The following is a 71,624-nucleotide window of genomic DNA, read 5'->3' as shown; positions in this document are numbered from 1 at the left end:
GGTTGCTGAGGAAAAAAAAGAGAAAAGTTAAAACAGCTGCGGGAAAAACAATTCCCTTCAAAACGAAGAAAAAAGAAGAGAGAAAGTTGCAAAAGTAAACTTACGTGAAAAATTCTACTTTTCAGGAAATGGTGCATTCTCTTCACCAACTAATCCTACAGTAGGAGCAGCAACAAATCTGGTATACCAGCCACGGTCCTTATCATCCTTGGGGATGACTAAAACTCTCTTACTTCTCGCCACCAAAGTAAAGATCCTATGTCGGAATAGCTTAGGGGAGTAGAGGTGGATCAAATAGAAAAAAGTAAAAGGCAAATTAGCCAAACTAGCTAAATGCCTTAGACAAGCAACAACCCTCCACACAATGGGGCCAATTTGTCCTAGACAAACATTGAAAAAACAACAGAATTCAATGATAACAGGATCAATGAGAGGTCTAAAATTTAGTGTAAAAGGATATGTATACACAAAAGAAAATCCAGTCATGTAGGATGTGATTCTTTGATTTGCATTAAGAATTATGATGGGGAAATCAGATTTCCAACGACAATCCCTACGGACAACAGAAATTAAACATTTGGTAATTTGAGAAGGGTAAACATCAGCACGATCAAGAGAATACATAGAAGAAACCTGGTTCCTAATTGATTCCCTATCAGTGTAAAAAGAAAGTTCATAAGGGACAACTTCGTTTACTACAGGTTCACGAACTGGTTCATTAGAATCTCTTCTTCTAGAAGAAGATCTATGTGAAAGGGAACCCTTAGTTCTATAAGGAGGGGTAGAACCCAGTGGGGGTAAAGGAGCACTTCGTATAGATGAAGATCCCAACTGCGTAATCTTCCCCTTCTTCTGCTTCTAATAGGAGCAAGGGGAAGTTCATCGACAATAGGTACTCTTCGGGGATTAGGGTTCAAAGAAGACATAGCTGTATGAGGAAGAAGACAAGAATAAATATTTAAAGATGGAAAACTTTTGTGAAAAAGTAAATACAAAGGTTATATTTATACCCAAAGGCAACTGTCAAAAAAGGTAATGATGGGAACGTCATAATGAGAACTGTCACTACGTGATTGATGCAAGTCGGAAAAAGCCTCAAAAGGCACTGAAGGGTTGCAGAACCAATTGAAAGCCACCACGTGTCATGAGCATTAAATGGAAGTGACATGCGAAGCATCAATTTTGGAGAAGTTATAATGATACGAAGCATGGCGGAAAAAATACCCGCTTTTATAAGGTCCACTTCCCAAATATTCAATTGATGAATAAATGGAAAGTGTGGGGACTATGTGTATTGGGAAAAATCAAGTTAACATTTGGAATTAAATAAGTGCTGACATGTCAAAGCACATGGATTAATAACAGAAAGGCAGCTGGCAAAAGAATAGTCGAAGAGGCACGAACCTTAACAGGCAGGGGCAAAGATTCAAGAAAATAGGAAGAAACGGTTACTCGGGCCTTTCGGTGATTTGAAGAGACATTGAAAGAATAAACCTAGATAGCAAAAAGTATAGATACTTATTATCCATAGTTAATGAGCATCAATGATGGAAACCGTTATAGAATCTTCACGAAACAATTACGATTGCCAAATTATAATGTTACATTAAATGTCATTAATTGCTCATGATGGCTCTGTTATGAGAGGAAAGAAACGTATTACTTATAAATAGCTATAAAAGGAGAGAAGTAACATTTGTAAGGATATCGAATATTATTGGAATACAACGATTTACTCTGCTTTCTTTTACTTATTCTACTATTGTTAAAGTCAATTTCTCTTATTTATTTTATATTTCGATTATCAGTAACCCGAGTTCTTCTACAAATAAGCTTTGACCAAAATTCCTATTTTTTGGTTAAACAATATTGTTGGTAGGAATGACACACCACATAATAGCAAGGAACTAGTAGTAGGAAAATACAAGACTAGTACTAATACTACTGGTAAAACTATGAGAAACTCTCGACTACCTGTCAACCCACAACCCTAATTCTCAACCTCTACACCTTCCTATCGAGGGTCATGTCCTCGGTAAGCTGAAGTTGTGTCATGTCCTACCTAATCACCTCTCCTTATGGCTTCTTAGGCCTCCCTCTATCCATCTTCTAACCTGCTATGGTCACCCTTTCACACCTCCTAACCGGGATATTGGTGTCTCTCCTATTCACATGCCCGAACCATCTCAGCCTCAATTCCTGCAACTTGTCTTCCGCATGAGCCACGCCCACCTTGTCTCTAATAACTGTATTCCTAGTATTATCTTTCCTGGTATGCTTACACATTCATCTCAACATCCTCATTTCTACTACTTTCTTCATTTGGACACGGGATTTATTGGTCGGACAACACACAACGCCATACAATATAGTCGGTCTAACTATCACTCTGTAGAAGTAGCCCTTAAGTCTTGGTGGCACATTCCTATCACATAAAATACCATATGCGAGCCTTCACTTCATCTACCCCGGTCTAATATGATGCATAACATCCTCGTCAATCTCCTTGTTATCTTGTATTACAGACCCACGATATTTGAAACTATCTCTCTTGAGGATGACTTGTGCATCAAACTTCATGTACACTTCTATTTCCTGCGTCCCAACACTGATGTAACCCCACCGCCATAGGAAAATAATTTGAGTATCCTATCACAATTCTCACCCTGAGTCTTAGCTCCATGTATATGTCCTTAATCACCCTAATATATGCTACCGCAATACTGCTAACCTCCAAACATTTCCATAGAACCTCCCTAGGGACTTTGTTGTCGTAGGATTTTTGCAGGTCAATGAACACCATATGCAGATCCTTCTTCCTCTACCTATACTGCTCCATCAACCTCCTCACAATACGAATGACTTATGTAGTCGACCGGCCTGACAGGAATCCGAACTGATTCGACGAAATAGACACACTTGAACAATAAAATACAATTTGGAATGCACAAAAAATTTCATTAAAGAACATTTTTGAAAACTTTGAATAATTATCCAAGCCACCACTGAAAAATGCTATAAAATTCATGTACCAAAATGGAAAGGTGAAATGTCTAACAAATATGGTGAATATTGCACATTATGTTGTTAAGTGTTTACCCTAAAAACTGGATAACAATTAAACTTATAATATAGTTTTAAGGATACGCGATTTCGCCTAATACCAATTGATAAACATAAAGATAAGTGATGGAAATTGACAAGAATGTAAGGCAAACCAATGTTTGGACAAATCCCTCGAGCTAGTACACCCTCGAGCTAGTTGTGCAATGAGAGTTAAAACGCAACAAGCTGATGAACAAGAGAATGTTAATTAAAGAGTGAATATTATATTGCTTTGATCTATGTGAATGTCCGGTCCTTACAAATGATGGGGACTCCTCTTTATATAGTAGAGGAATCCTAATTATAGTATAACTTTAATTACATAAGTAAATCCCATGATTAGCCTAAACAACCACCCTTGATTTGATCTATTTCGGGATTTTCACCGTGATCTTCGGCCGGTTACAGATATCTTACCTTCCGTTATTGCGCTTTGTACGAAATTTGTCATATATGGTTTCGATAGCCATTGGCCTCGATCTCGACGAGCATCTCGATTCTCGAGCTCGACACCTTATCTTCGTGCTCTGACCTAATCCATTACGAGATTGACCATCGACGTAATTTCCTGGTCTCGATTAAATGGCATAATCGGGAAATCCATATTTAACCGTATACAAATAGTCCCCTTGCTTCATGGAATGTAACGAGAAGAAACGAACTGAGCCTTCAATTTTATACCTCGACCAGTTATGACGTCACCCTAGTGACATATGCGACGGAAGCGTCGCGTCGGTACAGTTCCCAAAATTATTAATGAGCATCAGTTGATGGTCGGCCACTAGCATTTTTGAATCGTTATAGCAAACATTATAAATAGGTCTTCATCATAATTTTCTCAAACTTTACTTTTAAAACTTCCCTTAATCTTCAAAGCACTCTACTTCCTTCAAGTTTTTCCAATGATGCAAGTTCTTCAAATCCCGTTGTCAATTTTTTCTCAAAACAACAAATCCCATCTTCTTCTTTCTCTGAATCCATATGAAAATGGCAAAAATATCTAAAACCGTTCCCTAAAAGGAAAAAGTTTCTTCATCGCGGTCGGCCGACGATAAAACGTCGATGGAGCCATGCCTCGAGGAGTGTGTTCCTAGGGGGTGTATCTTACTTCCGACTTCAAAGTCGAAACCTTCATTGGTCCCTGGCTAATGTGAGCCAATGCCGAGATATATATGCTCGATAACTGAGGACGACCTCGAGCAAGTGAAGAAGGATTGCAAGTGGGGAGACAAATAAGTGGTGATTCTGACCCCTGAAGAGGACATCACCACTTATGCAAAAGGGTTTCTAAGTGTTTACACTTACCTTTTCACGTTGGGCCCCGTTGATCCCGTCATCATTGACTTTTGCCGCCAATACTGAGTAACCCTAGGTCAAACCCTCCTTTTGGCGAGTTGTTATTCTGCTCTGATTCTTCGTGAGCAAATTCGAAGGGATGCCTTTCACCCTCGGCCATCTCATCAGAATGTATAGCCCACATCTCTATCGAGTCGGGTTAATAAGGCTTCAACATCAGGCTACCAAGGTGTTGTTCTCGAGGATTGATGAGGACAAGGATAGAGGATGGATGGGCTGGTTTGTCCGAGTGAGGAGTGCCGACATAATACCGGCCAATAAAATGACATTCCCCGAGGAATAGAACATGAAGCGTAGGTACAAACTCCACCTATGGCCTCCATTTACTGTCTTGTTTTCTTTTCTTTTTCTCATCGATATTCCTTCCTATGATGCAACGGTTTCTTAGATGGCTACTGAAATTTTGGACCTTGAGGGCTGGGTTCGAAAACTAATATCGACCTCTTCATATACCAAGTGCTCGTGGCGCGATTTGGCAAGGGGCCGATGGGAGGCCAAAAATCATGGTAAGCTTCTTTTCATGTATTTGATGGTCTTTTTCTGAAATATTTCCTTTCTAATTCATTTAATTTCTTTTTATTCACATAGGCCTTGGAGACAATGCCGCTATGAGGCCTCTGTCTGGGGAAAATGAGATTCCGCCCCCGGTCCCGAATCCGTCGAAGAAGAAGAAAAGAAAAAAGGGTCTTACCCTCCGATACTCCAAAGCCTAAAAAGAGCAAGTCTCGTAAGTTGATAAATGACACCACCGCCCTACCTGCCGATATAGCTTAGCGACTACAAGATGAAGAAGAGGAAAAAGAAGATGCTGACTACAAGCTGGTGGCTCGAAATAAGGGCACCGAGGTCCCAAAGGTCGTTGAGCCGGTGATGATTGAAAAGGTTCAGCCTTGTACAGAAGAGATCTCAGAGGGTGGCCCAAGCAAAGTCCTCGAGTCCTTAGAGGTTGAAGATGCCTCCCGCCATGGTGAGCAATCGATGGATTTACCTGACGAGCCGATTCCGAGGCCCTTCGAAATGAAAAAAATGCCCCAAGTGACTTGCTTGGGGCAATAGATATTGATGATTCGTCGCCCCTCCCCACATTTTTCGAAGGGCAAATTCAGGAGGCCCAGGTCATGGAGACCCCCGATGTAGGAATGGCCCATGAAGGGGAGGACATTTTCACGGTTGCTTCACGGGAGTCGAAGATGCTTCCGATCTGGGTGATGCATCGAGTTCTTCGATGAGCCTCATTGACTCCTGAGTCAGGTAAACCTTAACTCCCTTTATCAATACTACTTTTGCCTTTGTTTCCTCTTGCATGATTTTCTTTCTTTCTTCATAGGCTTTGACACTTCATCGGGAAGCATTTTCTAAATCCCGGAGAGAGCTGAACTAGTGTGAGGCCGATCTGGAGAGGCTCGTGGAGGTGAGGGATTCCCTAAAAATCCTCTGTGGGTAAAAAGAAAAGGAGATCAAGGTCTTTTGAGCCGGGTTAGCCATATCCCACAAAGAGCAAACCGACCTAATTAAGCAGGTAGCGAAAAATTTCTTTCAGTAGCTCGATATATCAATTCGAGAACAACGACTAATGTTGAAATCCTGCAGGTTTAGCAAAAGGCCGAAAATATCGAGCAACTCCTTGAGGAGGCCATCACGAAGGAGGCAGAGACCTTGGGGTGGAGGCAAAACATGGAACGCCTTGCCTCGGAGAAAGAAACTGCTCGGGACCAACTGTCACCAGCTGAACGTCGCTCCAAAGCATGAAGGAAGAAAGCTTAGCTCAGGCCAAGAAAATGGAGGAGCTCGAGGCTTGGTTGGCCATCGAACTGGCAAAAGCCAAATCCGAGGTTGAGAAGGCTAAAGCCAATGCTGAGGTGATCGCTGCTGTCTACCGATCCGATGCAGAGGCCGCTCAAGCTTGAGCAAAAGATATTTCTGATGCTGCTTAGGCTCGAGCATTCTGTGTTGCTAAGCATGCTAAATGCCAATCTCAAAGAGAGACTCTCGAGAAGATCCATGCTTGTGGCTTCGACCTTGCTGTTGATATCGAGAATGCGAAAGTGCTCGAGGTCGAAGCTAAAGCACTACTTTCTTCTTCTTCTGATAACTCTGGTACCACGAGTGGATCCGAGAGTGGAGATGATGAAGATGAGGCTCTTGGGAAAGATTAGGCAATTAGAATTTTTTTCTTTTTCGGATTTTTTGTGCAATACCCTGAGTGGTCTTTTTAAATATTTTTGAATATATGAAAGATCTCTTTTCTTTTCGATTTGTCTCCAATTTTTGTTTTGTGAAAATTCTGTTTTGCTTTTCGCCTTATGATAATTTTGATGCACTTGATACCTTGTGAGAATTTTGAATCACTTTGCTGCTTTGCGAAAATTTTGTTTGTGAATCCGAAACTTAGGCGACTTGGTCGAAGTTAGACTAGTATAGTCTCTATAATCGAGTGAGTACTTGCTCAAACTCGAAGTAGAAAAAACCCTTAGGTTTTAGTTGAGTGTGGATTCTCGAACTCAACAAATATAGTGTCCCTTAGGCTCTTGAATTGGGTCGATATGGCCTCAAAAGAGTGGTTTCTTCCCTTTTTGGCTTAAAAAGTTTAATCAAATAAAATTTATTATGCCTTAGCACAAGATAAATCTGTACCCATCAGGATTTTCGAGGGTTAGTGTTATCGAAACCCTTTACTTTGTTATGCCTTAGCATAAGATTGTTAGAGAGTTCGAACAATTTGGTACCTCTTAAGGTTTTTGAGGGTTGATGTTATCGAAACCCTTTGTAATTTTGTCGAGGGTAGCCTTTTCTAACCGGTTTTATGAAAATATTTAAAGGCCTGTTTTATCACGGAATTCGGACGTCTCCAAACCGTGTTAGTTTGGTCGTAGCCTTTAACTTGAGATTTGCCTTTTGGTCTTGTTTCTCAATAATACTTCGAACTTGTTCGGAGTACCAGTCCCCGAGTGGGCTGGCCATGGCCTATAAAATTGAGGATTGCCTTTTCAAGGTCTTATGGTCTCGAAGTTTAATAATTTGAACATGCTGATTTTTGGACGGCAGTCCCCGAGTACGGGGTTGGTAGCTCAAGATTTAGTTGCGATCGGCGCTTGAGTCAGTTTCCGCAATAGATCATAAGCAAAGTAAGAAATTGTAAAGTAAAAATTTCACTAAGGCATGGTTCATTTGACCATTTGGCCCTTTACAAAATCTTACCTATCGAGACTTGTTGATACAAAGTATTTTCCTTGAGAACATAACATCTGAGGGTGATGCCCCCCAGTATTCGAGGTTGATTGTAAAGAAGCCTCGGATACTATTGAATTGTCCCCAGGTAGCACAAATAATTGTTGCCTCGTTAAAAACCTCGCCGGAAAAACCCATTAGGGACAAAAATCAATCTAAGGGAAAAAGAGTGCAATGCGTGCTTTAAAACCATAGGTCTTTGAGTTGAAGAATTTCTCGATGTCTTCGATCGAACACTTGCAATAAGTTAGTATCAAATACAAAATGAAAAGGAGAAAGTCATACCTTAGCAATAATATCGTTTGAGGAGTGATATGTTCCAATTATTTGGCAATTGTTCGCCGTTCATCATGCCAAGTTTGTAAAATCCCTTTCCGATGACGCTGAGGACCTAGTATGGTCCTTCCTAATTTGGGCCTAGTTTCCCTTCATTTGGGTCTCGAGTGTTGAGGGTGACTTTTCTCAGAACTAAGTCCCCGATTCGAAAGTGGCGAAGATTGGCTCTTCGGTTAGAGTATCTTTCGATGCGCTGCTTCTGTGCTGCCATTCTGACGAGGGTAGCTTCCCGTTTTTCATCTAGCAATTCGAGTTTTGTGTTCATAGCCTCGTGGTTCAACTCTTCCATGGTGTATCGAAACCTGACACTGGGTTCCCCGACCTTGACCGGGATCAGAGCTTCGACGCCATATACTAAGGAAAACGGTGTTGCCCCCTACTAGATTTTGACGTTGTTCGATATTCCCAGAGGACTTTGGGGAAAATTTATCTCCATTTTCCCTTAGCGTCATTCAATCTTTTCTTTAGATTTTGAATGATGGTCTTGTTCATTGATTCGGCATGTCCGTTCCCACTAGGATGATATGGCATCGACAAGATCGTTTTTATTTTGTGATCTTCGAGTAACTTAGCTATTTTACTGACGATAAGTTATTTTCCATTGCCGCATGCCATCTCAGCGGGTATCTTGAATTGACATATGGTGTGATCCCAGATGAAGTCTATGACTTTTTTCTCCCTGACTTTCTCGAAAGCCTGTGCTTCAACCCATTTAGAGAAATAGTTAGTCATTAATAAAATGAATTTAGCTTTACCTGGGACCGATGGCAGAGGGCTGATGATATCCATCCCCCATTTCATGAATAGCCATGGATGGGACTGAGTGAAGTTTTTCCTTGGGCTGGTGGATCATCGACGCATACCTTTGACATTTGTCGCATTTTCGAACAAATTCTTTAGTATCTTTCTCTATATCGGTCCAATAGTATACTGCTCTGATGACTTTGTAAACCAACGACTCGTCACCGGAATGGTTTCTGCAAGTACCCTCGTGGATTTCTCATAGAATGTAATCACTATCTCCTAGTCCCAAAAATTTTGCTAACGACCCATCGAACGTTCTCCTATATAGTGTTCCATCCTCGGCCAAAGTGAATCGTGCAGCTTTAGTGTGTAGAGTCCTTGATTCTTTAGGATCTGATGGAAGCTTCCCGTTCTTTAAGTATTTGATGTACTTATTCCTCCAATCCCAGGTTAAACTTGTGGAGTTTATCTCGGCGTGCCCTTCTATGATCACTGACCTTGAAAGTTACACGACAGTCCCTGAGCTAAGTTCATCATCTTCGATTGATGACCCTAAATTTGCAAGGCATCGACCTCACTATTTTGTTCCCGAGACACGTGTTGTAGCGTCCATTCTCTAAATCGATGTAGAGACACTTGTAATTTGTCTAAGTACCTCTGCATCTGATCTTCCCGAACCTCAAAAGTCCTGTTGACCTGATTTACCACAAGTTGGGAGTCACACTTGGCCTCGATGACCTCTGCTCCCAAGCTCTTAGCTAGCTCGAGACCTGCAATCATGGCCTCATACTCGGCCTAATTGTTAGTCAATTTCGAAGTTTTAATAGGTTGTCTAATTGTATTTCCTGTGAGAGGCTTCAAAACGATGCCCAACCTGGACCCCTTCACATTCGAAGCACCATCAGTAAAGAGGGTCCATATCTACGAAGATGTACCCGATTTTAGCAATAGTTCCTTTTTGACCTTGGGACGAGGGCTGGCGTGAAGTCGGCCACGAAGTCTGCCAAGATTTGAGACTTGATGGCCATTCGGGGTTGATACTCGATGTCATACCCGCTAATCTCGATGGCCCATTTGGCCAAACGGCCCAAGAGTTTGGGCTTGTGCAAAATGCTGCGAAGGGGGTAGGTATTTGCAACACAAATTGGGTGACATTGAAAATATGATTTTAATTTCCTAGAGGCGCTTATTAAAGCATGCACTAACTTTTCTAAGTGTGGGTACCGGGTCTTGGCTTCACCTAAGGTCCGACTAACATAATAAACAAAAAATTACGTACCTTGCTCTTCTCGAACTAGGATACCACTTACCGCAACTTCCAAGACTGCTAAACATAAGTAAAGTTGCTCGTCCACTTTCGGAGTATGAAGCAATGGGGGGCTCGAAAGATACCTCTTTAACTCTTCCAACACTTGTTGGCATTCCGGGGTCCAAGCAAAATTGTTCTTTTGTTTGAGTAGTGAGAAGAACCTGTGACTTCGATCCAAAGACCTCGAGATGAACCTGCCTAAGGCGGCTATCCGCCCTGTTAATCTTTGTACGGCCGTAACGCTGTCTATGATTGTGATGTCTTTGATTGCCTTGATTTTATCATGGTTGATCTCGATTCCCCGATTTGACACCATAAAGCCGAGGAACTTGCCCGAACCGACCCCGAATGCACATTTCTCAGGATTGAGTTTCATGTTGTATTTTTTCAATATCTTGAAGGTTTCTTGCAAATGTGTCAAATGGTCCTCTGCGCGGAGGGACTTAACTAACATGTCATTAATATAAACCTTCATTAATTTACCTATTTGTTCTTCGAATATTCAACTTACTAGGTGTTGATAAGTAGCACCAACATTTTTTAACCCAAACGACATTACATTATAACAATAAGTACCGTACTTAGTATGAATGAAGTCTTTTCCTGATCCTCCAGGTTCATTTGTATTTGATTGTACTTGGAGTAGGCATCGAGAAAGCTGAGGTCTCACGGCCGACCATGGCATCAATCATGCGATCGATATTCGGCAAAGGAAAGGAATATTTAGGGCATACTTTGTTTGAGTCTTTATAGTCTATGTACATTCTGAGTTTATTCCCCTTTTTAGGGACTACGACTACGTTTGCTAGTCATTCGGGATATTTTACTTCCCGAATGGACCATATTTTAAGAAGTTTGGTTACCTCATCCTTGATGAATGCATGATTAACCTCGGACTGTGGCCTTATCTTTTGCTTTACTGGTCTGAACTTTGGGTCCAAGCTCAATCAATGAGTAGTAATATCCAGTGGGATCCCAGTTATGTCAAGGTGGGACTAAGCAAAATAATCCATATTTTTAATAAGGAATTTAATGAGTCTTTCCCTGAGCTCGGGAGTTAACCCTGTGCCCAGGTATACCTTTCGATCGGGCAGATGCTCGATCAATATGACTTTTTCTAGCTCTTTAACCATTGACTTCATGGCATCGGAATCATCGGGGATCACGAAGGTTCGAGGTATCATATAATCATCATCCACAAAAGTTTCTTGCTGCTCCGATTTGGTCGAGGCCGGTGACTGTGGTTGCTATTTGACTTCCTGCTTTCCCTCCAATTTTGGTCCCTTCGTTAATGATAGCGTCGATACTGGTATTACCTCATCAATTGCAAACATCTCTTTGACTGCAGGTTGTTCACCGTACACCGTTTTGATTCCTTCCATTGTTGGGAATTTCAAGACTTGATGAAGCGTTGAATGTACTGCCCTCATATTATGAATCCAATGTCTTCCGAGCAGAGCATTGTATCTCATATCACCATCGATTACATGGAACTTCATTTCCGGGATAGTTCCGGACATGTTTACTGGCAAAATAATTTCCCCTTGGTGGTTTCACTCGCCATGTTGAAATCGCTGAGTACTCGAGCCGCTGGCACGATTTGATCCTGGAGGCCGAGTTGCTCTACGACCCTCGATCGAATAATATTTTCCAAGCTACCTGAATCAAACAACACACATTTAACTTGAATTTTATTCATAAGGATAGATATTACTAGTGCATCGTTGTGAGGCTGTTCGATCCCTTCTACATCCTCATCGTTGAAAGACAAGGTATCTTCTGGTAAGTAGTCCCGGGTATGCTTCTCCCTTGTGATTGTAACCTTGGTGCGTTTGAATATCGGGCCCTAAGGAATATCGACCACACCAACGATCATATGAATCACGTGTTGCAGTTCTTCCTGTTTGTTTTTCCTATTTGCATCCCTGTCTCTAAAGTGATTTTTAGTTCGGTTAGTCAAGAACTCTAGAAGACGACCTTCATTGAATAAATGATCTATCTCCTCCCTTAATTGCCTGTAGTCTTCGGTTTTGTAACCATGGGTTCTATGGTATTTGCACATTTGATTTGGATGCCTTTGAGCTGGATTGGTCTGTAAGGGTCTGGGCCATCTAGTGTCCTTAATCCGACCGATGGCTGATACAATACCCGATACATCGATGCTGAAGTTGTATTCTGACAGCCGAGGTACTTCCCTGGATCCGACATCCCTATCGAAATTGCTTTTGCTCATAATTCCTCGGGAACTCTATCCCCGATCATTTCTTCTATCATTCTGTACGGGGTTGCGTCCGGGCCCGTTATTTCTCCGATCTCCATTGTATGGCTGGTATCTATCTCTATTTGATGGTAGTTCCCGATCGACATCCCTTTTAACTATGTCCACAGACCTGTTAGGATAAATCGAACCAACTGGAGTTCCCAAATGATCATCTTCGATCATAATCTTCAACTGATATCGATTGTGTACATCGGCCCAAGTGATAGCTAGATATTCGATTAACTTTTGCTTTAAATGTTGTGAAGTTATGGAGCTCCGAGTGTTGAGACCTTGTGTAAAAGCTTGAACAGCCTAGTCGTCGGTGATTGGAGGCAAATCTATTCGTTCCGTTTGGAACCGAGATACAAATTCCTTGAGCATCTCGTTATCCCTTTTTGTCTAACTTTGAAGAGATCCGATTTCCTTGTTGCAACTTTAATGGCTCTGGCGTGGGATTTTACAAAAGAATCTGCGAGCATAGCAAACAAATCATAGAGTTGGGTGGTAAGTTATGATATCATATCATGACACCTTTCGATAAAGTTTCTCCAAATTTCTTCAATAGAAGGGATTCAATCTCGTCATCTTCTAAATCATTTCCCTTTATTCCGCATGTGTACAAAGTAACGTGCTCATTAGGATCGGTGATCCCATTGTATTTGGGGATATATGGCATACAGATTTCTTAGGAATAGGCTTCGGAGCCGCACTTTGAGGGAAAAGCTTCTGCACGAACTTCTTCGAATCCAAACCTTTTAGGATCGGGGGTGCCCCCGATTTTTGGTCCACTTGTGAGTTGTATGTTTCTACCTTTTTGTCATTAGCCTCGATTTTCTTTTCACCTGATTCTATCCGTTTAATGAGCTCTTCAAGCATCTTTATAATGGCGGGGTCAGTCCCCGATTCATTAGCATTCGGTTTCTCCGGTACAGGTTCAGCTCTATAATAATATCTCTGTGATGTTTCGAGCTTAATTCTACTTGGTGCTCGATTATTATTTTGGAGTTGTGCTATAACAACTTGCTGAGTTTGCAACATTTCGAATATCACTTGAAGGCTAATTCCGCTTTCTTCACCACTTTGTGCATTCTGATCGGATGCTCGGGCGTCTCTACAGACACTATTTTCAGGGTCAGCGCCTAAATTTCCATGAATGGCAACATGAGAGCTGACATTGACTGGATCTACGGCCTGTGGTCCATCGGGATTGATTGGAGGTACTCCGTTTCCCGGGGCGACTATGTGCTCGTTCTCTCCATGAAGACCAAGGCCGGTGTCTGTGTGAGTGGGCACTGCTTGAGAGTTCGACATGTTGATTCCTGAAATCAAAGACACTTACGAGAACAAGTGTAAAAGCAGTGTGTATTATGAGGATTAATACTAGGCAATCACTATTATCCTTAGCCCCACGGTGGGCGCCAAACTATTTACCCTAAAAATTGGATAATAATTAAACTTATAATGTGGTTTTAAGGATACACGATGTCACCTAATACCAATTGATAAACGTAAAGATAAGTGATGGAAATTGAAAATAATGTAAAGCAAACCAATATTTGGACAGAGCCCTCGAGCTGGTTGTGCAATGATAGTTAAAACGCAACAAGCTGATGAACAAGAGAATGTAAATTAAAGAGTGAATATTATATTGCTTTGATCTGTGTGAATGTCCGGTCTTTACAAATGATGGTGACTCCTCTTTATATAGTAGAGGAATCCTAATTATGGTATAACTCTAATTTCATAAGTAAATCCCATGATTAGCCTAAACAACCGCCCTTGATTTGATCTGTTCCGGAATTTCCGCCGTGATCTTCGGCCGGTTACGGATATCTCGCCTTTCCGTTATTGCGCTTCGTTCGAAGTCTGTCATATATGATCTCGACTGCCGTTAGTCTCGATCTCGACGAGCACCTCGATTCTCGAGCTCGACACCTTATCTTCGTGCTCTGACCTGATCCATTACGAGACTGATCCTCAACGTGATTCCTTGGTCTAGATTAAATGATATAATCGGGCAAGCCATATTTTAACCGTATACATTAAGTGACCAAGTTCGTCTCTCATTCCATTTTGTTATTTCTGGAATGATGCCACACAATCTTAACGCGAGGAAATAATTTTCAAGCTCAAATAAAATGCATGATTATTATTAAAAATAGTTTATCATAGCCCATTCGTCTTCTTGCAGAGAAGATGACAACGAAACACTCACAATTACAAATGATTTTATTGGTGGTCATTCAAATAAAGGTTCAATACACAAAAATTACCATTTTAATTTTTATCACTTAAAAGTTATTTTAGTGAATATTTGTTGCACAAATTAGCTAGTCTAATTTTTGTCACTTAAAAATCATCCAATTAAACCCCAATAAATCAAAAAATAAAATAGGCTGAAATTGATATATTTTGCACCAAAAAGTGACATCATGCCACGTCAAATGTAATTATAACGCTCTTTTATAACATGATATTGCAACTCCTTTTGGAGAATTTTATTTTATGTCTCATACAACTCACACTAGTTGTATGAGATATTTTTTTATCTTATAATTTTGTGGACCCAAATTTTTATGAACCCATAAGTGTAAGATTGATGTTTACAAATTTATAAGATAAAAAAGAGCCACACCCAACTAATATGAGGCACACAATAAAACTTGTCCCTTGGGGTCTATTTTATTTGTTTTGGTATAATTATTCTTTTTGCTGTGGTTCACTTTTTTTCTTTTTTTAATTAGTGATTTTTTGTTTGTTCTAGTGGTTCGGCCGGCCAAAACCATCTATTGGATAGTAAATTGTACAGTATCAGATAAACCCCTTCTCCGTTCCCTACACATTCGCCTGCTAATATCTTGCTAGGCTAAAACCCCTAACCCATAGCCATAAGACCAATCACTGCGCACCCTCCTCTTCGACAGCCATGGCTTCCTTGTCCATAGACATAGCCACGACCTTTATGGGACTGGCCAAGCGTCAAACTCCACCGCTTTATGGTCTTCGCACTACAGTGTTCCCAAGTTTGTGGAAAACCAGCTCATCTCAGAGAGCCAGTTTAATGTCCACTTCATCTTCAAGAATTCTTTTTGCAATCAATAATCCTGCGAAACAAAACAGATTCTCCCGCAGATTTACTGTATCTGCCACTTCTACTTCCACCCCTCAAAGCGAGGGCTCTGATATTTTGACTAAGATACCTCCAGATAATCGGATTCCGGCCACTATTATCACTGGTTTCTTAGGTTCTGGAAAAGTAAGGTTCTTCTTTCTTCTATGCTCAGTTTACCTCGTACTGCTTTAAATTTACTGTCAATTAACTACATAGTTAAATTATTTAACATTTGAATTGTTATATCTTTTACTTGGCTGTTTGTACTCAAGTAGATGGAGCTTAACTCTCTTTTTGTTGTTGCAATTATTTGATTGGAATCTGACGTCGCAGACTACCTTGTTAAATCACATATTGACTGCGGATCATGGGAAGCGCATTGCTGTTATCGAGAATGAGGTATGTGAATAAATCGGATAATCTTAATATTACGGAGCTTATTTAATTCTTATATGCTAAATAAGATGTTAGGCTTAATGTTTGTTTGTAAGTAGTCCATGTGTAACATATTATTTTATCATTCCCCTCCCGTGATAGTTTCTGCAATTATCTTGTCTTTTCTAGCTTCTTCTGTTTAAGCTAGATAGTAATGATCTGAATTCTAACTATTATATCTATTATACGTGATGCAGTACGGTGAAGTGGATATTGATGGTTCTTTGGTTGCTGCAAAAGCTGCTGGGGCTGAGGAAATTATGATGCTTAACAATGGGTGTCTCTGTTGCACTGTGAGGGGTGATCTAGTTAGAATGATTGCTGAGTTGGTTAGTAGAAAGAAAGGGAAATTTGACCATATTGTCATAGAGACTACAGGTAAGAAACCGATGGGTCACATTGTTCTGCACTGCAATTGTTCTAGTACATTTATGGGGTTGAGATCTACGATATCTCAGCTGTCTAATTTAGGCATTTGGTTATCTTTTTGCTTCTAGCTTCATGCTTTATTACACATATAAGCCAAAAGGTTTCTCCTTTCTTGATGCCCATGTTGGCTCTCTTGTGTTGATTTGGCAGGTTTGGCAAATCCTGCACCAATTATTCAAACTTTCTATGCGGAGGATCAGGTTTTCAATGATGTTAAGTTGGATGGTGTTGTTACATTGGTTGACTCTAAGCATGCTGGTTTGCACTTGGACGAGATTAAGCCAAAAGGTGTGGTCAATGAAGCGGTCGAGCAAATTGCTTATGCTGACCGTATTATTGTAAACAAGGTATGCGTCGATCTCTTTAATGGCTGATTCATCTCAATTACCAATCGTGCGGTCAGGTACTATTCTTGGTAATAGCAATTGAGGCTCTGGAGTTGGCAGAAGCAGAATTATTCCAGATCTGGTGACATTTTATTATTTCAGGATCACAAAAAACCGATCATTGCCTGCCAAACAAAGTTATAAGTCATAGAGGATATATTTGTTAATGCTGTTTAACCCATCTGCTTAACCTATCTTTTAATGCTGTTCGGTCAAATTTATTTGCTAAATCAGTACGTTCCACAATTTTTTGCTTCCATGGGGATGTATATTTTTAGAGAGGTTTCTATCTGCAAGTGGAGGTTACCTGAGATGTAGTTGAATTCATTTTATAAAACTATTAAGCTTGGAGATCTAGTATGAATCATCACGCTGCAATCTGACAAATGTTTTTCATCACCGTGCCAGACTGATCTTGTTGGTGAGTCAGAAGTTTCTTCCTTGATTCAGCGAATAAGGGTTGGTATTGTGGCTGATTCGTCATTTGACATAATTTTTATTTGTCAATCTTGGAGTTACTCACTAAAACTCTCATGGTGAATAAACAGAACATAAATAGCATGGCCAATTTGAAGAGGACACAGTTTGGAAAAGTCGATTTGGATTATGTTCTAGGGATTGGAGGCTTTGATTTGGAAAGGTATTACTTCTTCTCCTTAAGCGTGCATGTCTATTGTTTTGTTTTGCATTTTATCCAGAAACGCATATACAGCATACTAATGTTAATAACTGGTCAAGTCTCATTCCAGTTAATTAAGTCAAACTGATAGTCATGTTTTTCAAGGGGAAAAAAGGCATTCAATATTTAGATTTGCTTGTTAGGATTGGCCTACCTTAGGTAGAGGTAGCCAAAGAAGTATTGGGGAGAGGTGATTAGGCAGGACATGGCGCTACTTCAAGCTCATTGAGGACATGACCCAGGATAGAAAGGTGCGGAGGTCGAGAATTAGGGTAGAAGGCTAGTAGGTAGTCAAGAGTTCCCCGTTATTTTCTAGTAGTATTAGTAGCGCTCTAGTTTTTTTCGTATTTTTGACCTCTAGTATTTGCCTATTGTTCCGTTTGCTCTGTGTATCGTATTTTCCAGTTTGTTACTATTTGATGCTACTTTTTCTTTTACTTGTTGTTGTTGGTGTTGTCGTCTTTTTCTCCTTTTCCTTATCGTCCTTTGTCTCCCTCTTCTTTCTTTCTTCTTCCCCTTCTTCTTCTTCTTCCTCCTTTTTCTCTTTTTTTTTTTTGAGCCGAGAGTCTATCGAAAACAGCCTCTCTACCTCGCCAGATAGGGTTAAGGTCTGCGTACACACTACCTCCCCAGACCCCACTTGTAAGATTATACTGGGTATGTTGTTGTTGTTGTTAGGTTTCCCTGTATTCTTCCAAACATTATGTTGAAGTATGTCAGATGCCAAACTCATTCCAGTAGGGTTTTGTTGTTGGTACCCTTAGGGGTCGTTTGGTATGAGGTATAAGAAGGTATAGTGTTGGTATAAAAATTTAATACCACCTTAATACTTCGTTAGGTTAGCAAACCAGGTATAATTTATCTCATGATTAAATTAACACCAGGATAACTTATACCTTATAGAGGGTGGGGTAATTAGCACCAGTATAACTTTGTCATATTTAATACAACATACCAAACAATGGATAACAAACAATCCCATCATAACTAATCCCAACATAACTTATCCCAGCTTAACTTATACCAGCATAACTTGTCCCGGCATAAGCCATATCCAAACCAAACGACCCCTTAGAGGGCCAGGACCTAGGGGAATCAGTAAAACCTGCAGCGGTTAATCCTTAAGGGGCCGGAAAAGAGTCAGTCCGGCAGAGAAAATGTCCTTGGGAGAAGGGAGGGAAAAGTTTTAAACAGAGATAAAGGGTTTTTGCTTCTTGAATTGAATTGTGGAAAATAGGATTTGAGCATGATTCTTGTTGGTGATTAAAGCATTTACAAAGAGCAATATCAGTTATATATAGGATCTTATTTCATAATTTTCAGAAATTGTTTTCTTCCAGAGTCACGGTTTTGATGAATTTCTTCAGCTCTTTATAATTTATTTAACTCTTCTAATGGTTCTTTTAATTATTGAAAATTTTGTGCTGAAAAGCACTATGATTCTTCAGATTTTACTTTTAATCATTTTTATAGATGTCCATTGTTTCGAAGATCCATTTTGCTTTGTCTGAGTTTCTATCTTACAGGAATATTGTTTACTTTAAACATGTTACCTTTATAAAAAAAAATATTGCTTACTTTGTTTTTGTTAAATTCATGTAGAATTGAGAGTTCGGTTGGCGCTGAAGGTTCCAAGGAAGACCATAGCAGCCACACCCATGATCACGATCATCATGATCACCACCACCACCACCATGACCATGAACATGATCACAAGCATGGTAAGTGTTCTTTGACGTTATAACTCCTATACTAGCCCTTCTAGTAGCTAATGTCAGCAAAATGCTCCACCAACTCAGTTTGTTCAATTTCCAAAGAACTATTTCCCTTTATTTTGGGGAAACTACTTAAGCAGTCTTTGTTTGATACTTTCGTGGCTTCTATTTAGTCATGGTGCTATGAGTATCCTGTTCTAGTTATTGGAGCTATTAACTTAACTACATATAGCACTTCTTACCAAGCACGAGCCTGGTTCTGGAAATTCAAAGTCGGTTAAACTATTTATACGAGCTCAGCCTAGCTCAATCCGACTATCTACATGTCAAGAGTCAAGTTTGACTTTGGCTTGAATAAAGTCTTACAAGATTGAGCTTGCATTTCATTTTGAAATTATTTCTTTGAACTTGTTCATGAGCCCGTTTATGATCCATATATTTAATTTAAAAGAATACTGAATACAAGAGAATGCCGAGGTCTCCCGGAAACAACCTCTCTACCCTTCGGGGTAGGGGTAAGGTCTGCGTACATTCTACCCTCCCCAGACCCCACTAGTGGGATTCTACTGGGTGGTTGTTGTTGTTGTACTGAATACAAGAGAATATTGCCATAACCATTTTCCTATTGAATACCTTAGGGTTGGGGGATTGGAGATACTGACGGGAGCATAAGTACTTTTTTTGCTTTTAAAGAGGAATAAAATTGCAAAAAGAGGCCCCGGGTTTTGGGGAGGGGGGGGGGCGCTATTCGTAAACGCTAAACAAGCCAAGTCGAGCTGTAGGGTGAGATTGAGCTCGGTGATTTAATAAATTAAATAGTCTAGTTGTGGTTTCTTTGCGAACCTGTTGGTTCATTTACAGCATTAGGCCCTTTCTTTATCTTTTCCTATTCTTTTCTTTTGGCATTTATTTTGGTTCTATTAACCAAGCTATTTTATGTTAGTGTTTTCCAGTTTCCTTTTTGTTCGCCACGCGACTCGTGAAAATTTCTATCTTTTTTCATGTTTCCTTTTGGCTCCACTTGTGATGTAGTAGTGTATATTTTGTAAGCTTATTTCTCAAAAAAGCAGTTCTATTTTTAGTGCATATAGTTGAATCTTGAACATTTGCTCAAGAGTGTTGTTACTTTCTGCAGAACATCATGATCATCACCATTCTCACGATCACACTCATGACCCTGGTGTTTCTTCTGTCAGCATAGTTTGTGAAGGGAGCTTGGATCTTGAGAAGGTTGGTACCATGGTCTTTCATTTGGTCATATTTTTCATAATTACTTCATTCATTAATATATTGTGTGTGAGTTGTAAATCTGGACAAGTATGCTAGTCGCATTAATAAGCTAAAGAGTTGTTATTCCGTATTTCAGGCTAATATGTGGCTGGGAACGTTGCTGATAGAACGAAGCGATGACATATATCGGATGAAAGGTCTTTTATCTGTCCAGGGAATGGATGAGAGATTTGTCTTTCAGGTTATTAAATTCTTTGCCTACTGCTACTTATCTTACCGATGAGTTATAATGTGATTACTACTACTACTACATAATCCCTTTATGGAATGGCTGAAACATTTCTTGTATTGTGGATGCTATAATTAAGATCAATGCTTTACTGGTGTGAATCACAGCCTCATTGAAGTTTGACTGAGTAAATTCTGTGGCACTGATATTTGTCAATATGCTGATGTGTCTACTTTTTGGTGTAACAGGGAGTCCATGACATATTCCAAGGTTCTCCAGATCGGCCATGGCGGTCAGACGAACCAAGAACAAACAAGATAGTATTCATAGGGAAGAACTTGGATGCAAAGGAATTAGAGGAGGGCTTCAAAGGCTGTCTAATATGAATCTGAGATTCTGGTTGCTATTTTGTGAAATGTTGATGACCTACTACTGTTACTTGGTCAGGGGAGAGGGAAATGTACGCATGATTGACTTGTTAGGGAGCATACAGAGAAGACTTTCTGGTCTAATTGGAAATCTAGTACTATTATTCTAATATCCCATTTCATCTTTGCAGTTTTATGCTGTTTTACCCTTTTCAGCTTCCCCGTAATTAATAAAAAGAACATTATGTTGGTGGGAGATTTTCATTTGTTTGGTGTGGTGGGAAAAGAAATATAATGTCTTCACTGCTCAGTCCTAATGATGGGATGAAATACTATAACATCATATCCAATATTATCCCACACCGTAGGGTCTGGAGAGGGTAGTCTGTACGCAGATCTTACACTTACCTTGTGAGCATAGAGAGGTTGTTTCCAATGGACCCTCGGCTCAGGAAAGCATAAGCACCATATTAATGAAAATATAGACAAGAAGGAACAACACCAAAAAGCCATATAAAAGCAAAATAAAAAAACAAGATAGTAAGGTGATCGACAGTGAAAGAAAACAACGGTTAGTCATAAAAACTTACTACCAACAGAAAGCGAGACTGCGTACCAAAACTATTGCTATGAACACTCAAGACTACCTACCCTACTACCCTAATCCTCGACCTCCACACTATTGCTATGAACACTCAAGACTATCAAGGGTCATGTCCTCAAATTGCGCCATGTCTTGCCTAATTACCTCTCCCACTTCTTCTTCGGCCTACCTCTATCTCTCCGTAGGCCCTCCAATGTCAACCTCTCACACCTCCTCACCGGGGCGTCTGTGCTCCTCCTCCTCACATGACCAAACTACCTAACCTGCGCTTCCCGCATCTTGTCCTCAATAGGGGCCACACGTACCTTATTGCAAATAACCTCATTCCTAATCCTATCTAACCTGGTGTGCCCGCACATCGATCTCAACATCCTCATCTTTGCTACCTTCATCTTATGGACATGAGCGATCTTGAGTGACCAACAGTCAACTCCGTACAACATAGTCGGTCTGACCACCACTCTATAGAACTTACCTTTAAGTTTCGGTGGCACACAAAACACCGGATGCGAGTCTCCATTTCATCCATCCTGTCCTAATACGATGTGTGACATCTTCATCAATCTCCCTACCCCCCTGAATAATAGACCCAAGGTACTTAAAATTTCCTCTCCTAGGGATGACCTACGAGTCTAGCCTTACCTCTCTTTCCCCTCCCCGAGTCTCACCACTAAACTTACACTCCAAGTATTCTGTCTTGGTCCTGTTCAACTTGAAACCTATAGACTCCAGGGTCTGCCTCCATACCTCTAACTTCACGTTCACACCGCCTCGCGTCTCGTCAATCAATACAATATCATCTGCAAATAGCATGCATCACGGTACCTCCCCTTAGATGTGGCGCGTCAGTATGTTCACTGCCAAAGCAAACAAAAAAGGGCTGACTGTCGACCCTTGATGCAACACCATCATGACCGAAATATGGTCCGAGTCCCCACCCACCGTCCTCACTCGGGTCTTTGCTCCATCATACATGTCCTTAATCACCATAACGTAGGTAACAAGCACACCTCTAGCCTCTAAGCATCTCCACAAAACCTCCCTCGGTACTTTATCATACGCATTTTCTAAGTTGATGAACACCATATGCAAGTCCTTCCTCTCCCTATACTGCTCCATCAATCTCCTAATAAGGTGGATGGCTTATGTAGTCGAACGCCCCGGCATAAACCCGAACTAGTTCTCGGAAATAGACATACTCCTCATCACTCTTAAGTCTATCACTCTCTCTAGACTTTCATAGTATGGCTAAGCAGGTTGATACCTCAATAGTTATTGCAATTTTGGATATCACCCTTGTTCTTGTATACAAGAACCATAGTGCTCCATCTTCACTCTATGGGTATCTTCTTCGTTCTAAAAATGGCATTAAATAACCTAGTGAGCCGCTCCAAGCTCGCATTTCCCGCACTCTTCCAAAACTCTACCGAAATTTCGTCCGGCCCTGTCGCTTTGCCCCTGCTCATCTTACGCATAGCCACCTCAACCTCATAAACTCTAATCCCCCTACAATACCCGAAGTCACAATGACTCCCGGAGAGTTCCATATCACCCAGTACAATATTCCTGTCCCCCTCCCCGTTTAAGAGACTATGGAAGTAGGTATGTCATCTCTAACGGATAAGCCCTTCATCCAACAAAACTCTACCTTCTTCGTCCTTGATGCACTTCACTTGATCCAAGTCACGAGCCTTCCTTTCTCTCCCCTTGGCTAACCTGAACAACCTCTTATCCCCACCTCGGCCCTCGAGTTCCTCATACAAACGACTAAAAGCTACAGTCTTGGATGTCGTAACTGCTAATTTCGCCTCTTTCTTAGTCAACTTATACTGCTCCTTATTCGCCCTCTTCTCCTCCTTGTCTACACTTTCCACTAGCTTCAGATACGCCGCTTTCTTGATTTTCACTTTTTCTTGCACCTTTCCATTCCACCACCAGTCTCCCTAAACTAATCTTTTGAGCCCCTAATACCTCTCTTGCGGCTTCCCTAGTGCACTGCACAATCGTGGTCCACATAGCGCTCACGTCCCCATTACCGAAGGGTCAATTTTATAGGTGATTATTTAACTTAGTAGTATGATCACGGTAAAATTATCAACAAAAAAAAAAAACTCTAGCCACAAAAATCACTTTACTTCTTCTTCTTTTTTTTTTTTAATAAAATATCATACTTGTCATTTTTCAACCAACTTCACCGAAAATCACAACCATTTTAAGAGTAATATTTTGACGTAAAAGAGCTCCATGACCCAAAATAAATTACGTAAAACTTCTACCGGTTATTCCTTTTTGTATCAATTGTTTAGTAAATTACTCTCTTTTTATTTTTCTTGCAACCAATAAGACCTCTACCACAATTTAAAGATTATTTTTGAGCAAACTGAAAATCTTATGCGTAAACGTTAGACCACGATCTAAACTTATGTAAGTTATTGCAAGTGTTAAATCATAGTACAATATTTTGTGAGAAAATTGAAACTACGAGTCTAATGTTTTCCAATAAAGGCTATATTAGCACAACTTTTTAAAATGAGGACAAAATCTAAATAGTGGCCAAAGGGATATTTGCATAAATCAGCCATAAATACTATAAAATAGCAAGGGCTAGCCAGTTTTCGGATTGATAATTGAGAAATAACCAGCGTTTGCAAAGTCACTGAAAAATAGTCATTATTTTGGTGAAACAAGAAAAGTTTCAGCATAATATTCTGGATTATGGAGTTCTTGTGTATAAACTTCCAGCATATTATGTTGGAACTTGCTGAATATTCCAGCACATTATGCTGGAATCTCAAATGTAAAAAATTTGAACTACAATAAATTATGCTTTTTTCGGATTTTTGAGAGTGTGTTTGTTCAGATTTTATCTTTACGTGAAAATATGACTAAATTAAGATTACTTTTAAAACGGTAGCTATTTTTAAATTATCAGTTATAAATCTGGCTCTTTTTTATTTTTCCGTAAATACCCATATCCAAAATCCGACCCATGAGATTTAAAAACCCAACCCAATTGTAGTCGCGGGGAATTAGCTCTCTGGACTCTTCTAGGCGTATTACAAAAAATCAGTTTCCCTGCAATTCATCTTCATAGGGTACAGCTCATATGGCAGACCACGTAAATATTGTATGCACCTTCCTCCTTTCTCTTTCGGTTCAAATTTTCCCTTTCACCATTCTGTGATAATTTAAAATTGGAAATTTTAGTGCAATTGATTCGACTCTCCGAAACGTTTTATTGGGTTTTAGCAGATTGTACTATTGATTCAACTTTCACTTTTGGTTATGACTTATGATTCGCTGTAGTTGGTTTTGCTTTGCTGTTAATGATAGCTTTATAAACTGTGCTTGGGTCCTTCATTTTTTCACAATGTCACTCATGATTACCGTGTTAGAATGTTAAATAAGATTCAAGTGCTACTTCAGATGTGTTAACACATCCTTGCTGTTGTTGCAGGAGATGGAGGATGAGGATGATTATGTTGAATATGTACCGGTTGCAAAGCGTCGAGCAATTGAGGCGCAAAAGATCCTTCAGCGCAAGGGAAAATCTTCGGTTTTGGAAGAGGAAGCGGAAAAATTGAAGCTTGTTGAGGCTAAGCCGAGTTTGCTTGTGAAGGCCACTCAGCTGAAGAAAGAGCAACCTGAGATTAGTCCAACCGAACAAGTCGTCCTGCAAGAGAAGGAGATGCTTGAGCATTTATCTGATCGGAGGATGTTAATGTCCGTTCGGGAACTAGCTAAAGGTATTACTTATACGGAGCCTTTGTTCACCGGTTGGAAGCCGCCATTAGCCATCAGACGGATGTTAAAGAAAGCATGTGATGCGATCTGAAAGCAGTGGCATATTATTGTGGATGGCGAAGATGTTCCTCCACCAATGAAAAATTTCAAGGACATGAGGTTCCCTGAGCCCATTTTGAAGAAACTTAAAGCGAGGGGGATTGTTCAGCCGACACCAATCCGAGTGCAGGGCCTGCCTGTTATTTTATCAGGTCGCGATATGATAGGTATAGCTTTTACAGGCTCTGGTAAAACATTGGTTTTTGTCTTGCCACTTATTATGGTGGCTTTGCAGGAAGAAGTTATGATGCCTATTGCTCCCCAGGAAGGACCATTCGGCTTGATTATCTGTCCGTCTAGAGAGCTGGCTAGACAGACATATGAAGTTATCGAGCAATTTTTAGAACCACTGAGGGAGTATGGTTACCCTGAATTGAGGCCTTTGCTGTGTATTGGTGGAGTTGATATGAAGTCCCAAATTGATGTTGTAAAGAAGGGAGTTCACATTGTGGTTGCTACACCTGGAAGACTCAAAGATATGTTAGCAAAGAAGAAAATGAATCAGGTATGTACCTAATCTTGCAGATCGGTTATTGAGGTAGTATTTTTTTATATCTTTCTAGTAGTCGTCCTTGTTTTTCTATGCGTTGGAGTCTAATGTGTTCATCTGGCTGGGATCTCGTTGATCTCAAATATATAAATACTAGATGAACAGATGAAGAGTAATCAAAACCTTTTTCCCTAGCTTGTATGGTATAGAGAGTTTTTATTGCATACAACGACTCATTTACTCATACCTAACATCTGATCAATCAAGTATTTGGGGGTTGCCTGCGCTCATCATCAGCTTTCACGTGTTGCTTCTTTCCTGGTTGTTTGCTATTCCACATAATATGTGGTGCTGTCCCATGTCTACCCCGTGCTTTTGAGAGTTCACACACATACAGATGAAAAACTGTATTTTGCTCACAACATGAATACCTCCTTTTTCAGCAAAAGTCAATTTTAAACAGTGGGGATTACTGACTGACTGCTAAATGCTAATTATATGCGCTCAAAGAATATATATTTCTGTATATAGCTCAATTAATCCCGTTTGTTGATTGTTGAGCTGCTTTTTTCTCTTTACTTTCTTACAATGTATGTCTGTGAAGTTTGTGGTGCCTACCGTAGTGTTGGTTCTTTGCAGATACTTGACACTGGATGAAGCAGACAGATTGATTGATCTTGGTTTTGAAGATGATATTAGGGAGGTGTTTGATCATTTCAAAGCTCAAAGACAAACTCTGCTATTTTCTGCTACAATGCCCACGAAGATTCAGAATTTTGCTAGAAGTGCATTAGTTAAACCAATAACAGTGAATGTGGGGAGGGATGGAGCGGCCAACCTTGATGTGATTCAGGAAGTGGAGTATGTAAAGCAGGAAGCCAAGATTGTTTACCTTCTTGAGTGCTTGCAAAAAACTCCGCCTCCGGTTCTGGTTTTCTGTGAGAATAAGGCTGATGTGGATGATATCCATGAGTATCTTCTCTTAAAAGGAGTTGAAGCTGTGGCTATTCATGGAGGCAAAGATCAAGAAGAGAGAGAATATGCAATTGCATCATTTAAATCTGGCAAGAAAGATGTTCTGGTTGCAACTGATGTTGCTTCTAAGGGGTTAGATTTTCCTGATATTCAGCATGTAATTAACTACGATATGCCTGCCGAAATTGAAAACTACGTGCATGGGATTGGACGAACGGGAAGATGTGGAAAAACAGGAATTGCGACAACCTTTATCAACAAGAATCAGAGCGAGGTGACACTTCTTGATCTAAAACACTTGTTACAAGAAGCAAAACAAAGGATCCCTCCTGTCCTTGCGGAGCTCAATGATCCCATGGACGATGTTGAGGCAATCACAAATGCCAGTGGAGTAAAGGGCTGTGCATATTGTGGTGGACTTGATCATCGTATCCGTGGCTGCCCCAAGCTAGAGCACCAAAAGAGCGTGCAGATTGCCAATTCAAGGAGAGACTACTTCGGGTCTGGAGGTTACCGTGGAGAAATTTAGTTCTTGTTCTTATTTGCACTCTGCAACGTGTATCCGCATTTCCTTCTAGCTTGATGATAGTCACTAATAGGTTTCTCAATGTAAAATGTAAAATTCATGGTTGATATAAAAGTCGTTGTTTCTTGAACAATCTTGGATGTTTAACTTGAATCCAGATGTATTTTAACGCTATACAGATGTGATATTGTATGGTATTGCCACAAGCTGAGTTTCTACCGCATTTGAACTTTCTTGGTTGTCCTTGTCTCTCGACACAAATCATATTCACATACGAAATGGATGATTATTCTACCAGAAAGAAACAACTATGAATTGATTCCTTTATCCTCTCAATCACCAAATCCTGATCTAGCAAGGATCTCGGTAGTACAAGAAAATACAATCACTTTTCTGTTTTCACTAGATAAAAGTGTAGTGGGATTAGGCGTATCCTATAAAAAGGGCCGTCCGGTGCACTAAACTCCCGCTATGCGCGGGGTCCGGGGAAGGGCCGGACCACAAGGGTCTATTGTATGTAGTTTTACCCTGCATTTTTACAAGAGGTTGTTTCCACAGCTTGAACCCGTGACCTCCTGGTTACACTTTACTAGTTACGCCAAGGCTCCCTTTCTAGGCGTACCCTATGAAAAGTGAAAAAAAAAAAGAGAGAGAGAGAGAAACCTTGAAGACAAGCCAAAAGACAAGTGAGGCTTGCTCAGTTGGTAAAAGCACCTCCACCTACGACCGTTAGGTCTTGGGTTCGAGTCACCATGGAGGGGAAGTGTGGAAACACTATATATCCTCCTAATTTGGGAGGGGTTTTAAAAAAAAAAAAAAAAAAAAAAAAGACAAGCCAAAAACAAAAATCCTTAAAAATTGGATGGACCAATTCCTAGTTCATGCATACAAAATTAAGAAATCAAATGAAGATCTAAATTCATTTTGAACAAGTAAATCCAACCAAGAGCATATAATCAGAGGACAAACAGATCCTTCAGCTATAGCAATTATACAAACTCTAGAAACCAATGTAGACAAGCAAAAGCACATATTTGGCCTGCCATGAAAATGACTACAAGATTATATAATTCCAGGACTTACCTATATAAACTCTGATATATCCCATTCTTTTTTGCATCAAACAAGAAGCTCTCTAGTCTCCCCCCTACACGAAATCCTACTCATTTATTTTCTTGTAAGAACCAAAACATGGCTGTCACCACCTTCACTGAGGAACACACTTCTCCACTTCCCCCCAAAAGAATATTCAAGGCCTCCATAATTGATTCTCATTACTTGATCCCTAAGTTGATGCCACAAGCTATTAGCAGCATTGAAGTTCAAGGCGATGGAGGTGCTGGAAGTATTAAGACCATCAATTTTCCTGAAGGTACAATCATCAAATTATTCTTTTATTTTTGTGCTTGCTTAGTTGAATAACATCCCTGAAGAAAATGACAACTCTGCTCTTATTTTTTACTTTTTTTTGTGCGTATAGGTGGCAAGTTTAAGTCCATAAAGTATCGTGTTGATGAGCTTAACGAGGAGACATACACGTATAAATACACATTGGTTGGAGGTGATGGATTGGTGGACAACCTTGAGAAAATAAGTTATGATGTGAAGTTTGAGCAGTCAACAGATGGTGGTTCCATATCTAAGGTGACTAGCACATACTATACTGTGGGAGATTTCAAGCTCAATGAAGAGGAGATCAAGGCAGGCAAGGAGAAGGTCTCGGCTATGTTCAAAGTTGTAGAAGCCTATCTCCTTCAAAATCCTGAAGCCTATGCTTAAAGGTTGCTTATGTTATGGGATGGTTTTTTCTCTATGGATTCTAAGTTTGTTCTTCATGTTTGTTGCAGCAATAAGTATTTTCTGATCTTTTTTTTTTGGCAATCCGCTAGGCAAGCGCCTAGGGCTAGTTTTTTATTAATAAATGAAAATAAAAGTACAATAATTAGGAACAGTACAAATAAGGGGGACAATAGCACCGGTATTGTTACCTATATGCCTTGGCTATATAATCACTCCTCTGCGCCTCACATTGCGTTATGATGGCAGCCTCATGTAGAGGATTCATGGTGTAGCTGCCGGCAATGTCTCACGAGGGCATATAATCTCATAGCCGTGTGGATATTTTTCCAAAGGCATAGGACCAAAGCAACTCAAACCGGGCTAAACCTTACCTTACTAATCCTATTGAGGCAATGAAAAGGCCTCACCTACTAGCACGCATGTAAAAAATAAGAACTGGAGAGTACCAAATATTCAATGATCATCACAGAGTTTATAACATACTCTGTGATGATATTACAAATGAGAATACTAATAAAGTGGTATAATAGAATGAAGTACCAATTTGGTTCATGTCCCTTCTTTTCCAAACATGTAAAATCTTCAATTTGCAGTTCTTTGTTGTTTTCCTCAACCGTGTTCAAAAAGTATTCAAAAATCATCATTTCTTTTTTGAACGGTTGGACCTCGTTGAGGTAGTTGGGGCATCCTTCTTTTGTTTGGCAACTCTCATTGGAGGTCGCCTAACATTTAAAAAATCACTGACCTTGTCGTCCCAACTATTTTTCCTTGTATGTGCTTTTTTTATTTTTCCACTATGCATAGGTGATAGGTCACCTTTTCTTGATGCCTCTTCCCGGCATTGATTTAAGATATCATCTTCCTCTCCTTCTTCATATATATCTCTACCTACCAAAATTGGATTTGGCATGTGTTGAGAAACACCTTGAGTCATCAATGTATTTCCAGCTTGTGCAGGAACCATATTTGCCGTACTTTGTTATTGTTTTTGTGATTTGTTCCTGCTCACATTCCCACGACCAGTGCAAGAGACTGTTTGACTTAAAGAAAGTAGAGGAGCAGTACTTACAATTGCATCAAGTAGTTGTCTCTCCTCAACCGAAATAATTGGAGTAGTTGTTGTGAGTTGCTGCTGCCCAGAATTTGGTTTTGTTGCTGCTGTGCGATCACCAGTATGCATACTAGTTGAGGCTTGCAGATCATTTTGTTGCTGCTGCATTTTAAGTGTTGGTGTAATCACAATTTGACTTGTATTAACACCTGGAGTGGCCTGCTTGGCACATGTTTCCGCTGCGCTAACCAACCTTCCAGCTGCTGCATCTGGCATAGCAGCAGTAGGAGAGTTTCTGGGGATGAAAATAGGAGCATGAATGTTCAATTTGGTCGTGGGACTTGATGTTGTTGCCTCATGAGGCTTTGGCTTTACTGGAGGATCGATCTCCTCACCTGCACTCTCCTGCTCACCTTCTTCAGATGAATAGCCAGCAAACCCATCACCCCAATCATCTTCATCATCCTCCTCTCGTTGTTCACGCCACAACTTAGAATTGATAGCCATTTCCTTTACCTTTTGTTGGATAACCTCATTGTTGTTCCCAGTTGACAGGACAAGCTGCCCAGATTCACCTTTGAACTCCCCAAAAGACTCTACTGACTGAGAAGGGACATCAAACACGGATGTGTTCAAAGTCACCATTGGTTGTTTAACCAAGGTGGTGTTCATTACCATTTCTGCCTGGGCCTGTTTGATAATGTTTTCCACTTGTGAACTGGAAAAAAGAATCGTAGGAGTGCTGGACCTTGGTACAAGCTCGCCCTTTGACACTTCTGCTACACTGCTATTTATAGCATTTTGCCGCTGCTCAACCTGCATCATTTTTTTTCTATTTGGAGTGCCTTTTTTGCTGGAAACCGTTGTCCAGTTATTCTTACTAATTTGCTGCCCAGCTTCCTTTGTATCTTTTTCAGCTGTTGAAACAATTTCAGCTGGAACTAAAACAGCAGTAGATACATCTACAGGAGTTGTACCTGCTGCTGCTGATTTCTCAAGTGGTTCAACCAGTGCAACAACATGATCAACAGTTGTTTTCAATGCAGTATTAGACTTCGAATGTGCACCTACACCACTATGTCCTGCCCCTGCTACACCTGCAGCTGAATTTTCCATATTCACAGCCTTACAGGCTGTAGCATCAGCACACTCCTATTTTCTGATCTTCAATAATGTTGTTGGCAGTTTTTATGGTTAAAGTACTGATAATGTTAAAGTTTTTTCTATACCAGTCTTTCTCTTCATTTGTCATTTGCTCAAAAAGTTGAAAAAGATGAGTAATGGTAGATGACTACTTGAAGTGAGAATCGTTACACTGACAATGTAGAAAGTAGCAACAATAATAGCTTCTTCATTGAAACTTATGGCTATATTCCCTGTAACGCACAAGAGCATAGTCCTGAATTGTTCCCTGATAATTAATCTGACAATTCAACAATAATTTTTTCCCTGTTTTACCATTATCATTAACTACTCATTCCCCAAATCATTTCCCAAGACTTTTGGAAATGCTATCATTTTTTTTTGGGTAATAATCTGTGAATATTACCATAACAACCAAAAGCTTACATCCTAAGAGCATCGAGTGTACTAAGCTCATCCCAGTACATCACGAGCTCAAATATATCTGACTAAATACATGAATTCGAGCAACTACAAAAAAAGATCTGCACTACAAACTAACTACACAATCTTTGTATCAACAGTGGACACTGCCTTGCTCTTCTGGACTCTGCATGCATTCTCGGTCTTTCTGTGAGCTCTTTCTTGATTTGACCAATATAGAAGTCCATGCTCAAGTTGATTTGTCTGAAAATTTTCCAGTTCCTAGCTTGCCAAGTATGGTATACTATTGCACCTATCATTGTTGATGCCACTTCCTTTCTAAATTGCTTCCAATGCCTCCTAATCCACTTCAATGTCTCGGGTAGTGCCATGTCTGGTATATTGATATCTGACCACCTTGTCAGTGCTCCTCTCATAGTTTTCACCCAACAACATTCACCAAACAGATGCTGTTGAGACTCTAATACTTCCAGGGCACACATGCAACATCCAACATCTTCTGTGATAGGAATATGCATCTGCAGAAGTCTCTCCTTAGTTTGCAATTTTTGTTGATTTGCTAACCACAACACAAATATGTGCCTGGGTAACATAACTCCACTCCATACCAAATTCATTTCCCAGCTTCTTGACATATGGCCTAGCATTGCATTGTAACTGCTTGAAACAGAATAAGCACCATTTCCAGTCAAGGTGTATGTACTCCCATTGTACCAGTGAGCCATGTTACGTTTTAATCCATTGATTTTCTTCCAATACCAGCTACAGTCTGCAGGTGGATTGTGATCCCAAATGCTCCTACATATCTTCATATACACACCATGCACCCACCTCACCCACAACACTTCCTTATTAGTCACTAGTTGCCATAATAGTTTTCCCACAGATGCCACATTCCATGGTTTACATCCCTTGATGTTTAGCCCTCCGCACTTCTTTGGTCTGCATAGTAAATCCCATGCTACCGGTGCCATTTTCCTATGCCCTTCAGTGCTGCATCATAGATATTCCCTGCATTTTCTATCTACTTCCTTAACGACACTTTGTGGAAGTATAAAGACAACTCCCCAAAATTGTACACTGCAAAGAGAACCGCATTAATCACTTGCAGCCTACCAGCATAGGATGACTATTTTTGCATAGCCAGAATTAATTTTCTTTGTAATCTTCTCCACTAGTTGATGGCATTCAACTTTGATCCACTTCTTTGATGTTAAAGGTAACCCCAGATACCTCATAGGTAAAGTGCCCACTGAGAAGCCTGTGTTACTCAGGATTGTCTGCTTTAATTCCTCATCCATTCCTGCTAGGAAAATATTAGATTTTTCCATATTATCCACCAATCCTGAAGCTTCACTAAAGTGACTCACTACTTCAATCATTCTGTGAATGGACTGGATATTGCCTTTGCAAAACAACATCAGGTCATCTGCAAAAATGAGGTGAGTAAGCTTAGTACTTTTGCACATAGGATGAAACTGGAAGTCTGGGAGCTCACTCATTTTATTCAACCATCTAGTTAGATACTCCATGACTAGAACAAACAGTAATGGAGACATGGGATCTCCCTGTCTAAGCCCTCTCTTCCCCTCAAAATAGCCAAATCCACCACCATTCACTTTTACTGTAAATGTAGTTGTTGTAACAAATACCATGATCAATTGTATAAATGGCATAGGAAATCCATAGCCTTTAAGCACTTCCTTCAGAAATTCCCATCTAACCATGTCATAGGCTTTCTTTAGGTCAATCTTCATCAAACACCTTGGAGTAGTCTTCCTATTGTAATGCCTCAATATGTCATGACATATGAGCACATTACGAATTAGAGATCTTCCTTCTATGAAAGCTGCTTGGTTGTCTGCTACAATCAGTGGAATGGCTTTCCTTAATCTCTTACAAATGATCTTAGAAATACACTTGCAGAGAACATTGCAACATGAGATAGGCCTGAATTGGCTAGCCTGCAAGAGATTCTCCATTTTTGCTATAAGAGCTATGATAGTTGAGTTAATCTGAGTAAGTAGTTGCCCATTCTCAAGAAATTCCAGAACTGCAATGGTCACCTCCTCACCAATAATTGACCATGATGCTTTATAAAAACCACTCCCGTAGCCATCTGGTCCAGGACTCTTTGTTTCATCAATACTGAACATAGCAGACTTTACCTCTGCAACTGTATATGGCCTTAACAACTGCATTTGTTGAGTAGTTGACAGTGTCTTCCCATTCTTCATAAAGCTTTGAAAAGCATGTTCCTGTTCCTACCCTTTTCCTAGAAACTCTTGGTAATAGTCCACAAATATCTCTGCAATTTCTTCTTGATCTGATTTCATTTTCCGAATTTGTCTGCTAGCTGGATTATAGCTTCTTGTAGTCTCCTGTGTTTAATCACTGAAAAGAAGTATCTATTATTATCATCTCCCAGCTTAAGCCATGTAACTTTGCTCCTCTGTTGTAGGAATACTTCGGCTTAGATAAGATGACCTTTTGAACTTTTGAAACTGCTGCAATTCTTCTGCCTGCTGCCGAGCATCTTGTGGATTTCTATGAAGTTCTGCTTGAGCTTTAGCCAGAGCCAACCTATCTGCATCAGCTGTTGCAACAATATTGTTGAAATACCTTCTATTTAACACTTTTAGCTTTTGCTTTAGCAACTTTAATTTCTTGACAACTCTGAACATACTGCACCCTATTACACCCTATTATTTCCTGTTCCCATCCCTCCTTAACTACAACAAGAAAGTTGGGGTGAGTGGCCCATACATTGCAGTATTTGAAAGCAGCTTTTGCCCTCCTAGGTGTATTTGCAGTTAATAACTTCAGTGGACAATGGTCATTGATCCCCTTTTCTAGATATTGTGCCGTAAATACTGGCATAGAATTGAGCCAATCAGTATTGATGAACACCTAGTCAATCTTGGATAGGATCCTACTGTCACAGATGTGAACATCTATTTTAGATTCTCAAGTGCGTTTTTTTCTTTCATAAATACAGTTTGGATTGATGGACAAAAATACAACATTATCTTCAATCTGGATCATATAAACAGAGTTACAGATTGAAAATATTGTAGGGTATTGCCATAAGCTGAGTTTCTACCGCATTTGAACTTTCTCGGTTGTCCTTGCCTCTTGACACCCTCATATTCACATATAAAATTGATGATTATTCTACCAGAAAGAAACAATTACGAATTGATTCCTTTATCCTCTCAATTGATACCTTTACCCTCATATTCACATACGTAAGGGTGCGTACGATAGATCTTTGTTGTCCGGCTCTTCCCCGGATCCCGCGCATAACGGGAGCTTAATGCACCGGGCTGCTGATCTATCAAGGGACTCGGTACTACAATAAAATACAAACTCTTTTCTGTTTTCACTTGATAAAAGTGCAGTGGGATTAGGCGTACCCTATGAAAAGAGAAAAAAAAAGAAGCCAAATACAAGAATCCTTAAAAATTGGATGGACCATTGTTCATGTATACAAAATTTAGAAATCAAATAAAGATCTAACGTCATTTTGAACGAGTAAATCCAACCTAGGGCATATAAACAGAGGACAAACAGATCCTTCAGCTATAACAATTATACAAACTCTGGAAACCAATGTAGACAAACAAAAGCATATATTTGGCCTGCCATGAAAATGACTACAAGATTATATAATTCCAGGACTTGCACCTATATAAACCCTGATATATCCCATTCTTTTGGCATAAAACAAGAAGCTCCCCCTACACGAAATCCTACACATTTATTTTTCTTGTAAGAACCAAAATATGGCAGTCACCACCTTCACTGAGGAACACACTTCCCCACTCCCCCCCAAAAGAATATTCAAGGCCTCCATTGTAGATTCTCATAACTTGATCCCTAAGTTGATGCCACAAGCTATTAGCAGCATTGAAGTTCAAGGCGATGGAGGTGCTGGAAGTATTAAGACCATCAATTTTCCTGAAGGTACAATCATCAAATTATTCTTTTATTTTTGTGCTTGCGTTGAATAACATCCCTGAAGAAAATGACAACTCTGCTCTTATTTTTTTTTTGTGCGTATAGGTGGCAAGTTTAAGTCCATAAAGTATCATGTTGATGAGCTTAACGAGGAGACATACACGTATAAATACACATTGGTTGGAGGTGATGGATTGGTGGACAACCTTGAGAAAATAAGTTATGATGTGAAGTTTGAGCAGTCAGAAGATGGTGGTTCCATATCTAATGTGACTAGCACATACTATACTGTGGGAGATTTCAAGCTCAATGAAGAGGAAATCAAGGCAGGAAAGGAGAAGGTCTCGGCTATGTTCAAAGTTATAGAAGCTTATCTCCTTCAAAATCCTGAAGCCTATGCTTAGGGGTTGCTATTTTATGGGATGATTTTTCTCTATGGATCTTAAGTTTGTTCTTCATGTTTGTGGCAGCAATAAGTATTTTCTGATCTTCAATAATGTTGTTGGCAGTTTTTATGGTTAAAGTACTGATAATCTTAAAGTTTTTTCTATACCAGTCTTTCTCTTCATTTGTTATTTGCTTGGAAAGTTGAAGGAAATGAGTAACGGTTGATGACTACTTGAAGTGAGAATCCTTACACTGACAATGTAGAAAGTAGCAACAACAATAGCTTCTTCGTCAAAACTTATGGCTATATTCTCTGTAACGTACAAGAGCATAGTCCTTAAACGCGTAAAAGAAAAAGGGAGCTGGGAAAGTGACTAGTGACAGTTTCTCTTCTAACAGAATGCTTCTAGTCAAAGTACATATAATTTCAGATGATTGAAGAAATTGCTGAGACATAATATAATTAAGTAAATAAAAGCGTGCTAGATGGTCACATGATTCAACATGATTTCATAGCAGAAAAGAAATCTTGGGTTCAAATCTCACTGCCACCAAAGAAGCAAAGAAAATATTTCCACGCGTTTGGTACCTGAAAAAGAATCAGTGCTAAACGTAGGGGGAAATTGCTGACCATAACAAAGTAAAAATCTACGTTAAATTATGATCGCCAAATCTTCAAAGAGAGGTAGAATCATCTGTCTGAGAAGTCCCATACACATACAGTAGCATCCTGGAAAACAGCCTCAGAAGCTCTCAGTTCTCTGAAGACAACTGCTGGATTTGAGTCTTCACCTAGAATTTGCGGGAGTCCATGTCGTTGACGCTGTATATTCAAGAAGAAAATACCATAAGCCAATGATGTGTAGTTCAATAGAAGCAATCAACTTTAATTGCAGCAATAAGATTATCATATTTTCCTTTCTTACATCCATCACTTCAGAATCGTTTAATACCTTTGTGTATCCGAATGTATGTTCCTCAAGGCATCGAAAATGGTTTACAGCCTGAAATTCATTTTGAATTGCATGTACTAACTTTCTTCTTTCTTCCACACCCTCATAGAAAGCTACCTTGAGTAATTCTGTTTCATCTTCAAGAATTCTCAATCTCTTATCAAGTAGTTTAACTTGTTCGGCCTGCACAATCTCCTTATTCCTATAACCTTCTTCTGCAGACGAATTCGTTGAAGAACTTTCAGCCAACGCGAGGGATTTTCCCTTGTTGCCTGACATGCTAGCTGCTCCTAAAAGCATACTGATACATATATTCTTCCGGTCTGAATTTATTCATAATATTAACAAATTCTTGACAAAAGTTTCTGGTGTATAGCATTATATAAGAAAACGTTGAGGTCTGAGTCTTAACTGATAAATAGCAGGGTGGAAACCGGTAAACGAGAAGTATTTGTCCTGAAGCTGAAATTAGTAGGGCCTGATTTCTTCTATTCAAAGAAAGAGGCAAATTTTGGATGCATATAAGCAGAAGGTATTAATGCCAGTGCTTTCCTAGGACGGCAGTAGTTCTAGTAATAACTCATTCTATTTTTGGCACCTTTCAGAATGATTTGAAACCAAATATTTTATATTGTCTACTAACCTTCAACTGGTTCAAATTAATCACCAATCCTTTCATTGGACCGTTTCGGCTAATGTAGTTCTAACTATTGACAGTTACTGAAACCGTTGGCATGGCTTCAAATAAAGCTTGAACCAAACTGTTATAATTTACTTAGCAATGTAGTCATGTTGAACCAAACTGTTAGTGATTTTTTAAATGTTATGCGACTTCCAATGAGAGTTGCCAAACAAAAGAAGGCCGCCCCAACTACATCTACAAAGTCCAATCTTTCAAAAAAGAAATCATGAATTTTGAATACATCTTGAAGAATTGTGATTGTGATGAAAAAGAGTTACAAATTGAAGAAATTACAAGTTCGGACAAGAAGGGACAACATTTTAATTCCTTCATCATTTTATTCTACCATTATGTTAGTATTCTCATTTGTAATATCATCACAGAGTATGTTATAAACTCTGTGATGATCATTGAATATTTGGTCCTTTCCAGTTCTTTCTTTTTACATGCTTGCTAGTAGGTGAGGCCTTTTCAATGCCTCAATAGGATTAGTAAGGTAAGGTTTAGCCCGATTTGTGTTGCCTTAGACCTATGCCTTTGGAAAAAATATCCACACGGCTAGACGTTGCCGACAGCTACACCATGAATCCTCTACATGAGATTGTCATCATAAGGCAGTGGGAGGCGCAGAGGAGTGATTATATAGCCAAGGCATATGAGCAATAATACCGGTGCTATTGTCCCCCTTATTTGTACTTTTCCTAATTATTGTATTTTCTTTTCTTTTTTATTAATAAAAAACTAGCCCTAGGCACTTGCCTAGCGGAATGCCAAAAAAAAAAAATGTTGAGCTCTAAGCTGAGAACAGAAATATGCCTTAGAAATTCTTGAGGAGATAGTGACAGACTGTAGACCTATTAACACAACGATGGATCCGAATTCTAAACGTATGCCAGAACAACGATGGATCCGAATTCTAAACGTATGCCAGAACAGGGGAGCGACATACTCACCAACTATCCACATCTCTTTCAAACCTCGTGTGTGACTTATTTTGCATTTGTTTTTAAGTGATGAAGATGTGAGGCCTTGTCATTTTCCACTTTTCTCTTTTACATGCTTTCAACAACTTCGGAAACAATCTCTCTACCCTTCCAGGGTAGTGGTAAGGCTACGTACATCCTACCCTCCCCAGACCCCACTTGTGAGATTATATTGAGTTGTTGTACATGCTTTCGACAACTATGATGTATAAAGTACTATTTGGACTTTGGTAGGAATTTTATGTGTGTGTTTGAGATGTTGAGGTATTAGATGCTTGCTTGGAACAAAATTGAAAATGGTGGAAGAGTGGTTATAAATGTTGTGCAAAGCATTGTCTGCCCACTGACTACGAGGCGGTCAACGGGGCGTAACATCTTGTGACAGCCTCGCCAGCCAGTTAGCCGAGACTGAGCGTGTTCAAATACAATATGCAACTCACTGAACTAGCCCAATATGCGCACACACTTGGTTGAAGCATGCAAAACTCTGCTCAACTCAAATTGGAAAGATACACAGTTTGTGAGAGATTAAAATTATAGCATATTCAAGATCTTCTGAATAAGCTGAAAGCTTTTATCTTAATTACACGGCGGTTTCTCTGTTTCTGTCCCTGCCGCGCAAACAGACATAAAACGGGGGCAAAAGAAGGAAAAAGAAAGAGATTTAACAAAAAACAGCAGGAGAATGCAGGTGCGCGAATTCAACAAAACAGAATAACACGGCTGCCTTGTACACAGATACATCTGAATTATAGTAAATGAAATTGCAGGTGTAACTAGTCAATTGGTACTTCTACCTCCATCTTCAAACCAGGGTGGTCCAGGATCTGAAAACATCAGCAAAACACAAGTACAAAGCTATAAGGAGACAGATTATTGAGTACTGAAAAGAAAAAGATGAATTTAACAATACAATAAACCAATTAATAAATTGAAATCAAATGATAGCGGCTTCAAAACATGTGTATTTTGACTTTAATAAGAAGTAACAGCATCCAGAAGCATATTCGCTGAGATATGGCCTTACCATGTACCATTACGGCATTTCTCAATGTAAATCTTAGAAAATTTCACACATCAGAATGATTCCAAGGAACATGAACCGTGTCTTCTTAATTATAACATACTTCCAATCTTTCTCATTAACATATCGCTCACCCTCCAATAGTAAATAAAAATCACTTATGGTTCTGTATTCCACGCCCTTAAAACATAAATGTACCTTAATGAAGTCATTCAGAAGCAACCATGAGTCCCTTGTATAACCAGCCTCGTGCAAGACCTGGCTCAACACTTCCTGCAATCCAGATCAAACAAACACGATGAAATTGATACAACCCCGCTGCATAAACATGAAAGCTAAATTCACATTACATTCAGAAAGTACAAGTTTTTCTACTCGAGGATAGAGACTAACTAATGTTAAGAGATACAAAGAAAATACTCAAAATATTTAGTCAGTGCTGTATTAGCAAAGAGGTCTAGCAAATCATGAGGAAGTTAACCAACCAATGATAGCCAAACACATTCAAAGTTGGAATCTTAACATGGGAATTGCTAAGTATGACAAAAAATAATTCTCAAATGGGTCTTTTGAACAGATATTAGCATACAACCACCCTCCAAATTTGTTCATCTCATGCGCAGCACTTTACTTGCAACATGAACTGCTCCTATTAAACTTTCTTTATCATATATTTTTTTACTTTCTCTATCATATATTGCCCAGACTTCTTCGATTTGCTCCTCCACTTCTACCCTAGATAAGACAATAATATAAAGCAAAAGAGCGAGATCTCTACAACTCAGGATCTACTAAAGAAGGAACCAGGGTATTACTAAGGGTGTTTACCGGACGGGCTGGACCGGGCTGGATATGGGAAAAAATAGCCCGTCCAGTTAGTGGGGCGGGCTGGTAGTGGGCTGGGATATTCCGGGGTTTGGTGAGCCCGTCCAGGTTCGGGCTTATCAGGTCCGGACCGGGGCGGATTAATTTTATTTTTTTAAGTGTATTATGTTTCCTTGTTCAATGTAATTGTTACTTAAGTGTTATGCAAATTTTTAAATAATAAAATAAGTATTTTAAGGCATAAAATTAAACTTTTAAACTTTAAAGTTTTAAATTTGAAATTGAATTTTAAAATTGAAATTAAGTGGTTACATAAAATTATTTAATAAGACCAACATGTAAGGATCAAACTTCAAAAGTTGTCATTTCATATTTTCATTGCATAATAATACTTCAAATTAACTTGTCTTATAAACTAATACATTAAGCTTAAATAAGTCTAACAAATTCAAAATAACACAAATTGTCTCAAATCAACTTAAATACGAATTCCTGGAGGATGCTCAAGACAACCCTTAATATGCCTCCTTAAACCAGTTGTGCCCTCCCACTTTCGATGAACATTAAAGACTCGACCACCGTTCTTGTGCGAACTTCTTCATTTTCTTTTACCACCTCAAATTGTTCCCAAACATGTGAACGCACTTTAGAAGAACGGGGCATGATTCAACTTGAACCTAACAAAAATGGTAACCACACTTCACTTGATAATTGTAATTTTGTAGTGACTGCCGTAAATAGTTGATAAAAATTGAAATATTAAATAATTGAGAACTTGAAAGTAATAAGCAATTCAATAACCAAAAGGGAATCGAGAGACAATTAGAGTTTAGAAGAAAGAGCAAGTTGTGAGAAAAAATGAAGAAGAGGGGGGCTATTTATAGTTATTAAAGGCTAAGAATGTAATTTATGTTATGAAATATAGCTCAAAGTAACAATATAAAACAAGGAAAAACAGGCTAAGAGATATAGAGAGGAAGAGAGAAGAGATTCTTATTTCTTCTTCAATTGTGTTTCATTTCCTATCAATTACAAGGCTTTTATATAGGCATGAAAAATGAAAAATCACGATTGTAAAATAGTGAGTGGAATATGTTGAGGAAGCGTATTAAGATAATAGAAGGAAAAGGATATTTAGGAGAGAAACAATAAATTGCACAAGACAAGACAAGACAAGATTTACGTGGTTCGGCAATTTTTGCCTACTCCACGGCCACACAAAGAATAACTCTTTATTAATTGAAGAGAGAAAGAAGAAGTTTTGGGATGTTCTACAAATGAAAATGTAGACCCCTATTTATAAGCATTTGAATGCCCTGCCGAGGTAAGCGCTTACATCATAAGAATGTCGATGTAAGCGCTTACATCATAAGAATGCTGAGGTAAGCGCTTATCACAAGAATGTCGATGTAAGCGCTTACATCATATTTTTATCTCTTTTTGATTTTTCTTTCTTTTGTTTTGTCTACTTTCACATACAACAATAGGTTTGGTCCTATCAATCTCCCCCTCAAACCTATGTTACATCAAGAAAGAAAATAAAGAAAGATTTGCTATTCTCTGGTGGCGCCTTCACTCTATCAGTCTTGAAGGCTAACTGAGGCAGTGCACAGCCTCAGTTTGTCAACACCGACAACTTTGATCAACATGTCTGACGGGTTCTTTGATCCTGGTATCTTCTATAGGGAAAGAGTTCCTTCATTTATCAACTCTCGGATATGATGATACCTCAACTGGATATGCTTCGATCTTGCATGAAACACTGGATTCTTGGCAAGATGAATTGCCCTCTGGCTATCGTTGAAAAGCTCACAATTGTCCTGCTCCTTACCTAGCTCTTTAAGAAAATTCTTGAGCCAAATCATCTCTTTTCTAGCTTCTGAGATTGCCATGTACTCTGTTTCAGTGGTAGATAGAGCAACACTTTTCTGAAGTCTGGACATCCAACAGCAGTACCACCCAAGGTGAACACGTAGCCCGTGGTACTTTTTCGACTATCCAGATCGCCACCTAAATTTGCATCAGCAAAACCTTGTAAGATAATATTGCTCTTTTTAAAACAAAGTGCCATACCTGAAGTGCCTTTGAGATATCGCAATATCCATTTTACACCTTCCCAATGCTCCTTTCCTGGATCTGACATGTATCTACTGACAACTCCAACTGCATGGGCTATGTCAGGTCTAGTGCAAACCATAGCATACATCAAACTTCCTACTGCTGAAGCATACAGAACTTTGGACATGTACTTCCTTTCTTCATCTGTCTTAGGTGATTGGTCCTTTGACAGATTTAGATGGCTACCAAGTGGAGTGCTTCTGGTCTTTGCATCATGAAGACTGAACCTGCTTAGTACCTTCTGTATGTACTTTTCTTGAGACAACTTTAAGGTTCCTTCCGACATGTTTCTGCTAATCCCCATCCCAAGCATTTGCTTAGCTAGTCCTAAGTCTTTCATTTCAAACTCCTCCGCCAGTTGTTGCTTAACCAAGTTGATCTCATTTATGCTAGATCTTGCAATTAGCATATCATCAACGTACAACAATAAAATGATATAGGATTCATCAAGATTTTTGATATAACAGCAATGGTCCATCTCACATCGTGTGAAACCATTTTTATGCATGAATCCATCAAATTTCTTGTACCATTGTCGGGGAGCTTGTTTCAAACCATACAAACTCTTCTTCAACTTACACACAAGGTTTTCTTTACCAGAAACTTGAAAACCTTCAGGTTACTTCATGTAGATGTCTTCTTCAAGGTCACCATGCAAGAAAGCAGTTTTAACATCTAGCTGCTCCAAATGCAAATTTTCTGCAGCTACGATACTTAGCACCAACCTGATAGTAGTTAATTTGACTACAGGAGAGAAGATCTCGGTGTAGTTAATTCCTTCCTTCTGCTGAAAGCCTTTTACTACTAATCGTGCTTTGTATCTCTTCTTACCATCATGCTCTTCCTTGACTCTGAACACCCATTTGTTCTGCAATGCCTTCTTTCCTTTTGGTAACTCCGTAAGTATCCATGTTTTATTCTTTTGAAGAGAATTCATCTCTTCTTTCATGGCTAGCTTCCACTTATCAGAGTCTATCACAGACATTGCTTCAACAAAATGCTCTGGTTCTCCAGCATCAGTAAGAAGTAAATAGTGAAGAGAGAGAGTTAACCTATCTGGAGCATTCGTGACTCTTTTAGATCTCCTCAATGTAGGTTCATGAGTAACAGAATCCGAATTTGATTCAGGTCCTGATTCCATATTTGGTTCTGGATTTGATTCTATCTCTGGTTCCGCTTCAGGTTCGGCTTCTAGTTCTTCTTCAAATTCGGCTTCTGGTGGTTCTGGATTTGATTCTATCTCTGGTTCCGCTTCAGGTTCGGCTTCTAGTTCTTCTTCAAATTCGGCTTCTGGTTCTTCATCTTCAATTTCAGAATCAGTTGTAATCCCTATAGCCACTTCATTTTCTGAGATTTCTTCTAACTCAACTGTTTCAGACATTGTCTGTTTGCTGGTGTTGGTTGGTTCTACTTCAAGTTTGTCCTTGTACATCACATTTTCATTAAATGTGACATTCCTGTGTCTTAGGATCTTTCTATTCTGATCATCCCAAAACCGATAACCAAAATTATCATCACCATAGCCAATAAAGAAACATTTCTTTGCTTTAGGATCAAGCTTATCTCTATCATTAGAGTTTACATGCACATAAGCAACACAACCAAAAAATTTCAGATGTGAGAGAGTTACCTCCTTTCCTGTCCATACCTCCTCGGGAATTTTAAAACTCAGCGGTACAGAGGGTCCCCTGTTTATGAGGTAAGTTGCCCTTTTAACAGCCTCAGCCCAAAAATACTTCGGCAATCTAGAATGTATTCTCATACTTCTGGCTCGTTCATTCAGGGTTCTGTTCATCCTCTCAGCAATACCATTTTGTTCCGGTGTTCCAGGAACTGTCTTGATCATTCTGATCCCATTCTCCGAGCAAAATGCTTTGAACTCTTGGCTATCATACTCTCCTCCATTGTCAGACTTCAGACATTTTAACTTTAGACTTGTCTGATTTTCAACTTCAGCTTTCCATCTTTTAAAGGTAACAAATACATCAGATTTATTTTTCAAAAAATAAACCCATACCTTTCTTGTGGAATCATCAATGAAGGTGACATAATAGCATGAGCCTCCTAGAGAAGTTACAGGAGTTGGTCCCCACACATCTGTATGCACTAGTTCCAGCTTCTCTTTCTTTGGCGTCCTTCCCACCTTTGAGAAACTAACTCTCTTTTGTTTCCCGTAAATGCAATCTTCGCACAAACCTAATTCAACATGTTTTAGGTTTGACAACTTCTTTTTGGATGCAAAAGCTTCATTCCCTTCTCACTCATATGCCCGAGTCTCCGGTGCCACAATGTTGTATCACGACCATGATCAACTGTTGCTATAGTATCTCTTTCTATTGCAGTTGCATACAATGTTTCCCTTTTGAAGCCCCGTGCCACAACCAAATTCCCTTTGGTTATCTTCCACGATCCGTTGCCGAATGTTGTTGTATATCCTTCATCGTCAATCTGACCCATAGATATCAGATTTTTCTTGAGGCCAGGAACATGTCGTACATTTTGCAATTTCCATAGCGTGCCTTGTGAAGTCTTTATATGAACTTCACCTTTTCCGGCAATGTCGAGAGGTTCGCCGTCTGCTAGATAAACTTTCCCAAATTTTCCAGCAATATAATTATGCAATAATTCTTTGCATGATGTAGAGTGAAAGGATGCACCTGAATCCAGAATCCAAGATTCGACTGGACTGTCTGCACAACAAATTAGTGCATCACCGACTTGTTCAGCAATTACATTTGCTGAATTTTCTTCCTTCTTCTTCTTTGGTTCTCTACATTGACTACTGTAGTGACCCTTTTTATCGCAATTCCAACAAGTAATGTCCTTGCGATTTTTGGATTGTCCTCTTCTCCTTGACTTTGATCTGCCACGACCATAAATCTGTCCTCTTTGGTTGATTCTCCCCTGCTTTCGGTACTAAAAGCAGATCCTGGGGAATCACTTGATTCTCTTCGGCGAATATCTTCGCTTAGAACCAAGTCTCTAATATCATTCAATTTGAGTTTGGTACTTCCTGATGAACTGCTAACTGCAGTTACTGTTGCAGACCAACTCTCCGGTAGAGATGATAGTAGAATCAACGCCCTGATTTCGTCATCAATTGTTATATTAACAGAACTCAACTGAGTTAATATTGTATTAAACTCATTGATATGTTCTGTGACTGATCCACCTTCTGTCATTTTTAAGTTGAACAATCGACGCATCAAATAGACTTTATTTGAAGCAGATGGCTTCTCATACATATTTGATAACGCCTTCATCAGGCCTGCAGTGGTCTTCTCGTTAATGATGTTAAACGCCACATTTCGTGTTAGCGTCAAACGAATCACACCAAGAGCTTGGCGATCTAATAGATCCCAATCCGCTTTGGACATAGTCTCCGGTTTCACCTCGGTCAGAGGTAAGTGTAATTTTTTCTGGTACAAATAGTCCTCTATTTGCATTTTCCAGAATCCAAAATCTTTGCCATTGAACTTGTCAATCTTAACCTTCCCTTCTTCCGATGCCATTTTTCACAAAAACAATTTATGTGAATAGTGCTTGTGAATAGTAACGATGATCAATAGTGTCGCACTATTCTTGTGAATAGTACTTGCACCAATACTGTACTTTTCTACCAGAATTACACTGTCTGGGCTATGATACCAGTTGTTGAGGAAGCGTATCAAGATAATAGAAGGAAAAGGATATTTAGGAGAGAAACAATAAATTGCACAAGACAAGACAAGATTTACGTGGTTCGGCAATTTTTGCCTACTCCACGGCCACACAAAGAATAACTCTTTATTAATTGAAGAGAGAAAGAAGAAGTTTTGGGATGTTCTACAAATGAAAATGTAGACCCCTATTTATAAGCATTTGAATGTCCTGCCGAGGTAAGCGCTTACATCATAAGAATGCCGATGTAAGCGCTTACATCATAAGAATGCTGAGGTAAGCGCTTACATCACAAGAATGTCGATGTAAGCGCTTACATCATATTTTCATCTCTTTTTGATTTTTCTTTCTTTTGTTTTGTCTACTTTCACATACAACAATAGGTTTGGTCCTATCAATCTCCCCCTCAAACCTATGTTACATCAAGAAAGAAAATAAAGAAAGATTTGCTATTCTCTGGTGGCGCCTTCACTCTATCAGTCTTGAAGGCTAACTGAGGCAGTGATTGAAGTAGTTTGATCTTCCCCATGATCTTCATCTCAAATGCTTAATGACATGTTCAATGACATATTTATGTAGTGGTCATTTCTCGCAGTAGTGGCCTTTCCACTAAATAGTGGTCATTCCACGCACTATTTTACAATAATGATTCTTCATTTTTCAAGCATATATAAAAGCCTTGTAATAGATAGGAAATGAAACACAATTGAAGAAAAAAATAAGAATCTCTCCTCTCTTTCTTTCTAAATCTCTTAACTTGTTTTTCATTGTTCTATATTGTTACTTTAAGTTATATTTCATAACACATAGAGAAAATTAAACACAATTGAAGAAGAAATAAAAATCTCTCCTCTCTATATATCTTAGCTTGTTTTTCCTTGTTCTACATTGTTACTTTGACTTATATTTCATAACACGTTATCAGCACGAGACTCTACCGTCTCAAGAAGCTCTTTGAGAAGACTAAGATATAATTTTTCTCCTCTTTTAATTATGACTGATATTATGAAAAGAAAGTTTCCCGTTGGCCTTGAAATCTCGGGCAAGAACTATATGACATGGGTGTTGGATGCTGAAATCCATTTAGATGCAACGGGTCCTGGAGACGTCATTAAAGATAAAAATAAAGCATCTACCGAAGACTGTGCTAAGACCTTGATTTTCTTGCGTCATCACCTTGATGAAGGGTTGAAAATAGAAAATCTCACAATCGAAGATCCACTGTGGAATGGCTTAAAGAAAAGATATGACAACTTAAAGTTGATCACTCTTCCACAAGCACGATATGATTGGGCTCATCCGAGGCTCCAAGGCTTTAAGTCTGTTTCTGAATATAATTCTGCAATGTTCAAAATTATTTCTAAATTGAAACTCTGTGGAAATAGTATCAGTGACTATGATATGCTTGAAAAAACGTTCACAACGTTTCATGCCTCCAATATGGTCTTGCAACAGAGTATCGAGAGAAAGGTTTCAAGTAGTACTCTGAGTTGATTTCTCTTCTCCTTGTGGCTGAACGAAACGACGACTTGCTTATGAGAAATCATGAAAATCAACCCACTGGGTCTACACCATTGTCTGAAGTGGATGAGGTGTATTCCCATTATGCTAAGTGTGGGAAAGGTCGTGGCCGTGGCCAAGGAAGAAATTTTCTTGGTGTTAATCATTTCCCAAAGAAAAATAACTTTCAAAAATGGAAAGGGAAAGATGAGAAGGCAAAGGGTTCAGCAACTGAATGTTATCGTTGTGCTGGAAAAGGGCATTGGATAAATATTTGTCGCACACCAAAACATTTGGTTGAGCTTTATCAAGCATCTTTAAAGAATAAAGGCCCTAAAACTAATTTTGTCTATGACAATGAATTTGAAATCACCTACTTGGATGTGGCAGATTTCTTTGAGCACCCTGATGGAAAAATAGACCACTTGATCGGTGATGGATTCGTGGTTAAAGATGATTGAGTAGTTTGATTAATGTTTTTTTTTTTTGCATATTCGTAGTAACTAGCGAATAAACATATTATTTATTTAGCTTAATTGGATTGGTTGTTGCTGTTTCAATTCGTCACAAACCTGCTTACTAACATACTAAGCTGACTAGGGAGATAACTATGAATTCCCGGAAGTACATACTGGATAGGCGTGGTGCTGGAATTTCGAATCTTCAGAGTGCAAACATGGAGAATGGGGACCTTGACCAGGCTGAGAACACTGGGGTTTACAAGGTCAATTGTACTCACCAGGTCGGCATTGCTACTTCGACTGATGTGGGCTTATCCTCAGACAGGTATGCGATTCGGGTGATACTTGCTCCAGACACATATGTCTTGGGCCCGATCCGCAATGACACTGTGTGCTCATATTGGAAAGTTCTCAATGCTGGTGGTGTCTCAGTTCCTTTCTCTAGGAAGCCACTAGCCTCTGATGTTGCTGTGAAAAACCTCTATGCAAGGGTCCCTAACCTCAACGAGAAGTTGTGGACGATAGTTGAGGCAATTCGCACTGAAGTCACCGACCTTACGATGCCAGCTGAAACAGAGGCTGCTCGCACAGCACTGTATGAAGTGTGCAATCTTGTCAACCCAACTAACGAGCAGCTAGCAACTATCCCCACACTTGTTGCAACGATCACGAACTTTGCTATTCAGAGTAAAAGGTACCCTTGGTTCAAGATTGGCGAAGATCGATTCCTGGTTGGGGAACCTCATGGACCGACTAGGTTGGCATTGGCACCCTCTTTCCAAGCCGAGTTGCACTACTCGAGACACTGCTGTGCATCAACATCAACTATGCTAGGCTCAAGGCTAAGTACACTACTATCAATGATGGTATGATCACAGCTGCTGCGTACTCTATCGCGAGCATGTTCAGATTGGGTCTCCAAGAGGGCTATGAACACAGGGAGTACTATACTCTGGTCATGGGACAGTCTCCTCAGTCCACTTCGAGCTTTTCAGTTTGCGCACTACAGAATCCTCCAGGTGCACCCCCCTTGACTGCATACCCAGTGGGCACAACAATTGACATAGGCAGGATGAGGGTTAACACCACTATGGTTGAGCTTGCAAACTCGTGTGTTGTTGGATCTGGAATGATGCACTACTTGTTCAATCACACCACAGGCGGCAACGTCGTCAACGGCATCTTGCTCACCACTTTATCTATGTACCAGCTGATCACCGCAGACATGGCACCTGAAATGCATGTGGATATCACATCAGTTCTTTACGAAGCGCTGCACCCCACGAACAAAAGAGCGATTGCAAACATCTTCTTCAAGAATTCTGGAGTAACAACTTCGGGTAGATGCTCAAGCAACCGCAGGCATGAAAGGCTCTCACTTGATTCATTCATGGCACTCCGGAGCAACCCATACCCTGCTGGATCACACAAGGCTTTTATCTGCACAGCTGCACTTAAGAGGTTCTTACAAGCTGGTCTCGGACCTTTTCTCCCGTCGCGCAGGGTATGGGTTGCTCCGGAGTGCCATGAATGAATCAAGTGAGAGCCTTTTATGCCTACGGTTGCTTGAGCATCTACCCGAAGTTGTTACTCCAGAATTCTTGAAGAAGATGTTTGCAATCGCTCTTTTGTTCGTGGGGTGCAGCGCTTCGTAAAGAACTGATGTGATATCCACGTGCATTTCAGGTGCCATGTCTGCGGTGATCAGCTGGTACATAGATAAAGTGGTGAGCAAGATGCCGTTGACGACGTTGCCGCCTGTGGTGTGATTGAACAAGTAGTGCATCATTCCAGATCCAACAACACACGAGTTTGCAAGCTCAACCATAGTGGTGTTAACCCTCATCCTGCCTATGTCAATTGTTGTGCCCACTGGGTATGCAGTCAAGGGGGGTGCACCTGGAGGATTTTGTAGTGCGCGAACTGAAAAGCTCGAAGTGGACTGAGGAGACTGTCCCATGACCAGAGTATAGTACTCCCTGTGTTCATAGCCCTCTTGGAGACCCAATCTGAACATGCTCGCGATAGAGTACGCAGCAGCTGTGATCATACCATCATTGATAGTAGTGTACTTAGCCTTGAGCCTAGCATAGTTGATGTTGATGCACAGCAGTGTCTCGAGTAGTGCAACTCGGCTTGGAGAGAGGGTGCCAATGCCAACCTAGTCGGTACCATGAGGTTCCCCAACCAGGAATCGATCTTCGCCAATCTTGAACCAAGGGTACCTTTTACTCTGAATAGCAAAGTTCGTGATCGTTGCAACAAGTGTGGGGATAGTTGCTAGATGCTCGTCAGTTGGGTTGACAAGATTGCACACTTCATACAGTGCTGTGCGAGCAGCCTCTGTTTCAACTGGCATCGTAAGGTCGGTGACTTCAGTGCGAATTGCCTCAACTATCGTCCACAGCTTCTCGTCGAGGTTAGGGACCCTTGCATAGAGGTTTTTCACAGCAACATCAGAGGCTAGTGGCTTCCTAGAGAAAGGAACTGAGACACCACCAGCATTGAGAACTTTCCAATATGAGCACACAGTGTCATTGCGGATCGGGCCCAAGGCATATGTGTCTAGAGCAAGTATCACCCGAATCGCATACCTGTCTGAGGATAAGCCCACCTCAGTCGAAGTAGCAATGCCGACCTGGTGAGTACAATTGACCTTGTAAACCCCAGTGTTCTCAGCCTGGTCAAGGTCCCCATTCTCCATGTTTGCACTCTGAAGATTCGAAATTCCAGCACCACGCCTATCCAGTATGTACTTCCGGGAATTCATAGTTATCTCCCTAGTCAGCTTAGTATGTTAGTAAGCAGGTTTGTGACGAATTGAAACAGCAACAACCAATCCAATTAAGCTAAATAAATAATATGTTTATTCGCTAGTTACTACGAATATGCAAAAAAAAAAAACATTAATCAAACTACTCAATCATCTTTAACCACGAATCCATCACCGATCAAGTGGTCTATTTTTCCATCAGGGTGCTCAAAGAAATCTGCCACATCCAAGTAGGTGATTTCAAATTCATTGTCATAGACAAAATTAGTTTTAGGGCCTTTATTCTTTAAATATGCTTGATAAAGCTCAACCAAATGTTTTGGTGTGCGACAAATATTTATCCAATGCCCTTTTCCAGCACAACGATAACATTCAGTTGTTGAACCCTTTGCCTTCTCATCTTTCCCTTTCCATTTTTGAAAGTTATTTTTCTTTGGGAAATGATTAACACCAAGAAAATTTCTTCCTTGGCCACGGCCACGACCTTTCCCACGCTTAGCATAATGGGAATACACCTCATCCACTTCAGACAATGGTGTAGACCCAGTGGGTTGATTTTCATGATTTCTCATAAGCAAGTCGTCGTTTCGTTCAGCCACAAGGAGAAGAGAAATCAACTCAGAGTACTACTTGAAACCTTTCTCTCGATACTCTGTTGCAAGACCATATTGGAGGCATGAAACGTTGTGAACGTTTTTTCAAGCATATCATAGTCACTGATACTATTTCCACAGAGTTTCAATTTAGAAATAATTCTGAACATTGCAGAATTATATTCAGAAACAGACTTAAAGTCTTGGAGTCTCGGATGAGCCCAATCATATCGTGCTTGTGGAAGAGTGATCAACTTTAAGTTGTCATATCTTTTCTTTAAGCCATTCCACAGTGGATCTTCGATTGTGAGATTTTCTATTTTCAACCCTTCATCAAGGTGATGGCGCAAGAAAATCAAGGTCTTAGCACAGTCTTCGGTAGATGCTTTATTTTTATCTTTAATGGCGTCTCCAGGACCCGTTGCATCTAAATGGATTTCAGCATCCAACACCCATGTCATATAGTTCTTGCTCGAAATTTCAAGGATAACGAACTTTCTTTTCATAATATCAGTCATAATTAAAAGATGAGAGAAATTATACCTTAGTTTTCTCAAAGAGCTTCTTGAGACAGCAGAGTCTCGTGTTGATAACGTGTTATAAAATATAGCTCAACGTAACAATGTAGAACAAGCTAAGAGATATAGAGAGAGAGGAGAGATTCGTATTTCATCTTCAATTGTGTTTCATTTCCTATATATTACAAGGCCTTTATATTGGCATGAAAAGTGAAGAATCACTATTGTAAAATAGTGAGTGAACACTACTGAGTGGAATGGTCACTACATAAATATGTCATTGAACATGTCATTAAGCATTTGAGAGAAAGATCATATAGGAAGATCATGAAGAGGTTATGGAGATAATAGAGAAGAGTAGACATCCACCTTAATTTAATTTTTCTTATAACACTCCCCTTTGGATATCCATAGATTCGATGAGGCATTTTTCCCAAAATTAGGGGGAGAAATTAGTGAAACCAAACGGGAAATTTTGTGGAAAAATCCATCATTGTCTCATCTTGATCCACGTGCCTCTATTTGTGAAAAAGAGGTGCAAAAGATTATCCATTTGCAGAAAATAACAAATCAAATGCCAGATGCATTTACGGATCTGAAAAGGATAATAAAATCACATATCCCTGCAGAGAATGTTCCAATCCATATTGATGTCCCTGTTGGACAATCTTCTAGTGTCATAGCTAATGAGTCAAAAACACGCCTAAAGTGTAGCAGACCATTAGGTTCTAAGGATAGAAATCCTAGAAAAAGGAAAATAAATTATCAAGATGACACTACAAATGAGTCTCATAAAGAAACCCATGATTTAACCAATCCTGGGATTCATGAGGAAATCGTTGAGCATGAGACTCAAGAAAAAAGGAACTATCAACAAATCCAATTGATATTGAGACATATTTGAATTGATTGAATATAGTGGTGGATTATGTCTTTGCATACAATGTTGCATCTAGCATTATGCAAGATAGTGAGGATCTTAAACCTCAATCTATAAGAGAATGTCGACAAAGACGTGATTGGCCAAAATGGCAAGAAGCAATCCAATCTGAGTTGGATTCACTTGCGAAACGTGAAGTTTTTGGGTCTGTAGTCCAAACACCTAATGGTGTTGAGCCTGTTGGCTATAAATGGTGTCTGTACGTAAAGGGAATGAGAAAAATAAGGTACAAAGATATAAGGCACGCCTTATTGCATAAGAATTTTCACAAAGGCCTAGTGTCGATTATGAAGAGACGTATTCTCCTGTTATGGATGCAATAACGTTTCGTTATCTTGTTAGTTTTGCTATCCATGAAAAGCTTGACATGCATTTAACGGATGTGGTTACAACCTACCTTTACGACTCACTTGATAATGAGATATACATGAAAATTTTCGAGGGATTTAAAATGCCTAACGCACATAATTCAAAGTCTGGGGAAATGTTTTCAATCAAATTGCAAAGATTTTTGTATGGTCTAAAGCAATCAAGAAGAATGTGGAGAATGTGGTATAATCGCCTTAGTGAGTATTTATTAAAGGAAGGTTATATAAATGATGTCATTTGTCCATGTGTTTTATAAAGAAAACAAAATCGGAGTTTGTTGTACTTGATGTATCTGTTAATGACATAAACCTTATTGGAACTCCTACAAAACTCCAAAAGGCAATTGATTATTTAAAGAAAGAATTCGAGACGAAAGATCTCGGAAAGACAAAATTATGTCTTGGTTTGCAAATTGAACATTTGGTAAACATGACTTTTATTAATCAATCTGCCAACATAAAAGGTAATGAAACGGTTTTACATGGATGGAGCACATCCATTAAGTACTCCGATGATTGTTCGATCACTTAATGTGAATAAGGACCCGTTCTTACCTCAAGAAAAGAATAAAGAGCTTCTTGGGCCTGAAGTACCATATCTTAGTGCAATTGGTGCACTAATATATCTTGCTAACTACTACAAGGCCTGACATAAACTTTTTCAGTTAATGTCTTAGCAAGATATAGCTCTGCTCCTACAAGGAGACATTGGAATGGAATCAAATACATATTGCAGTATCTAAAAAGGACTACCGATATGAGCTTATTTTATGGCGATGATTGCAGTCCCAATCTTATTGGTTATGTCGATGCTGATTATTTATCTAACCCACACGAGGCTCGATTGCAAACAGGCAATGAGTTTACATGTGGAGGAACCGTCATATCTTGGCGATCGACTAAGCAATCAATCGTGGCTACTTCATCTAACCATGCTGAGATAATTGTTATTCATGAAGCAAGTCGAGGATGAGTATGGTTGAGGTCTATAATACATCTTATTCGAGACAAATGTGGTTTGAAGTGTGACAAACTACCCACAAATTTGTATGAAGACAATGCAGCATACATAGCGCAATTGAAGGGAGGATTCATAAAAGAAAATAAGACAAAGCACATTTCACCAAAGTTATTTTTCACACATGATCTTCAAAAGAATGGTGATATCAATGTGCAACAGATCCGTTCAAGTGATAATATGGTTGATTTGTTCATCAAATCTCTACTGACATCAACCTTCAAGAAACTAGTGTACGAGATTGGGATGCAAATGCTCAAGGATGTCAATTGATGCTCTCATCAGGAGGAGTTGATACGCAGTGTACCCTTTTTCCCTTACAAGGTTTTGTCCCACTGGGTTTTCCTTGCAAGGTTTTTAGGGGAGGCAACCAAAAAGCGTATTGCTAAATATGTGTACTTTTTTTCCTTCACTAGGATTTTTTTTCCATAGGGCCTTTTCCTAATAAGGTTTTGACGAGAGACGTTATCTATGGACATCCAAGGGGAAGTGTAATAAGAAAAATTAAATTATAGTGGATGTCGACTCTTTTCCGTTATCTCCATAACCTCCCCATGATCTTCCTCCATGATCTTCCTCTCAAATGTTTAATGACATGTTCAATGACATATTAATGTAGTGACCATTCCACTTAATAGTGGCCATTCCACTCACTATTTTACAATAGTGACTCTTCACTTTTCATGTATATATAAAGGCCTTGTAATAGATAGGAAATGAAACACAATTGAAGAAGAAATAAGAATCTCTCCTCTCTCTCTACATCTCTTAGCTTGTTTTTCCTTGTTCTATATTGTTACTTTGAGCTATATTTCGTAACAATTTATCAATTATTAGGGGGTGGAGGGGCATTTTAGTAAGGAAATATGCCGAAATGGCTAAAAGCGCAAAAAATGGTCGTTGCTCAACGGTCATTTTTTTATTTTGATCGTTGGCAATGGTCAGAATAAAAAAATAATTTTACAACTAAAATCGGGCTGGACCAGGCTGGAACACGGTTAAAACCCTTGAACAGGTTAGCGGGCTAGCCGATTCCGGTGCACCGGTAGCCAAAAAAGGCCCGACCCCGTCCGGCACAACCCCCCTACCCTAGCCAACCCGTCCCACCTCTTAGCAAATGGGGCTGAACCGGGTCTAACCGGGTTGTTAGTGGGCTAGCCCGGCCCGATTCATACCTTTAGGTATTACTAAAGAGAAAGCTGGCCCGTCACAAGCTAGAACGGAAGTCAAGTCTACGGAAGCAGCAGTTCACAACTCTACTAACTACATTCTAAAGCCTTACACTAGAACAGTGACTTAGACCCCTATGTTAAAACATAGGTGTAGACGAGATTCTTGGGTTTAGCAAGAAAAGGTTTCAAAAAGGGAAGACATGCAAGTAACAACAGTGAAACAAGTACTATTAGCTTTAAAGATAAGAGAGGGACAAAAGGGAAGACTTCACAGACTGATATTTTCATTTTACACTTTTGACACGTTTTATATACTTCTAAGGTTACTCTTTTGACAGAGCGATTTATTAGTTATGGTCCTTTAAATAAAAGTGAACACAAGCAAATGATCATAGTGAAGAACCAGGACATTAAAGATCATAAAGCGCTTTTCAATATAAAAAATAGAAGATTATTTAAGGCAATTCATACCAAAAAACTTGGATTGCTTGTACATACCATAAATGAAGTTGATGAAGTCTAGCATATTATCCAAACTACTCTTTTAGGAGTTAGCTATCTTTTAGAATGAAGATCTAATATCTCTATCTATATGGTGTAAGATAAAAGATGTAAATCATATTGACACACTTTTATATTCTAGAGAACCTTCTACCTTGGATATGAGGCTAAGTCATACCTCTTGTACAACTACAGCACTCTTTTAATGTTTTTTATGTGAATAAAAATCTATATGAAAAGGAGAAAGTGGGAAGGAGAAAGATGTAAAGTACCTCTCTTTGCTTGTCTGAAATGAATGATCCAGTTAAATCCCGAAGCACTTCCATTATGTCATCAAAGGTTACCTTGCCGTTGCAATCAGAATCGTATACTTTGAAGATAACTAAGACAAAATGGTAGTTGAAGAAGTCAGTAAGTGGCTAAGTGCTAATAAAAGGGCAAAAGGAATTATGAAAATTACATTAGGTCAATAACAGATCTCTTGTTTCGAAATACACTACAGCAATAAAAGATAAGTATCTGTACAATTGTTGCTATAAGAGGACTTCGTCAATATGGCTGGTATATTACCACCCCTAGACCCTCTAGTATAAGTGCCTAATTCCTCGAAAGACTATCAAAACATGCAGTGGCACAAATGGATCTTCTCTTTAAACCATAGGAGCAGATTGGTGGGCACAATTTACCAAAGAAAATACGGAAGAATCTTATAAAAATCTAACGGATGTGCGTAAATACTATGAAACATCTAGCAGGGCTAGTAGTATGTCTAGCTGCATATCTGCTTCCAGCTAACGGATTTGAAAATCTAAGATGCCACTATTTAAACACAATCCTCTTATTTAGATGGTCTAAATATAGCACATGTAAGACTTAATGACATACGTTCAATTTTCTGTGCCGTGCTCGCTTTAGCACTGAAAGTTGATAAAAATGCCACGAAGTCCTTGAAATTCAAGCCGTCCACCATCTTAAGCAATCTCTGGAAAGATGCATTTCACATTATCAAACACAGAGAACATAACAACAAGACGAACAAGAACAATACCAGTATCCTATTACATACAAATTTACTAGTTAAGACTTAAGAGTTAAGACCAACATAAAAATTTAAAAGCAAACCTGAGAGAGTGGATTCATCGCGAATTCGGGCACAGACATAAACTCATCAGCTGATATAAAACCCTTTGAATTCCGATCAAGTTGGCAGAACCTCTGATACAATGACACAATTTCCTGCTGTGAAACTGTTTTTTTTTTTTTTAATTAGCAAGCTGTGCAAGAAAAGGAATAAAAAGAAGACTAATGGATGAGTAAAAAATAATTTACATAGATGGTTGCAATGGTCTTGGACATCCTCAATATCATATTGAGTCAACATTGAAGAAGCATTACCCATGCTCAAATCTCAGTGGCAAAACTACAAATCCAATCCAATTAACAGAAACCCATTAAACAAAATCAGATTTTTCATCAAAAGTCAGAACCCCAAAGCAATTGTAAAGAATGAAATGGGTATTACCTCAACTTCCAAGATCTTTTTTTCTGAAAGAAAAATGAAGAGAAGGGGACAAAAATTTTATAGTGACGAGGGTCAAAGCTAGCTCTAGAACAGTACGCGATAGGATTGAGCAAACTGTCATCACCAAGACACTAATAGCGACCTAGTTTGGCTTTACTAAGTGACGAGGAATTTGATGTCCGATTGTCTATCGAATTTACCCCCAGTCCCCGTAAAAATAGCACCGACCGGGCTAGCCAGTTTTCGGACGGACTGATCATCCAAAAATAGTTAGCATTTGCAAAATCATTAAAAAAATAGCAACTATTTTGCTGCAACACGAAAAGTTCCAGCATAATATACTGGAGATCGGTGCAACTGTGTATGAACTTCCAGCATATTATGCTAGAACTGCAATACGGCAAAAAGCTCCAGTATATTATGTTGTACCGATATATTATACTGGAGTAATTTTCCGAATTGAAACAGTGTTTTTGTTCAGATTTATCTTTACGTGAAAAGTGGCTAAATTTCGATTACTTTTAAAATTATGGTTATTTTTGAATAACCACTTATAAATTTGGCTATTTTTTAATTTCTCCCCCGGTCCCGACGAGGAGAAAAAGATTCTTGATCCTGTGTTTCGCAACAATTAATACACCTATGTATTTATGTTGCGTTGGGTTTGGTTAGACACAATCATATCGGCTGATCAATCTGGACTCTGGTGTCAGGCCCAGATTATAATTGAGAAACTTTCACAAACCACTATTGTTTAGTGGTTATTAGCTAGTTGTAGCTATCATTTACTATATTACTTTCTATAGTTATGTTTTTAGTTTTTTTAGAGTGTATTCGATGTATTTAAGCTACTGTATTCATTAATACAGTAGCATTTTTAGGCGTAAAATAGGGGATTACAGCTAGACAGATTTTTGTATCCGACTGTATTCATGGCGTGAAACATGGGATTACAGCTGGACATATTATTCTATTCGACTGTATTCACGGCGTGAAACAGGGGATTACACTGTTTTTAGACGGAAAGTGAATCAATTAACATAATAGACTCCTAATATAACTCAACAAACTCAATTATAACACACAAATTTTGTATTTCCAGTTATAAAAAAGATTCTCAACCGAAAAACACCCCAAAAACATAGCAATCTTCAAAGAAATTATACTCCCTCCGTTCCAATTTATGTGAACATGTTTGACTGGGCACGGAGTTTAAGAAAAAATGAAGACTTTTAAAATTTGTGGTCCTAAACAAACCAAAAAGGGGATCCACAATATTTGTGTGGTCATAAAAGCTTCTCATTAAGGGTAGAATTGAGAATTCAAGCTAAACTGTTTCCAAATTTAGAAATGAGTCATTCTTTTTGGAACGGACCAAAAAGGAAATAGGTTCACATAAACTGGAACGGGTGGAGTATAATACATTTGAATAGATTATATTAATTAAAAAAATATATGAATACATTAATGGAATACAACTAGACAGTGAATACAATGATATACATGGAATACAGCGAGATACATTGAAATATAATTAAAAAAAGAAGACAATGAAATAGATGAAATTACAGCGAGATACATTGAAATGCATTGAAATATATTAACAGAAAATTCAAGTTGCTCCGCCCCAAACTCCGTCGTCTTCGTTCCTCTTTTTTTGCAGCTGCTGTTCGTTCTCTTTTCTTGGGGTGACTACCAGGTAACAACCCAACGAGCCCACTCTACTATCTGATTTACAAAAGAAGTGTTTTGTAAGCACATTCTTTGTATCTCCATTGAGCAGTGAAACAATATTCAACTTGCAAGTACATCTCCTTTGTCTAGATCTGAACTTCAAGAGGCACCATGCCTTCCCCGAGCACAACCGTATGAAGATATTGGTACCTGAAAATTACACACCAATATTAGGGCAAACACTTGAAGAAAAGAAACTCATCTCAAATCTCTCATGCTTTTTACCAGTTGAATTTCGGATTTGCTGTGTAGTCCTTGTATCTCCGCTATTATACAAAGCGCTGAGAGAGAGAAGGTGGAGAAAAATCTGAAAGAATGAGAGAAAAATAATACAAAGCGTATTTTATGGCTTAAGGATAGGAGGTGACCATAATTAGATATTTGGCTATAAAAATCAAAAGGTAGCTATGAAATATAATTTTTTAAAAGGGTATTTGTTTAAAATAAATAAGGTATCAACCTTTACTATAGGAGGTAACTAATCTATTATAATATATCCTAATTTGATTGGAAATTATTCACGAGTAGCCACATTTAGAGCCTGTAATTGAAAAATAACCATAAACTCAAAAGTCATTGAAAAACAGCTATAACTTGAACTAAAACAGTAACGTGCAAGAACGTGGCCGTAGGAGGGAATCAACCGCTAGAAGCGGCTGCTAATAATTTGTAGGTTAGTTGGTAAAGCAATAGTTTACCAAGGCGATGATCAGTCACACCAGGACTAAGACACTATCTAAATTCCTACAACCAACTTAAAGAATGTAAAGACCCTTTTTTTCATCTTTTCTACTTTCTTCGAACTTAGGATATTATCTATGGCTATTTTTCAATTGTAGGTAAAGAAATGATCACTCCACACTATTTTTACAATTTGACTAGCCCCGGAAATTAAAAGGAGTTAGTTACGTAGATGTGACAGTGATATGTATCATACAGATTTACCATTGTCTTTCCATAGGTAATAAAATTGATGAATAATTTGAAAGTATATTTCTGTTTTGATTGTCCTTAAATAAAAGAATCACGGGACATTTGTATCTATACTCGTTTTTTGGGTCACGTTTTAACTTATGCCCGCTTTGCAAAAAAATTGCAAGCGTACTCACTTTTTCGTGTAACTTCAACATACGGGGCTAAAGTAGCAAAGACAATCACGCAAAACTTCAGCATTTTAGTAGACGAGCCTGAAGTAAACCAAGTGTGCTGAAGTTTTTGTTTGTAATTGCTGAACTTAAGCATAGTAGCTGAAGTTTTGTTCTCTATTTGCTGAAGTTTTTGTTTGTAATTGCTAAACTTAAGCATAATAGCTGAAGTTTTGTTCTGTATTTGCTGAAGTTTTTGTTTGTAGTTGCACTAAATAAGCTGAAGTTTTTTTGTCCTGGATTCATTAGTTTTGTCATTAAACTTTTTCAAAAACTTCAACAGAAGATACTGAAGTTATTTAGTTCATTTATAAAAACTTCAGCACAAAATAAGCTGAAGTTTTTTTTGTCCTGGATTCATTAGTTTTGTCATTAAGCTTTTTCAAAACTTAAGCAGAAAATGTTGAAGTTATTTAGTTCATTTATAAAAACTTCAGCACTAAAATAAGCTGAAGTTTTTTTGTCTTGAATTCATTATTTTTGTCATAAAACTTTTTCAAAAATTTCAGCAGAAGATGCTAAAGTTATTTAGTTCATTTGTAAAAATTTCAGCACTATATAAGCTAAAGTTTTTGAAAAAGCTTTCTAACATACTAGATAAATAATCAAATTGTCAATAGTATCTAAATCATAAATTTTGGAAACAATAAACATGAAAAGAACAGAATTATCATGAAAATAATCACTAAGTGTGATCTTAAACTTCCCGTACGTGAAAATATTCACAAATTATTGTCTACTAACTTACGTAATTATTTATAATTTGTTTTTAAATAATCTGATAAACATACTTATGGCAATCATCTCATGAACTGAAGTTTCATAGCAGCACCAACAGCAGCATAAGAAAGAAGAAGAAGAAGAAGAAGAAGAAAATGGAGGAGGAGAAGGAGGAGAAAGGGGCTGAAGGTGTTTAAAAAGTGGGTACAAATTAAAACTTTTTAAAAAAATGGGTATAGGAGCCCCGTGCAATTTTTACAAGAATCACGTGAATCAAGTAAGAGAATTTTCACTTTTAGCTCGCACCGGAAATTATTTACATCCAGTAGTCGAGAGTGTATAAAATTTATATAATTTTTATATATAACATACAAAATGTATATAATCAAGTAAGAGAGTATATATTTTCTCGACTATCTATACATGTGTATTTTCCCAAATCAAGTAGTCTCAAGCTCACTTCTGGATATTGGCTCCTGATTTAGAATTAACAGAATCTTTTTTCCTCGGGAAATATTTCTACCGAGCATGGCTATGAAATGAGCTACTCGTCGCTTTTCTGCAGAGTGAAGATGATAAAGATTTCCTACGACACTGATTTAAGAAAAACTTCTGACATACTTATCAGCGACAAGCCCACCAGAGAGAGAGAGAGAAACTACCGAACACAATCTAAAATGACTCAATTCTCTTACATAAGAATTGTGCTTTAATTCAGCACAATCAGAAATTTATGCCGGATAGAGGCACAAAATCATAAGATGCCATTTCCTTTGAATCGAGACATTGATATTAGCTCACCAGCTTATTTTCTTCTGACAAGCCCACCAGAGAGAGAGAGAGACGAAAGACTAGGGGACAGAGAACACAAAGCCAACAATTTCCCGATGAATGTGATGATGAAACGACAACCTACTTTCTTTAAGACGTGAAAAAAAAGAAGCTGAAAACATAGGTCCATTATCTTAGACGTGGATAATGACAATACAGACAAAATTGGAAACTAGTGTCTATGAAGTATGAAGAAAGTTGATACACTAGCTTAGGTCTATTGTACCACAAGACTGACAATTTTCCTCTATCCTCCTTACAGTGACAATTATCATCATCATCAGTCACCAAAATTCCACTTCTGACTAGCAACTAATTTAAAAATCCCGTGCTTGGGGATATTTGAGAAGGATGTTGACTGAAAGATATGCCACAAGTCTACGCAACGCCTCCAACCTGCCCTAAAAGATCTTGAAAAGTATACCACCATGAGTGGCAAAGAATGGAGCAAATACGAGCGACTCAACTGCCATAAGCTTGATCAAAATGTTGAGTGATGGGCCTGAAGTGTCCTTTAGGGGGTCACCAATTGTGTCACCAATAACAGCAGCCTTGTGAGGTTCGGAACCCTTTGGGCCAAGAGTCCTTGCATGCTCTGAAGCACCAGCCTGACAGAGAAATCAAACAAATGGACTCAGAGTGTCCTGAATTACTTTTGGAAAAAGACACACACAAGAAGATGAGTCTTCTATACCTCAATATACTTCTTGGCATTGTCCCATGCACCTCCAGTATTTGATGCAGATATTGCTATCTGTAAAAATGGAAATATATGAGAAGAATTTGGATATAATTCTTCAAAAAGCCCCATATTTTACTACACTGCTGAACCCACTTGAACAGATTGCTAAACTGCATAATATTAAAGCAGAAGGAATGTAATCATACCTGTACACCTGAAACCAAAGCACCAGCAAGGACACCAGAAAGTGTCTCCACTCCAAAGAAAATACCAACTATGAGGGGAGTAAGCATGACTAGGGCACCAGGTGGAATCATTTCCTTGATAGACGCATCAGTTGAGATCTTAACACAAGTGGCATAATCAGGCTTGGCAAGACCTTCCATGAGACCAGGAATGGTGTTAAACTGTCTGCGAACTTCCTCAACCATCTTCAGAGCAGCACTACCCACACTCTTCATGGTCATGGCAGAGAACCAGTAGGGAAGCATGGCTCCAACAATCAAACCAATAAACACCTGAGGGGTCAAGACATCAACTGTTGAAATTCCAGCCCGACTCACAAAAGCACCAAAGAGAGCCAGGGACACAAGTGCAGCGGATCCAATGGCGAAGCCCTGGAAAGAAATGAATATCCACAGTTAACAAAAAGGAGAAGACACATTGGAAGAAGAAGGCCGACAGCGGAAAGAAAGACTAAAGAGATAAGAAAGACTAAACAGATGAGAGCCAAAACACGGATCATAGAACAATATTTCAATCTCCACAGACATAATCACCATCCACTTGTTAACAACTACGAACAAGATGAATTTGGATAAGGGGGGAAAATGAAGGATCCAGAAAGGCTCACAAGATGAAAAGAAGAAAGATGGGATTACAAACCTTTCCAATTGCAGCAGTGGTGTTTCCAGCTGCATCAAGGGCATCAGTTCTTTCACGGATCCGGTGGCTCATGCCAGCCATCTCAGCAATGCCACCAGCATTATCACTGATAGGTCCATATGCATCAATGGCCAGTCCAGTTGCAATGGTGCTCAGCATTCCAAGAGCAGCAACTGCAATACCGTACATGGCAGCAAAAGTAAAACTGACAAAGATAGCTATCGCAATGGCAAAGATAGGAATGATGACAGATTTGTATCCAAGAGCTAGGCCAAAAATAACATTCGTTGCGGCTCCAGTCCTGCAGGAGTCGGCTACATCTTGGACGGGGCTACAAGCAGAAACAATTGGAAAAGGGAAATAAGACAAAGATGAAGAATTGAAGATTATCAACATAACAGGCACAACATCACAGGATGAGGTGAGACTACTACTTTTACCTGTAAGCATTGCTAGTGTAGTACTCAGTGACAAATCCAATTATAAGTCCAGCCCAAAGACCAACAGCCACACATAAAAAGAGTTGCCTGCATAATCAGACCAATTAATTAATCATTAAACACATTTCTTACATGAACACGGACATCTTCACAGCTGTAAATTCAGCAGCCAAACAAATGAAATTCAAGCAGTGGATAAGAAATAGAAATCGCAACATATTCAACATCACAATATATTGTAAAGCATAGCTCCCTTCTCATGCAGAAACATTTAATAACGTGTGTCATATTCCATAGATAATATTTTCCAAATGTTAAGTTAATACTTACCAGTTCTTAACAACCTTCTGAGTGCCAAAATTAAAGATGGTGAAGGAAGATGGGAGGCAAGTCCATGTAACAATTGCAATTCCAACTGTCATGATAGCAGTTGAGATAATAAGCTGGTTCTTCAATGCTGGTTCAATTTCCTTGACAGCCTTAATTTCAAAAAAGTCGGTAGCAAAAAGGGTGGTTATCAAACAAACAAGGATTCCCATAGAGCTTATAAGCAAGGGATAACACATTGCAGTGAAATCATGATCAATTCCAAAAGACGAGATGGAAGCCACCACAAGAGCAGCACAAGATGATTCAGCATATGAACCAAAAAGATCAGATCCCATTCCAGCAATGTCCCCAACGTTATCCCCAACATTGTCAGCGATCACCTGCAAAGATATAGAAATAGATTGTTGACAATATATATCGCCAGGAATAAAATACACCGAAAGAGGGAAGTTGAACTTACAGCAGGATTTCTAGGATCATCTTCTGGAATGTTCCTTTCAACCTTACCAACAAGATCAGCACCAACATCAGCAGCTTTGGTGTAAATACCACCACCAACCCTACCAAAAAGGGCCATTGAGGATCCGCCAAGCCCATAGCCAGTAATTGCCTCAAAAAGACCCTCCCAGTCATCACCATAGTATAGCTTGAAGAGATTAATTGCAATGTAAAGAACCAGAAGGCCATTGGCAGCAAGGAGAAAACCCATCACTGCACCAGACCTGAATGCTACAATAAAAGCTTTCCCAACACCTTTTCTTGCTTCCAAAGTTGTTCTTGCATTCGCATATGTTGCAATTTTCATCCCAAGGAAACCAGAAATAACGGAAGTGATAGCACCAAGCAAGAAGGATACAGTGCTGAAGATGGCAGTTGCAAGGGCTGGCTTGCACCTCTTCTCCTTGTTGTAAGTACATGGCTGGCTACTAGTGCTGAAGCCTTCAACGGATCCCAGGAAAAGGAAGATCAGGATTGCAAAAGCAATCATGAAGATACCCACATACTGATATTCAGTGAAAAGGAATGATGTTGCCCCTGCCATAAGCAATCATTTCAGATATTAAATAGTGCTAAAGAACAAAAGGTACCAAGCATGTAGAGCGGGTCTAGACAACCTAATTTATAAGCATGCTTGTGCGTGTGGAAAGCAAGATCACAACATGCGAAAATGTTGAGAATAGAACCATCAAGGAAAAAATTTGACAGCAGTTAATATCTAAACCTCCTCAATTGCATATGCTAGTTAACTAGGGACAAGACTTTTGAGTGTGTGCTTATTTTGAATTTAGTCAAAATTGAACACGATAAACATGTGTATTATGCACAAAGTTTTGACAGGCTTCATGCTTAAGTTAGACAAACCAAATTGTTTTCTCCTAATTATAATATATGCAGCAGTAGTCCCAAAAAGTAGCACACTTCCATGTTACTTCCTAGAAAACCACATGAGACAATACGAACAACGGAAGAATGCTTTAAACAAGGCTTGACCATTTAACAGTTCTACTTTCCAAAGTAGTTCCACTTAGACAAAGTGCCAAGGCAATCCTCATGGCTCAAACAGCAAGCAATATGTTTCATTAAGTTTGATTGTGCAAGGAAAAGAGTGCCGACCACAACTAATATCAACCAAACAAAAATGACTAGGGACAACTACAGATAAAGTCAGGTTAAGTAAATAACAAATATGCAGCTTTGACTAAAAATGATGCTGCATACTTTGAAATATTCAAAAATGATAAGCATAGTTGAAACAGCACTAACATCCTAAACATATGTGTGAACATACGCTAGAAAGCCTTAAAACTATAACTTCCCCTTTAGCAGAGGGCTGCCAAACTAACTTTTTTCATTCCATAATAGGCACGTGAATCTAAGCAGTGCAATGAAAACCTCTCAATTAATTAAAAAGCAACTTAACTAAAAAAAAAACCACTATGCTTCAATAAGGACAGCGAATCAGCAAAGTTTCCCACTTAAAGTTACTTCACTGAGCATCACAAAAAATAGAATTTGCTTACTATATTCTATCGAAATCCAGGCAAGCTGATAAAAATCAAATCGAACAAAGGTAGATCCAGGGTCAGAGCCAGCTCACGGAAGAGCTGAACTCAGCAACCTTAAAGCCCTAGGATATATCACGATAAAATGTTTAGCTCATTAAGTGAATATTGTAATAAAATTAACTTCAAGCACAAGGAGGTCCATAATCACTTAATTTAGCCGGCAAAATAGAAACAAAGGCGAAATTTCGCACTCTTCTATATATACGCAAAATGAGATGAAAAAAAGAGCACATATAGACAAGTAGGAGTGAAGCTAAATCTGAGACGGACATAAACAGATCCAAAGTAAAAGCTTATTTCACCTTCAGATATGGCATTCTGTATGTCGGCGCACTTAGCAACAACGTTGTGGTCATTGATTCCTTCTTCTTCTTCAATCAAACAGTCACCGTATCCATTCTTGTTGTTTTTGTTGCTGCTCGGAGAAGTGGCTCCATGTTCCGACGAGACTTTCACGCGCGAGACAAGGTACCATTGGAATGAAGAGAACACGATTCCAATGACGGCGCAAACTGGAATAACTATTTGCGTTCCAAGATCTGGTAACAACGCCGATCCCATCCTTTGCCGGAACCCTAAAAGACCTTGCCGGACAATAAATTAAAAGAAAATTAAGAGGGTGAGGAACGAGTGAAGAATGAGGTTCACGGCTTTTCGGAGGGTTTCCGAAGTACAAGGAGCTTAGCTGCTATTTTATACTGATGATAAAAGAGGAGGATCGAGGATTTTGTGAAAAATGAACGTCTTTATCATAGTTATGATGGGCTTTCGTCTTTTGGCCGTTTGATTCTATGCTAAATGCATGATTCAGGGATGATCGAACGGCGACGGTGCTCATGATTGGAACACTCTGCATGACTTGAGTAGAGCGGGAAATCTAACAAGAAAAATAAAGGAAAATAAGGAAAAAGGAAAAGGGCGTATTTTTAACGCATCTTTGGATCATTCTTTCCATTTTAACCTTTTCTTCTCGCTATTTACTGTTTTCCGATCATTGGATAAAAGAATATATTAATTGACATAATTAATCATTAGTAATTATTAGTAATTGACGTAAAAAAAAATGAAATGAATATTTTCTTCAGTATTAATTGGTATCTTGATAAAAATTATTAGTAACCTATTTTAGAATCATATAGTTTTAAAAATAACTTAAAGAAGTATAGTATTACTACAAGTATCAAACCTAGAAATGTGACCGAAATAAAATTCAAAAATATATTAAATACTTTCCATATTAGATATAGTATACACTTAGATCCAATTAAGCTAAATCTTATCCTCTTTTTTTGTTTTAATTGGTGAAAGCTAAAATCTTATCCAACTAAATCTAGTGTCAGCCATGAGGTGGAACCGTGTAGTTTGGTACATAAATTTGGTAGGAAAACGAAACACTAGGAAAGAGTAATCACCTAGCTAAATTACCTTCTCTCAATTTCATAAGAATATTAAAAAATTAGCAATTGTACTAAAGTGATTAGCTCAATTATAATAGAACTTTCTATTGGTAAAAAACACTACTAAAAAAATCTAGTTGCGAACAAATTCTGTAGCTAAATAGAGAAATTCGTCGCTAATCTCATTTAGCGATGGATTAACGATAGATTATCAAAAAATTCTGCTAGTTACGGATATTTTAGCGATAGATTAGCGACGATGTTCGAAGCTAATTCCAGCTTTTTTTAGTAGTGAAACTCGAATTATGTATTATGTGAAAAATATAGACAATAATTTTATAATGTGAAAACGTATAATATGACCTATACATATCCCAAATTTGATACTTTATAGTAAAAATGAAAAAACGTCACTTAAGATAAATGACATGAAGGTGGTTAGATATAAGTTAGAGCACAATTATAATATTCCTCATCATATTCAATTGGCGGAATGGCCTCGTGGCCACTTAAACTTATACCTGTTTGTAAAGTCGATACAAAAACTTACAGTTTTTCCATTTGAACACTCCAACTTGACAGAATGAGTCTAATAAATACATCCAGTAGAGCGTGTATATCAATTGAGCTAACATGTACAACACATCATATGTTAGATAATTTATTACTTGACATGTATTATTTGTGGGTCCCATTTTTAAATACTAAATCTATAAAAAAGAAGTCACAAATTAAAAACAAAAAAAAAGGAGGAAAAAGACCTGACACGTCCTTATTCTTTGTTCACCCACCTCCCTTTCTTACCTTATTCTTATTCTTTCTTATCCTTTCTCTTTTTTCTTACCGTTCTTTCTCTCTTATTTTGAATCAATTTAACAACTCCACTATAGTCATGATTAGACCAGGAAAAAATTGAATTTTGGAATTTCAGAAATTCAATAGGAATCCATTATTTTGAAACAATGAAGGCCACTGGATACCATTGCAAAATATCTGCCCCTTTTTTGCTACTGTTTTGGCAAAGAGATTCGATGATAGGGTTTTCTTTCAGACCACCAGTGGTTTAGAGTAGTGAGTACTTTTGACCTCCATAAAGCTTAAATGACTGCCACCTCCACTTTGCCGGCAACCAATCATAACCCATCTTTTCTAAAACTCCAAAATCGTAAGATATAAGTAAAAATACACAATCTTCATATCGAATTTTGGCCGGAATTAAACTTTCTGATGTTCTCTCCTTGCTTAAGTTGAAGAGGAGAAAGAGAGCAGGAATGAGTACTGACAGGCTAAGAGTCGTTTTTTTCCTTTTCTTTTTAATTTTTTCAATTTTTTTCCTATTGATTATAGTATTTTCTTTAATCAGATTATTGCATTCACGCACATTTTCTGCGTGATTGATACACATTTTTTTCACATCACCTATGTCACTGCCACATAAGCATAGTCAATGGTCAAGGTGGTTTACTAGTACTCGTTCTGTCAAGTTTTAGTGTTCAAATGGGAAAACTGCAAGTTTATGTATCGACTTTACAAACGGGTACAAGTTTAAGTGGCCACGAGGTCATTTCGCCTATTCAATTCTATTAGTTTAACTTAATTTATCGATAATGGAATAGAAACACTAGAATAGTACTTGAAAGTTTGCGCGATAGGTAAACATCATCTCAATTTTCAAATTTTGAGCAATTTAATCGATTTGAATTAAAAAAATGTGAATAGATAAATAATTTAGAGCATTTCTAAAATGAAAAGAGTCATAACTAAAATAGAATATATGTTCTTGTTAGATGCACTATAATTAACTAAAAGGAAAATGTTAATTACAAATGTGCAGTTTCAGCAGCATAAATTCACTGCTGAATTGCAAGTTGGATGTATGAATGCGTTTTTTGAACGTCGTGCATGCCTCCCATCGGATATTACCTTTTTCTTATCCTTCTTTATTTTTTGTTTGTTTCTTAGCCTAGGGTTTGTCGTAAAAAATTACTTTACTTTACACAAGAGTGGAGCAAGGTCCGCGTACATTTCAACCTTTCGAGATCCCACTCGTGAGATCACTATGGATATATCATCTTCGTTGTTGTTATTTTAGTTTTGTTTGTTTTTGTAAATTATTTAGATGTTTAAAAATGTCGTTTTTCTAAAAATTTAACTTAAACTTGGATAACTCCATGAACGGCGATAGGGATGAAGGTAGAAATAGAATGATAACTTATGTCCTTTGTTGCAAAAGGTATGCATAAGTGTGGATTACGCAGATTAAATGTTTTAATTTTTAGCCTTTATTCAAGTATTATTTTTAATTTTTAAAAATTTACTTAATTTCAAGGTAGACGAAAAGTAAGTTTAAGTTACGATCACAAAGAAAATTGTTTCACTCTCTCTTCAAGTAATAATAATATCATATAAATGAAAATATATATCAATAAAGTCAAGGTTTTTTGTTTTATACTGCAAGAATATGTGAAGTAAATACTTGGTGAAAATGGAACTTGCACCTCAACAATATATTTTTAACTGTAGCTCTAATATCTTATTCTTTTCCGAAGAATTAACTCAAATAGCCGATCACCCAACCGCTTAAACTAAAAATAGCCAGTGAATATATAATATATGCATAACTTACGTATTATATGTGTATAATTATATATAATTTATATAACTAGAAAAAATAAATAGTGACTATGGCCGGCTATTTGTGTAAATATTCTTTTATTTTTTTGGTCGAGCTTTCCTATTCATATGTTTTCCCTTTTATATTTTTTACTATCACCTTCGATTCAAATACATTCATCAACAAAGATAAAAGCGAAAAAGGTGACAAATGGTATAATCTTATCTCACAAATGATTGTGAAAGGCCTTTGTCATGATCCCAACTTTCAAATGTTTCGTCACATTTGGCAATTTTGCGTGGCATTAACCCCACATTTTCCAGTATTCAATTCGCAACTAATCATCGAAACTTTCACTTTCAACATCTCTATCATGCTACCATCATTATTCATTAATTTATCAACCAATTTATGCTACTCACACTATTTCTCAGCCACTGTTTTCCTTTACCTTAATGATTCACGCTCTTTAAAGAATTGGTACTAATCATTAAAGTGTTTTATTACAACCAATTAAAAATCTGGTGGCAAATAAGATAATTTAGTAATTACTATAATTGCATAAAGACTTGTGAAACAAAATTAGACGATTTTAGTATTTCAACCCGAAATACATTTAGTCATTTTTCCACATGAAAATAAAATCTAAAAAAAAATACCCTTAAAATTTCGGCAAAATTCCCGCATAATATGCTGGAGTTCAAATTTGTTCATAATATGCTGGAAATTTATACGCAAGAGTTCTATAATCCAGCATATTATGATATAACTTTCGTGTTTCAGCTAGAGTACTTTTGTCCATATTTTATCTTCGCCTTAAATAGTGACTGTTTTTCAATAACTTTGCAAACACTGACTTTTTTTCAATAATCACCCGTAAAAATGGCTATGTCATGCTATTTTGACCAACAATAATAACATATCTAGTATAGTGTCACAAGTGAGATTTAGGAAGGATAGAGTGTATGCAGATCTTATGCTTACCTTGTAAAGACAGAGAGACTCCCTTAAAGGTAATCAGATCTTAGATAACACTCAACAAGTAA

The 71,624-nt window shown here is 38.6% G+C and overlaps 6 protein-coding genes and 1 pseudogene across 7 annotated transcripts; 4 read left to right on the top strand and 3 right to left on the bottom strand.

Moving 5' to 3' along the window:
- Positions 1-15,076: 15,076 nt before the first annotated feature.
- Positions 15,077-21,091, top strand: LOC107774293 (uncharacterized). The gene is made up of 10 exons (XM_016593789.2): positions 15,077-15,594; positions 15,784-15,849; positions 16,083-16,263; positions 16,465-16,661; positions 17,109-17,159; positions 17,249-17,340; positions 18,982-19,100; positions 20,230-20,324; positions 20,461-20,565; positions 20,802-21,091. The coding sequence occupies exons 1-10, from the start codon at positions 15,265-15,267 to the stop codon at positions 20,937-20,939; spliced, it is 1,374 nt and encodes a 457-aa protein (XP_016449275.1). The 5' UTR covers positions 15,077-15,264; the 3' UTR covers positions 20,940-21,091.
- Positions 21,092-24,554: 3,463 nt separating this feature from the next.
- LOC107774294 (DEAD-box ATP-dependent RNA helicase 35-like) lies at positions 24,555-27,492 on the top strand (annotated as a pseudogene).
- Positions 27,493-28,460: 968 nt separating this feature from the next.
- Positions 28,461-29,250, top strand: LOC107774299 (major strawberry allergen Fra a 1-2-like). Its single transcript, XM_016593795.2, has 2 exons — positions 28,461-28,731; positions 28,840-29,250. The coding sequence occupies exons 1-2, from the start codon at positions 28,551-28,553 to the stop codon at positions 29,136-29,138; spliced, it is 480 nt and encodes a 159-aa protein (XP_016449281.1). The 5' UTR covers positions 28,461-28,550; the 3' UTR covers positions 29,139-29,250.
- Positions 29,251-35,561: 6,311 nt separating this feature from the next.
- Positions 35,562-36,286, top strand: LOC107774298 (major strawberry allergen Fra a 1-2-like). The gene is made up of 2 exons (XM_016593794.2): positions 35,562-35,742; positions 35,842-36,286. Exons 1-2 carry the CDS (start codon positions 35,562-35,564, stop codon positions 36,138-36,140), a joined length of 480 nt encoding a protein of 159 aa, XP_016449280.1. The 3' UTR covers positions 36,141-36,286.
- A 332-nt stretch (positions 36,287-36,618) lies between these two features.
- Positions 36,619-37,490, bottom strand: LOC107774296 (uncharacterized). Its single transcript, XM_075256603.1, has 2 exons — positions 37,077-37,490; positions 36,619-36,946 (listed from the first exon to the last, which is right to left on the bottom strand). The coding sequence occupies exons 1-2, from the start codon at positions 37,374-37,376 to the stop codon at positions 36,815-36,817; spliced, it is 432 nt and encodes a 143-aa protein (XP_075112704.1). The 5' UTR covers positions 37,377-37,490; the 3' UTR covers positions 36,619-36,814.
- A 1,768-nt stretch (positions 37,491-39,258) lies between these two features.
- Positions 39,259-58,352, bottom strand: LOC107809013 (uncharacterized). 2 transcript variants are annotated; one of them, XR_012711158.1, is made up of 7 exons: positions 57,735-57,879; positions 57,542-57,632; positions 57,335-57,459; positions 57,098-57,194; positions 56,485-56,594; positions 39,964-41,267; positions 39,259-39,568 (listed from the first exon to the last, which is right to left on the bottom strand). XR_012711158.1 is itself a non-coding variant. In XM_075256602.1 (7 exons), the coding sequence occupies exons 2-7, from the start codon at positions 57,609-57,611 to the stop codon at positions 39,518-39,520; spliced, it is 528 nt and encodes a 175-aa protein (XP_075112703.1). In that variant the 5' UTR covers positions 57,612-57,632; positions 57,735-58,352; the 3' UTR covers positions 39,259-39,517. The 2 variants fall into 2 exon arrangements, 1 of the variants encoding a protein (XP_075112703.1); XM_075256602.1 differs by having other exon boundaries at positions 39,964-40,038; positions 57,735-58,352.
- A 3,883-nt stretch (positions 58,353-62,235) lies between these two features.
- On the bottom strand, positions 62,236-67,216 carry LOC107809014 (pyrophosphate-energized vacuolar membrane proton pump-like). The gene is given in 10 exon segments (NM_001325833.1): positions 62,236-62,772; positions 62,859-62,918; positions 63,053-63,463; positions 63,732-64,062; positions 64,172-64,258; positions 64,502-64,881; positions 64,962-65,212; positions 65,215-65,223; positions 65,225-65,536; positions 66,870-67,216. Coding segments are annotated over 10 exon segments (2,307 nt in total). The 5' UTR covers positions 67,129-67,216; the 3' UTR covers positions 62,236-62,565.
- Between the last annotated feature and the right edge of the window lie 4,408 nt (positions 67,217-71,624).

This window comes from Nicotiana tabacum, chromosome 6, assembly GCF_000715075.1.
Source record: "Nicotiana tabacum cultivar K326 chromosome 6, ASM71507v2, whole genome shotgun sequence".
Lineage (NCBI taxonomy): Eukaryota > Viridiplantae > Streptophyta > Magnoliopsida > Solanales > Solanaceae > Nicotiana > Nicotiana tabacum.
Note: the sequence above shows the minus strand (reverse complement) of the source record. Positions and strands in the feature narration are given on the sequence as shown.

Coding starts and splice junctions, on each gene's coding strand:
- LOC107774293 (XM_016593789.2), top strand. CDS start 15,265: ATGGCTTCCTTGTCCATAGACATAGCCACGACCTTTATGGGACTGGCC. Junction 15,595..15,783: donor GTTTCTTAGGTTCTGGAAAA/GTAAGGTTCTTC, acceptor CTGACGTCGCAG/ACTACCTTGTTAAATCACAT. Junction 20,325..20,460: donor GGAGCTTGGATCTTGAGAAG/GTTGGTACCATG, acceptor TCCGTATTTCAG/GCTAATATGTGGCTGGGAAC.
- LOC107774299 (XM_016593795.2), top strand. CDS start 28,551: ATGGCTGTCACCACCTTCACTGAGGAACACACTTCTCCACTTCCCCCC. Junction 28,732..28,839: donor GACCATCAATTTTCCTGAAG/GTACAATCATCA, acceptor TTGTGCGTATAG/GTGGCAAGTTTAAGTCCATA.
- LOC107774298 (XM_016593794.2), top strand. CDS start 35,562: ATGGCAGTCACCACCTTCACTGAGGAACACACTTCCCCACTCCCCCCC. Junction 35,743..35,841: donor GACCATCAATTTTCCTGAAG/GTACAATCATCA, acceptor TTGTGCGTATAG/GTGGCAAGTTTAAGTCCATA.
- LOC107774296 (XM_075256603.1), bottom strand. CDS start 37,376: ATGCTTTTAGGAGCAGCTAGCATGTCAGGCAACAAGGGAAAATCCCTC. Junction 36,947..37,076: donor ATACATTCGGATACACAAAG/GTATTAAACGAT, acceptor TTGAATATACAG/CGTCAACGACATGGACTCCC.
- LOC107809013 (XM_075256602.1), bottom strand. CDS start 57,611: ATGGGTAATGCTTCTTCAATGTTGACTCAATATGATATTGAGGATGTC. Junction 57,460..57,541: donor AGACCATTGCAACCATCTAT/GTAAATTATTTT, acceptor AAAAAAAAACAG/TTTCACAGCAGGAAATTGTG. Junction 39,569..39,963: donor TTCTGAATGACTTCATTAAG/GTACATTTATGT, acceptor TGATGTTTTCAG/ATCCTGGACCACCCTGGTTT.